At 37.8% G+C, this 72,089-nt stretch overlaps 1 protein-coding gene across 1 annotated transcript; it reads right to left on the reverse strand.

The window, feature by feature from the left end:
* Positions 1-10,924: 10,924 nt before the first annotated feature.
* On the reverse strand, positions 10,925-59,273 carry C1H18orf63 (chromosome 1 C18orf63 homolog). The gene is made up of 14 exons (XM_055296470.2): positions 59,247-59,273; positions 56,536-56,701; positions 53,928-54,006; positions 51,770-51,826; positions 46,504-46,615; positions 45,531-45,572; positions 43,618-43,694; positions 35,730-35,839; positions 32,746-32,842; positions 32,548-32,633; positions 31,165-31,348; positions 14,348-15,370; positions 14,066-14,155; positions 10,925-12,147 (listed from the first exon to the last, which is right to left on the reverse strand). Exons 2-13 carry the CDS (start codon positions 56,667-56,669, stop codon positions 14,099-14,101), a joined length of 2,058 nt encoding a protein of 685 aa, XP_055152445.1. The 5' UTR covers positions 56,670-56,701; positions 59,247-59,273; the 3' UTR covers positions 10,925-12,147; positions 14,066-14,098.
* Positions 59,274-72,089: the final 12,816 nt, after the last annotated feature.

A 72,089-nucleotide genomic window follows, 5' to 3' on the forward strand; every position in this document is an offset into this window, starting at 1 on the left:
GTAGTAAGGCTTCAGAGCTTTGTTCTCCTCCTACGCAAAGTGAGGTGAGAGCGAGCCCAGTCTGATTTGCACAGTCTGATTTGCCAGACATTTTCTCGTATTTTTCATATGACTGTTCTCAAGGGCTTACCTAGCCATTTTGCTTGCAACCCCTCACTCTTGACCTTGTTCCTGCACTGCACCACTGTGTTATTTATCTATTGCCGTGTAACAAATTAACCCCAACATCCAGTAGCCAAAAACAGCCGTGCATATTTATCCCTTGCAGTTTCTGTGGGCCAGGGATTTGATTGAGGCTTGGCTATGGGAACAGATGACACAGGCCACATGCAGAGGAAGGTGGGACTCCATCCTGGAGGCCCACAGTAATCCTGCTGGGATTAATAAGATGCTGGGTGGACTCTGCCTCCCATCTATCCACATTTCCCGTTTTCAATACTGACTATAGCTGTGAATTCTGTTCCCTCATCCATTCCTAAACAATCAAACTTTTTGGTGTCTATCTGCTGCTTTTCTGAGTCACTTATTTTTTGGAGAGGGGCATTTCCCCCTCCTCTCTTTAAAATTGAAGATATGCTAGGTCCTGGCTATTTCTTCATAGTGCTTCCTATTGCGCAGTATAACAACTTGCATTTGCTTTTCAGGTGAGGAAAGGAATAGTTTTCTGGTGTACTCTTGTTCTCTAGTTAATCCTGAAGAAGACACATAAAATAGTAATACCTTAGATTCTCGTGGGTCACAGGTAGCTCCATCATGGAGCTTCCTTCACTGCTCTTTGTCCTCAGGTCTCTCTCAGCATCTTCATTATGTGACTATCTATTAAATTAAACTAAATTGGAAACAGAGAGTATGAGCTATTGTTATTTTCTGGAACTCACATGGGTTGATTTTTTTAAAAAGAGGCCCCAAAAGTAAAAGCCATGCAAGCCAGCTGCAGACCTAAGATCACAGTTTAATTCGCGTTCTTATCACTAACCATTTATAGCGTTCTTATCACTAACCATTTATAGTATGAACTTCTCCAATAGCCTCCTATGATTACATTACATTTCATGCCATAGCAGGTCATATGTGAGGCTTACGATCTAGTTCTACTAAGCTCTGGGCGTATGTTGGCAACCACATTTTCTGAGAATTCTGTTTATTTCTAGGACTTTTCAATTCACTCAGAAGTTAAAAATTGCAATACTATCTCAGGAAAGCATTTTATAGTCTTACCAGTTATATGAAGTGATTTCCATTTTGTAAAGAATTTCCTTATTAATAAACACATTTTCCTACATAAGTGATGGATCTGGAAGACAAATCATTTCTTGTTCCACTTTCTAAACTTCCAAAAAAGGAAACACATTTCCTTGGAATTGTGCTGGATCTCTCCCCTGCAAGTGGCTGTCCAAAAGACGGTCAGAACTTATCAATAACAAGAACAGGATCCCCCCACTCCAGGGCAAAAGGAGCTCAGCTCGTTGGACAGCAGCTTGGACAGTGGAGGCCACTGTTCCTCAGCTGTGGTGAGAGGCCCCCCACCTGCCAGGCCTCCTTTCCATTTTTCACCCTTTATTTTTCTGACTTTAAATAGACCACTTGTCGGCTGGCCAGAACTTGTGCTTCTCAAGAGGGACGCAGTGGAGGTTAATTACACTCTGGATTAGTAGAACTCTTATATTTCACCCATTCTTACCAGAGGAGGAGAAAGAGCAGGAAGGAAGTTCCAGGGTCCGCAGGGTGGCTGAAAGCTTCATCTTCAGAACTGCCCTGCAACTTCCCACATTCAAGGATGGATTCTTCTTTTCTTTTCTTTTTTTTTTTTTTTTTTTGTTTTGAGACAAGAGTCTCACTCTGTCGCCCAGGCTGGAGTGCAGTGGTGCAATCTTGGCTCACTGCAAGCTCCACCTCCCGGGTTTGCGCCATTCTCCTGCCTCAGCCTCCTGAGTAGCTGGGACTACAGGCGCCCGCCACCGAGCCTGGCTAATATTTTGTATTTTTAGTAGAGACGGGTTTCACCGTGTTAGCCAGGATGGTCTTGATCTCCTGACCTTGTGATCCGTCCTCCTTGGCCTCCCAAAGTGCTGGGATTACAGGCGTGAGCCACCACGTCCAGCCCCGGATTCTTATTCTTTACTTGGCTCAGGAAAGGCTAATTTACGTTTTTGTGAATGTCACCCTTTTAGAAGGTCAGGAGCCATAGCCATCTAAAAGTAAAAATCTAACAGTCTGAAAACCTGGGTTCCAGCCTTAGCATTATCACATAGTTAGTTGTATGACTTTGAGCACATTTTATAAATTCTTTCCACATCAATTTTTTTCATCTCATCAATGAAAATAATAACCTCAAGATAGTATGAGGAATAACAATGGATAGTTGTAGTGAAAGTGCCTTTAATTATAAAATATAGTACAACTTAACATATTATTATATGTATTTTTTCAGAATTTGTTATAAATAATACTGATCAAAAAGCTATATTTTTGTGACCTTGAAAAGCAACGGTACAAATTTTAAAATGTTTCATAGAATAAAAATAGAAATAAAAAAATTCAGGGCCAAGATGAGTACCTGCAAATTATATAAACTCTATTTCCTAACTACAAATTATCATTAAAAAAATTTCCAAAGGTGGTGCATTTTACTTAGTTTGTATTTCTTTTTTTGTTAGCTTTTCAAAGTAGAAAGAATTCCAGTAGATCTTAGTTGCTGTAAGCTCATTAATTTGCCACTATGATGAAACGCTATTGGCTAAAGTAGTTATCACTGTATTTTTTTTAATAAAGGATTCACCTAGTAAGGTTGTATAATTATTCCTAGTTTTTTCCTAGCAGTAGCAGATATAAAAGAAGGGTCATGTAGACAGTGGACACAGACCCTGTGCTTCTCCCTACACAGATGGTGCGGGTTTCATTCGAGTCAGAATGGCTGGTCCCTAACCCACGAGGCGCACTTTGACTATGGGGATTTTTATTTCTGTATCCTCAATGCTCATAATAGGATAGAGTCCCAGGAGTCAAAAATGTTTTACTACATTTCTGCTGATGGGGTAGTTTTCAAACTCAATAGCTACTTTAAAAGAGTAGGATATCATGCCTGTAATCCCAGCACTTTGGGAGGCTGAGGCGGGTGGATCACCTGAGGTCAGGAGTTTGAGACCAGCCTGGGCAACACAGTGAAACCCCGTCTCTACTAAAATACAAAGAAATTAGCCGGGTGTGGCGGTGTGCGCCTGTAGTCCCAGCTACTCGGTAGGCTGAGGGAGGAGAATTGCTCAAACCCGGAAGGTGGAGGTTGCAGTGAGCCAAGATCGCGCTACTGCACTCCAGCCTGGGCGACAGAGTGAGACTCCGTCTCTACAAAAAAAAATAAAAAAATTAAAAAGAGTAGGATAATAAGAAAACAATTATTATGTTTTGGCATATTCACATAATGAAAACTTATACATTTCTTAAAATAATTTTTTGAAGCATATTCAACAAATGAGGGTTATATAAAACAATGTTAACTGAAGCAAATCAGGGTACAAAACAGGCAGTATGATGGGAATTTTGTAAGAATAAATATAGGTTTATACACATACCCATGACCAGCTAGAGGGAAGAATGCCAATATGTTGACAATGATTATTTTGGGGTGGTGACATTTGGGGTGATGATTTTTAATTTCCTTCTTCACATTTTTCTGTATAAACTCTTTATAATTAGGGTGTGTACTGATTATGACTTCTTGAGTCACAAGGATCAATAATACCCAACATGAACCAGCTCAAAAGCAAAGGGAAATTTTTTGACCCCAAGACTGAAGAGCTGGCTTCAAGCACTGTTTCACTGGGACTCAGACATCACTGGGACCAGTTATCATCTTTTTTTGTGTTGATCCCAGTCTCACACTGCCAAGATAGCAGCTGACAGTTTAGGTTCAGCAGGAAAAAGTGCCACCTGTTTGCTAATAAACACTCTCCTTGCTCACTCGCATCTCTGGAATGAGTTACATCCACATCTCCAAGAATAATCTATGAACGTAACAGAGTTCTCCATTTACTTTGATTTCCTTTAATGCCATTCAATAAAGTTTCATTTTTCTCCCTGAAGTTTTTGATATTTCTGATGTTATTTTAAACTAAATTCTTGGTTTGAGGTTTCCTGGATCACGTTGGTGATATGAATATAGGCTGAAATCCACCAGGGATGGTGAGGGGGTCTTTTCAGGGGTGCTTTTCCCCTACTTTATTCAGCACCAAGGCAATAGGCCTCCACGGTGCCCTGCAGGTGGAGGGAGTGGAACTGGTGACTTGTGGCTTAGGTTTACTCTGAGGGTACAGCCCTGCAGGGACCCAGCAAAATGTGTGTGCAGCTGGGATTGGTGGGCAGCTCTGGGGAGACTCCCAGCTTTGGCGGGCCCTGGACTTCTCTGTTTCTGTTCCCCTCACTCCTCGGCATCATCAAAACTGCAGCTCAGCTTGAAATCTGGGTTATCAAATCTTCTCAGAGCAAAATTCATTTTGGTTTCTGCTTACCTTTCTGGTTTTAGACAGGTAATTCCTTATATTATTTTGGTTCTTTGATGTTTCTTTAAACTTTAAAAAATTAACCCAGCATGATGAGCTGTTGTCCATGAGAGGCAAATTTGAATAACCTAGGCTGCCATTGGCCCCAGCAGAAAGCTATTAGCTTTCAAGTTCTGATTCAGACCAAAACAAGAGTTTAGAACTAAAGAGGAAAAGAAGGTAGTGAGGCTCTCTTTGCTTAATATATTTATATATTTCTTAATATGCTTATTTGTTTCAGTATGGCAATATTGGTAAACAGCAGAACTAGAAATGAATTTGAAAATTTATATAAAATTTTTATTCTCAGAAATAAAATTTTATTGTTCTGTGAGTTATCAGGAGAATAAAAAAAAGACTTCGTAATGGTTTAAACAGTTTGTTTATAAAATTCCATTATGTTATTCATTTTAGCTAAATGATTATACTGATGTATGTTCCCTCTAAGCACTGACCCAGGACTTTATTTTAAGGCAGCTTAACTCATGTTCTTCAGAGATTTGAAGATTTTATTTCAAAATTATTTTAGTGGTGAAGTAGATATAGAATAAACCACACAACAATTATGTTTTGCCAATTTTCTCCTTGAGGATGATTGCAGATTTGTACTTCTTATATAAGGAATACAGGCTGTCGAGTGGAAATAATTCCTTTCGATGCTTTGGAAAGAAGCTAGTGAAACAAAATTTAAAATATTGTGTGTATACTCTCTATATAATTTCATAGTATCAAAGTGTATAATATATAATCTTTGAATGCAAATAGCAAAATGTTTCAGCGGGACATTTTTAAATTCAGGGATTTCATAGTACAATGAATATATATTAGTAATCGGGATGATCTTTGTGGAATACAATAAAACATTAATGCATTTTATTTTTTATGGAAATTAGAAAAAATTTTACTGCAGAAAACAAGAGTAAAAATATATGTAATATTTAAAAATTCAGTCATATTACTCTTCAATAAACTAAGATGGCTATTTATGAGTTGTCTTCTGTTGATATTAAGTGGTAGCAGATTCCCCGGATTTAAAAAATCATAGGGGAAAAGGTTAAAATGGAAAAATCCTACCTATTTTTATATTCTTACTAGGTATTTTTGAATTTCCTGGCTAAATTATATAAATTATAATTATAAATGACATAATATATAATTATATAATTATAAATGACATAATATATAATTATATAATTATAAATGACATAATATATAATTATGTAATTATAAATTATATAATATATACATATAATTATAAATTATATAATATATACATATAATTATAAATTATATAATATATACATATAATTATAAATTATATAATATATACATATAATTATAAATTATATAATATACACATAATTATAAATTATATAATATACACATAATTATAAATTATATATATACATATAATTATAAATTATATATGTACATATAAATTATATAATATGTACATATAATTATAAATTATATAATATGTACATATAATTATAAATTATAATATGTACATATAATTATAAATTATATAATAGATACATATAATTATAAATTATATAATAGATACATATAAATTATATAATAGACACATATAATTATAAACTATATAATAGATACATATAATTATAAATTATATAATAGATACATATAAATTATATAATAGATACATATAATTATAAATTATATAATATATACATATAATTATAAATTATATAATATACACATAATTATAAATTATATATATACATATAATTATAAATTATATATATACATATAATTATAAATTATATATGTACATATAATTATAAATTATATAATATGTACATATAATTATAAATTATAATATGTACATATAATTATAAATTATATAATAGATACATATAATTATAAATTATATAATAGATACATATAAATTATATAATAGACACATATAATTATAAACTATATAATAGATACATATAATTATAAATTATATAATAGATACATATAAATTATATAATAGATACATATAATTATAAATTATATAATAGAGACATAATTATAGATTATATAATAGACACATATAATTATAAACTATATAATAGATACATATAATTATAAATTATATAATAGATACATATAATTATAAATTATATAATAAAGTGTCTATCCATTTGCTTCACATCACAAAGATTCCTTTGATCTTTCTTTGTGCTGCCTCACAGCCAAGCTTCTCATAGAGGCCTCGGACACTCATCTCCTCCATGCCCGACCACCTCTCACGTCTTCAGGACCTGAGTTTGGATTGTGGCGGCCATCCGGACTCCCTCAGACACTAAGTCTCCTCATCTCTTCTCAAGTCCTTTTCCTGGACTTTTCACCGCACTTGACACGTGGGCTGCTGACGCTCCCTTCTCTCTGGCCTCCCTGACCTAACCGCTGCTTTCTGACTCCAGCCAACTGTCTCCGTCCTCCTTCCTCCCTCCCCACTCTGCCAGCATCAGTTGCGCTTCACTCCCTGCACTCGCACACACACCTGCAGCTGACATGTCTATGTGGATGACTCCCCAAATGCTGTCAGTTCCTGATATTCAATCTCAGCGACCCTTTGCCAGGGTCTTCCACTAATGCCATGAACCCAGTTTGTAACACATAAACAAGGCATCTATCTGCTAGCATTGTTTCCTACCATGCCTTCGTTTTCTGTTTTTAAGAAGCAATACTCTCCTTGCAGCGACTCAAGCTTGAAAATGCAGCTTCATCTCTGCCTCCACCTCTATAGCACACGGTGCTCTCAGCTTTCCAGGAGCTGCCATTTCTGGGTCTGTCCCTGGGGTAATTTTCTATCTCCGCCATCTGGATTTGTTTTCTGAAAGTCTCCGGATGACTTCATGGCCCTGGCCCGGGACAATCTTCCAGTTTCATCTGCAGTCATTCCGCTCCCAACACGAAGCTCATGATAAACACACCAGAATTGGCATCCACTGCTCCCTAAACACACATGCATCTTCATGCCTCTGCTCATTGTAGTCTTTCTCTTTGGAATGGCCTTCTCCCCATTTCTCCTGTGACCCAAATGTGTTCTTCCTTCAAGGTACCTGGGGTACTTAATGCCAGTCAGTAAAGGAGATTGAAAGAATGCACCCAGAGATGTAAGGCTAAAACATAGGCTATGGGAGAACAGCATTTAAAGAAGGAAATAATCAAAAGCAATGATATTTAGGGGAAAATGAAAATAAGGATTTAGAGAAGTCCACTGATGACTCTTCTCTAAGGAGCTGTCTCTTCTTGCGATTTCCAACTCTGGTCTCCCTTCTCTCTTAGATCCACTCCAGTCGGGCTTCTACATCACTCCACGGAAACTGCTCCTCAAGGTAACAGTGGTCCCCAAGTGTGAAACCCCATGGTCAATTCCCAGTCCTCTTCTTACTCCAAAACCCACCCCTTCTCATCGCAGTTGATGATAACCCCATGCTTCCAAGTGAGCCAATAATTTTGGTGCCATCTTAGACACCCTTCTCTCAAATCCCCAAGTCAGTGGGCTCTACCCTTCAGAATCCCCACTTCTCATACCCTCTGCTTCTACCACAGTGGTGCAAGCCATCATTGCCATCTGATTCTTGGATTTTTTTTTTTTTTTTTTTTTTTTTGAGATGGAGTCTTGCTCTGTCACCAGGCTGGAGTGCAGTGGTGATCTTGGCTCACTGCAACCTCCGATTCCCAGGTTCAAGTGATTCTCCTGCCTCAGCCTCTCTAGTAGCTGGGATTACAGGCATGTGCCACCACACCCAGATAATTTTTGTATTTTTGGTAGAGACGGTGTTTCACCGTGTTGGCCAGGATGGTCTCGATCTCCTGACCTTGTGATCCGCCCACCTCGGCCTCCCAAAGTGCTGGGATTACAGGCGTAAGCCACCGCACCCAGCCACTTCTTGGATTCTTAACTGGTGTCCCTGTTTCTTCTCACACACACCCCCACCCCCACCCCAAGTCTATTCATAACACAGCAGCCAGAAAGGTCCTCTTGAAACCTAAGTCAGATCACTTCACTTCTTTGGCTTCAACCCCATTTCAGTCAGGGTAAAGCAAATCCTCCTCTCTGCTCCTTTTACTCTAGCCTGAGCTCCCCCTGAAACATTTTGCAAACAAACACACAGGTTGTTCCTTATGCCTGGGAAGCATATCCTTCAGATGACAACTCCATGTGCTCTCCTCATTCAAGTCTCTGCTCAAGGAAGCCTACCTTTACTATTTCTCTTACCTTGCTCTGTTTATTTTTCCACTGTAATTGCCATTTTCTAATGCATTATATAATTTAATTAGTTATGCTTATCATCTGTGTCTGCCTGCTAGAATGTAATTTCAGTGTTCACAGATATATTGCAAGTATCTACAGTAATGGTTGCACATAGCAAATACTAAAATACGTGTCAAATGAAAGAATGAAGGACTTTTGAGAATAGAAGTTCTATGAAGCGCTAACGACCTAAGGTAGTTTACACGGGTCCAGCAGCAAATGCATGTGAAGAAATGGAACCACAGAGGGAAAGAAATTTGTAATTTATCTAAGCCTTTCCATTCCTTTACAGTCACTCTGACATATGAAAACTACATCTATTAGAAATGCCTTTATTATTTTCAATTTTGAGTAAGACACTATGTAGCATACAACAACGTGAACATTTTAAACATCAAAACATAAGGACCATGACATTCTTAAATATTTATAAATACTGACTATTCCTAAGTATCAATAAATACCCAATATATTAGCAGTTTCAGCATAATACCCCATCATATGGAATTTGAAAACAGAGCAAAATTGGTCAACTGGCTAGTGAAATAAAAGCTAATCATTAACAAGTCCATTTTTTTTTTACCTTTTTACTACAGTAAGCAACAAATGCAAATAAAGACGTGTAATTATGATATATAATAAAAATAAAAACAAATATAGTAAGCAACCAATACTGTGAAACCTAATATATATGAGAAGCACTTTTGCATTCCTAGAAATATGATTCTTGGCATTTATTTTGACATTGCCATAGATTTTTTAAAGTAATCGCTGATTTCTTTAGCTCCTGGACATAGGCAAACATAAAATTATTTGCTTATGGTTTTAAAATTAAAATGGTTCTAAAACTAATGCATAATTGGAATATAAGAATAATTTCTGGGGGGAGGGTGGTCCATACTGCATATAAATCACCAATAACTTACACAAAGAAGTAAAATGTAGCTTTCCCTAATTAGATTTGGAATTATCTTGGCTTTCAAAAATTGCAATGTTTAAAATTAACCAAAATCTTAATTGATTTATCTGGTGATTCTGAACACAGAAATTTGATCTAGAACCTCTTCTTGGAACATGAAATATGAAATCAACAGTCTATATACCTATCTATATTAAATCTCACATATACATATATGCATATATTTTTATAACTTTCATTAGGATAAATATTGTAAGATAAAAATAAAACCTACTTTATACAAAAAAAATACACTAGTATTAACATGGCAGGTTTTGCCATGTAAGTTAACATTGATCTAACTCAAGTACTATACTATATAGTCTACATTTTAGACACTAATGGAGTATAGGAGGGGCTATCAAGGTTATTTATATAGGTCGGGCGCGGTGGCTTACGCTTGTAATTCCAGCACTTTGGGAGGCCGAGGCGGGCGGATCACGAGGTCAGGAAATCGAGACCACGGTGAAACCCCGTCTCTACTAAAAATACAAAAAATTAGCCGGGCGTGGTGGCAGGCGCCTGTAGTCCTAGCTACTCGGAGAGGCTGACGCAGGAGAATGGCATGAACCCGGGAGGCGGAGCTTGCAGTGAGCCGAGATTGCACCACTGCACTCCAGCCTGGGCGACAGAGCAAGACTCCGTCTCAAAAAAAAAAAAAAAAAAAAAAAAAAAAATTAAAAAAAGATTATTTATATAAAGAACTGGAAGATGTTAATGCCACTTCAACAGTGGATGTATGGTTTTCATTATTTTGCTCAGTGTAATAATAAAGTAAGTGTCCATTACCTGAGGCATAGTGACTGGGCAGTAGCAGGAAGGTGGCCTGGGAATGTATGGAACAGTGAGGAAGGCTGGTTTTAGGAATGATTATATGCTGTGGATGACTGTGCTCATCAAAAATGCATATTTACTAACGTTATTTTCACCATAGCCTCATAAACAAAATGACATACCACTCTTTATAACAGTCTACTAGATATCTATAATACAAACTTTGGAATGAGAAAAGCACACTCAAAATGGGCTTCAGACAAAATGCTTATCCTTATGAAAATGGTAAAATAATTGGGAAATAGAGATAATTCTGGAAAACAGAAATGCTTACAACAAAGGTATATAGCAAATTAATTAACTAAACACAATTTCAGGAGCAGGAGTTACATTTAATGTTTGAAGGAGAGTTTGTGTTTACTTTTGCTTTTAATTGCAATGGTTTAGTGAAGTGGTGGAGACAATAAATCACATTTACAAAATCAGAGTTCAACTTATACTTGGATCTCTAGTGGTTATTTTTATGTAATTATTGTTTCAGTGGAACAGCCAATGAAGATTTTGGTTTCTTTTAAATATCTTACAACAATTATATAATATTTTGTATATCAAACATATAAAATGTTTGAAAGCCAGAATAATATTCACTGTCTGAGAAGCTCCACTTCTGTTTCTCTTTTTTTCAAATGTTAGATAATTTATTTGTAATATGGACTAGAAGGTCATTCTGGACATATGCTTCAATACATATATATCCCTAAGTCTGTGCTGGGAACCCAGAATGAATTTGCTTGAGACTAGACCACCAGCACTCAGGGGCTCAGGCCATGGCTCTCTCATCCATTTCTGCAGCAGACACAGTGTTTTCCCCACTGCCTGGCACACAGAAGATGCTTGGACACAGAAATCTCCACCCCAATAAAGGCTCCAGTTTTGTTGAGAAATACGTTTTACATTTATTCAGGGCCTCCTGTTAGTTTGCATATAAAAGCAAAAGAGAAATTTAGTGAGCCTGCAGAGATATAGTAGAGATCCCCAAAATATAATATATATACACATTCTTTTTTTCTTAAAAAATATACTATATCTTATGTTAGAAATATATACACTTTGGCGTTTATGGGTAAAATTATATGATGTCTTGAATTTGCTTTAAAAGATTATAGCAAAAAAAAGCATGTCTGTGAGGAACAGATGAAACAGTGACAAAATATTAATAACAGGTAGATCTGGGTGATAGGTACTTAGAGATTCTTCATACTCTTATCTGTGCTTTATGTGGTTTGAAAATTTCAATAAGGGCAAAATAAAGATATTTTCAACTATCAAAACGACTGTATAAGATCACTGGATATTTTGCAAAGATCTGCAGGAGACTATTTACATGACGTTGTAATAGTGAAAAGTTGGGAAGAACTGAAGTGTCTATCAATAGGGGACTAGTTAAATACAGAAACCCACATACAACAAAATGCTACATAAACAATAAAAAGAAACTGTCGAGTGAAAAAGGAGGTTCCACAGCAGTAAACAGAGCTGATTTCATGGTCACAGGAGTGTGAGAGACATCTGGAAGAGTGTTCATCCTATATTCAGAATGGTCATCTCTGCAAAGAGAAATTACAGATGGTTTTTTACTTTTTTCTTGAAACTGCTCTGTACTACTCAAGTACAGGAGTATGTATTAATTTTATATTTAGGGGAAATTATTTTCTATAATGATTCCTGTTATTAGGAACTAAAAAATGTATACACGTGGACATACAGTGCAGAATGATAGACAGAAGAGTAGGGGGTGGGAGGGGGGTGAATGATGAGAAATTACTTAATCAGGTACAATGTACATTATTCCAATGATGAATACACTAAAAGCCCTGACTTTACCACTACAATACATGCATGTAACAAAGTTGCACTTGTACCCCACAAATTTATACAAATTAAATATTAAAAATTTTCTCATGTTATTCTTTCTACTTGATGAAATTATTTTTAAAATTTAACATTTATTGACTTTGAGACAGGGTCTCACTTTGTCTTTCAGGCTGGAGTGCAGTGGCAAACACAGTTCACTGCAACCTCCACCTCCCAGGCTCAAGCAATCCTCCCACCTCAGCCCCCAAAGTAGCTGGGACTATAGGCATGCACCACCATGCCCAGCTAATATTTCTGGCAGGGGATGGAGTCTCACTGTCACCCAGGCTGGAGTGCAATGGCGTGATCTCGGCTCACTGCAACCTTCCACTTCCCAGGTTCAAGTGATTCTTCTGCCTCAGCCTCCCGAGTAGCACGTCCGGCTAATTTTTTGTACTTTTAGTAGAGAAGGGGTTTTGCCATGTTGCCCAAGCTGGTATCAAACTCCTGATCTCAGGTGATCCACCTGCCTCAGCCTCCCAAAATGCTGGAATTACAGGCGTGAGCCATCGTGCCTGGCCCTAATTTTTAAATATTTTTTGTGGAGACAGGGTCTCACCCATGTTGCCCAGGCTGGTCTGGAATTCTTGAGCTCAAGCAATCCGCCTGCCTCAGCCTCCCAAAGTGTAGGAATTACAGGTGTAAGCCCCCACTCCTGGATGACTTTTTAATTTTAAAAATTGTGTCAGGACTTAAGTAGTTCAAAGTGGGCAAGTGCTGTATTTCTAAAACAATATGAAACCTAGAATAGATTTCATTTATTTCTAAAAATGCAAGCAACATCTTAAAGGCACATGCATTTTTCCCTCAGTCACCTACTGAGTGCATTAAAATGTTAAGATGTCAAAAAGTACATAAAATACAACATCATAACGTATATAGGAATAGACTCAAATACTTTTTGGTTAATTAAAATCAGGCTGAAAATTCTTAGTTATAGGAAGAAATAGCAGTTGGAAAAGAAAATGTTTTCTAGTTGGTTCTTAAAGAATCTGAATTGAAAGTATTCCAATAGTTCTATGTAAAAAAATAACTTGTGGGTATTTTAGTAATGTGTTTGTTCTTAGAATAGAACAGATGGCAGAACAAAATAAAATGTAATTTCCAGATGTATCATGTTGTAAATTCAGTGCCATGAACTTGGCATTATTAACTGAGTATCAAGTTTAAACATAGCCAGCACTGTAGCACTTTTGGAGTGAATTTTAACTAAATGATTAACCTTTGAAACATCACTTAAGGTTTATTATCTTGGGTAGGTATCCCAAAAAGTGGATATTGTAGTAGCTGTTCAAATCTTCTATTTTTAGATAGTCTGCTGCTGCTGTGTGAGCTCTTCCTAGTCTGCAAGGATCCCCAGAACAGAGTGAGGGGGAGCCCACAGTGGACCATTTGCACCCATCCCTCTTTGGAGTCATTACAAAACAGCTGCTGTGTATGGTCCTTATTCAAGGAGTGAACTGTTCCCACCATGTCCTATTTCCTTGCTGATTTTACGGTTTCAAAGAATTTAAAAGTAGCTGCTTTTTACCAAGAGGTTGGGGACCCCTAAACTTGGCAATCCCAATTCAGATAATGTAAAAACAAATCAAAAGCTATCACTTCAGTTACCTGGTAGACATTTCCTTCTTTCAGGTCCATGTTCTAAGCATTAGGAATGATGAGAGATTTCTTAGGTTTTGATTTCTCTGAGTCAAGTATCTGTATTAGATTGAAGAATCACATTTTGTTACAAATTAACTGCATATACTTACAGTTGCTCTAGGGTAGATATTCTGTTTATTAATTAGCATGGTTCTAAATGATCTTGGGGAAATCATTTAAATCCTTATTTAGGGGTTTTAAAGGTCTAGCATATGATAAGTAGTGCCAGATTAATTTTTTTTTTTTTACCTGCTTCTCAGAAGAACTGGATTGGCCATAGTGCAGAGTATTGGAATGATGCTTCTTTGAAGTTTTGGAAGACTCTGGACATAATTTTCTTTTAGACCTGTGGGCTGTTTTGCTTACTATCAACCTGTGGTCACTTGTACCAACTTCTTTAGCTTGATTTTTTGATTGCTGCTGTAGCAGTCGGGGAACTTCGGTTTCTCCATCTGATTCAAAAATGTGTGGCTGTCTTTTCAGTTTTAGTGACCCATGGCTTTTCCCTAAAATTTGTGTTATACATTTGCCTATTAAATTTTCTTTTCCTTTCATTTGGAAGTCAACAGCACTTTTTACCACCCCTAAATTGTTATTTGACACCACAAATACTGCACTATTAGATAGTTGCTTATTTTTGTTTAAACTCACAGTCGATTTTCCTTTAGAAGAGGGAAATTTTGTCATATTTTCGGAAGGCTCTGTATTTTTTTCTTGCAGAGGTCTGGAATTCTCCTGATTTAAATTGTTAGCAGCCTGCATCTGAATGTTACTATTATATTGGTTTTTTATAGCTGGACCTAAATTCAGTTTGTCATGCTGGATCATACTAGTTTTGAGTGAAAACAATTTAGACTGTGTCACAACATGCTGTTTTCTTTTTGGGCTGCCAAGTACTGAGGTATTTTTGTTCATCTGTAACAATCTATTTTTGAAAACTGGTACAAACTTAGGGGTGATGTTGCTTTGGGAGCTAAGATTTGTGGGCTGAACTTGAGTATTTCCTCTGTTGGGCATTAATACTTCCGAATGTACTTGTGGAGCCCTGATAGACAGGGATTTCTTTCTACCCTGAACAGACTCTGGCTGGAGATGCAAAGCTGAGAAAATGCCTGATGTTGGCTGGCTGACTGAAAGCTCCACCTTGTGGTCCACTGCTACTGAACATGGTAGAAGACTTTTAGCACAGGCGGGCTTTCTGGAAGTGGCTTGAGTCAGAGATGCCCTAAACACTTTTTTAGTGGTCAAATTGGGTGGCTTGACTTTGTGTTCCTGAAAGGATAGAGATTAAAAAAAATTAAAAATGTTAATAATGTCCTTAATGGAAAAGAAATAAAATATAAAGTATCATCCAAATAAGAATATAAAGCAACACTATGATTTACAGAACAGGTAAAGAAAAACAAAATAAAAATGAGCCTTCTGATGGAAATGTGTACATTTCTTATGGTTTGTATCCTCCTTTAGATACTATCCAAGATACTATCTTAAGATAAAGGTATATACTACATTTCATATGAATCTACTATCTATAAAAACCATTCACACAGCTACCCATTGTCCTCCAAACATGCTCATGCTGCTGTCTTGCTCACTGAACAAGGTATGGTCTCCTTTAGATACTCAAAGTCCCACCTTCTCCCACCCATCAATCTACCACAGAGTGACTGTTTTTCTGTCAACTCTCCAAGGATCTGCTATCAATTAAATAATATTTGTCACAAAAAAATAGTACAAGGTAAGCTGTCTTATCTTTTACTGCACATGTTCTATCTTCCTAAGTAGGTACTAGATTCTTGGAGGGTAAGAACCATGACTTACTTACTCTTATATCCTTCACAGTTACTAAAAATCCTTGTTGAAAGAAATTAATGAAGAGGTGGCTGCATCTACACTAGGCCTTTAGGAGTAAGTGGGATTTTGACTACAGGGAAGGCACTATCTGTGTCTTAATCATGTTTATTTTTTCACTGCCTACCACAGTGCCTGGTACCTGGTAGCAATTCAGCAAGTATTTGTCAAAGAAATTTGTCAGATGCATTAAAAAGAGCCAAGCATTTACAGTCTTTTAAAGATGAACTGTGGATACACACACACATACACATAAATAATATAAAATGTACCATTTTAACCATTTTTAAGTGAACAATTCAGTGGCTTTAAGTACATTTACCACTGTACTGTGTTATATAACCATCAACACTATTTCCAAAAATTTTTTTTCATTCCAAAATACTCTGTAAATAGTAATTTCCTGTTTCCTCTTCCTTCTAGCCCCTGGTAACCTCTATTTTACTTTCTATTCTATGAATTTGCCCATTCTAGGTACCACACGTAAGTGGAATCATACAATATTTGTCTTTTTGTGTCTGGCTTATTTCATTTAGCATAACGTTTTCAAGGTTCATCTATATTGCAACATGAGTCAGGACTTATTCCTTTTAATGACTGACTACTCCACTGTACATATATAGCATATTTTATCTACTAATCTCTTGGTGGAAGTATTGTCTTTTAAAGTACATATCTTGTCCTGTTGTCTGTAAAAGAGTGATAGGTGGCAATAACCCGAAACACTGAACACCAAGTTCTTTTCTCACTTTCCCCATCAAAACACAGGTTCACAGCTTGAAATAAACATTTTAAAACGGCTACGAATAATATGCAAACTTGAATGACTGGTTTTTCTCTCTACTACTGGAGGTTCCATTGTTGAATTAGGTTGAGAAAAGAATAGGAAAGATTTTGGGAAATCAGAGCTGGAAATAGGCACAAGTAAGAGACTAATCCAATTATCTATTAGGCACAAACAAATCACACCAACATTTAGTTGCTTAAAACCAATAATTATGTTATCATCTCTCACTATTCTAGGGGTTGGCTTGGCTTAGTTTGGCATCTCTCATGCTGTGTGGTTAGATACTCTGCAGCTGGAGTCACATTGGAGTCACTTCCTCTTTCACATGTGATGCGTGATGCTGGCTGTTGGCTGGAATGCTGACAGGCAGTCTCTTCCTGTGCTGGGGATGTCTCACAGATTGGGTTCCAAGAACAAATGTCCCCAGAAAGACCAGGTGGAAGCTGTTTCTCCTAAAGACCTAGCCTCAGGGTATGTTGCATCACTCTGTCGTAGGGACATCCAGACTCAAGAGAACAAGACCCATACCTCAATGGGAGGAGTATTGTCCCATGACCAAAATGATGTAGAGAAGGAAATTCCAGGAAACTTAGTTCCACAATATTTAAGTTGACATAATAGAAAGTCATTATAGAGAACAATACTCCTCCTTCCATGTTGACTATTCTTGGGAAAAATAGAAAGTCCCCAAGAAAATATTGAGTGAGATTTGGGGGCGATGGTGAAAATAGGTGATTGGGATTCATTTCTTATCTGGAGATTACTTCAGCTGGAGGCTTACCCATGCCACCAGGGCAAGAAGACACACCGTCTTTGTTTTGGCTGCTATAACAAAGTAGGTAGTTTATAAGCAACAGTTTTGGAGGCTGGGAAGTCCAAGATCAAGGCAAATCTCTCTGGGGCCTTTTAAGTAAGAGCACTAATCCTGTTCAGCACAGCTCTATCCCCATGACCTAATCACCTCCCAAAGACCCTACCTCCTAATATCATCGCCTTGGGAGTTAAGGTTTCAACATTTAAATTTTGGAGAAACACATTCAGAGCATAGCACATCCTTCTTAATTTGCCCATTATTTTCAAGGGGTACAAAGAAAACCCAGCTAAGTTTCATGACCCTGAATGAAGAAATACAGAAGTTAACCAAGGAAGAATTACTGGCTTACTGCCCCTTGACATTGCTCAGCTGAGTGAAAAAGCATGCATCAAGAAGGGGTTCGTATTAGTTTGCTAGGGCAATGTGGTACAAAGTGCTACACACTGGATGGCCTACACAACAGAAACATATTATCTCAGTTTTAGAGCCTTAAAGTCTGAAACCAAGGTGTTGGCAGGGCTGGTTCCTTCAGAGGGCCAGGAGGAAAGGGTCTGTTCTGGGCCTGTTTTCTCGGCTTGTAGATGCCCATCTTCACCTTCACATGGTGTTCTTCCTCTATGTGTGTGTGTATCCAACTGCCCCTTTTCATAAGAACACTAGTCATATTGGATTAGGGGCCCACCCTACTACAGTATAACTTCATTTTAACTAACTATATCTGCAGTGACCCCATGTCAAATAAGGTCACATCCTAAGGAACTGGGGGTTAGGATTTCAGTGTATGTATCTGAGGGGTACACAATTCAACCCGTAACAGCGTTGGATATACACTTCTGTAGAGAATAGAGAGAGGAGGGAGCTGTTTTTCTGAAGACTCCCTGTACAAGGGAGATAGGGTAAAGCTAAAAAGTAACTGATAAAACCTCATATACTATCTCTGTTGAGATACCACATGAGCAGAGACCACCACCATCAAATAAACCCAGGTCAAGAAGTGAAGGTGTGAAGGCCTCCTACCCCCACACTCCCCACAGCCAATCTCTGTGCTGTGACTGCAATGGATAGGATGGACTGGTGTTCAACCTCTATTCCACCCTCCTCCTAGTGCTCCTACACAGACTAAAGCCTGGAAATCTAAAATTTGTATTTCATCTTTTGCAGCTAGGTTTGGATGTGATTTAGAACCAGCCAATCAGATGCACTCATAAAATATTTGGAAGTAGAAGTAAGGTCAAGCCACACTTCTGCTGTTTTTGCAGAAACACTTAATTATGAATGCCTTTGATTTTCAGTTACAGAGTTAGCAGCTTAAGTGTAGGGGAGCAGAATGTAGGGCACCATTCCCTTGCTATAGAGGAGTAGTCCTCAACCTTTTTGGCACCAGGGACCAGTTTTGTGGAAGACAATTTTTCCATGGACCGGGGTGGTGGGGGGGATGGTTCTGAAATGAAACTGTTCCATCTCAGATCATCAGGCATTCGATTCTCATAAGGAGCATGCAACCTAGATCCCTCGTGTATGCAGTTCACAATAGGGTTTGTGCTCCTATAAGAATCTAATGCCGCTGCTGATCTGACAGGAGGCAGAGCTCAGGCGGTAATGCTTGCTCGCTCTCCTGCTACTCACCTCCTCCTGTGTGGCCTGGTTCCTAACAAGCCATGGACTGGTAGGTCCATGACCTGGGGGGTTGGGGACCCCTGCTATAGAGCATACTAGGCAAACATACCAATGCACTTCACCACATACCAGTGCCCTCATCCTATGCAAGGTTTCTCTGCACAGATGCTATTGTGAGAAGAAGGGTTCTTAAACTGGATTGAAGAACATTTCTACCTTAAAGAGATGTTTTGTCATAAGGGACTGAGTCACCTTGAAGTGTCCAGATTGAATTTTTTTCCATTTGATGAAAAAAATGTTAAAGAATTAAGTTAAAATGAATTATAGAAAAGCAAAGAACACCCACTGTTTGGACCCTTGGGTTCTATAAACTGTAGTAACACTTAAAAAACATATCTACCACTTGAGATAAAACTCATAGACAGATTCATATAAGTTATTTGTATTCGAACATAAAACTGTACTAGAATGTGTGGTATATGAAATATGTTCATATTCACACACTGTTTCTTCTTCTGCTGTCTTTTGGAAATATACATATGGTGAATATAATTTCCAGAAGTTTCTTTTGCTCCCTAGCCTAGACTGTCAATATATTATTTACTCATTCTTTCAATTTTTAAGATAAAGTAAATAGCTCAAAGGGGGAAACCTCTAGGTTTATATTCAAATTTATAAAAAGACTACAAAAGAGCCTGTGTAAGCAGCAGATGAGATGATAAATAATTCACAAACCTAAATATACTTCACAGTCAACAAACTACAGCCTTGTGAAGTCACACGCCGACAAAAAACATATGCTTCATTATATCATTATCATTGTTCTGCCAAGTGTCATTGGCAAATGCAACTTGGTTGAATTTTAATTTCTAGAATTTATATACAACTTATGTAACTTTATACAGTAATGTAACATTATGGAAGAAGGCCAAAAGCTTGAACTTAGATATGAATGAGTATCTCACAGAAGCTTTATATTAAAGTAATAATTAAATGAAAATGAAACTCGAGAAATGACAAAGATGACTAATCAAAAGTGTTTTATCGATTGAAATTTGGTTAAGTGCATTGCACCACCTCAGTGTATTTCTTGTTTCAAGTTGAATCAGGATTCAATCAAGCTTAGATATAACCACAGGTTTATAGGACATATGGGTTTTTGAAGAATATTTTCTTTAAGTGACATGACACAACAAGGAAGTAGTCAAGTTCAGAATATGGGACATTCTCCAGAGAAAACAATCTAGTTTTCTAGCAAATAACTGGCCTAAATAAAAGGGGAGAGAGTTTGGGATGTTACAGAATAAAGAGATTTAAGAGACATACATAAAATTATGTGGACCTTTTTTTGTATTCTGATTTAAACAAAACTCCTAAAAATAAGTCTGTGTGAGATAAATGGGGAACTTCAGTGTGAACTAGTACTTAATAGATATTAAGAAACTATTGTTAATTCTGTTAGGTGTAATAATAACATAGGGGTTATATAAAAATATTTTGAAATGAAAGAGAATGTACACCATAGTCTTTACAGGTAAAACACTATATCTGGGATTGGTTCTAAAATCCCCCAGTTTACTCCCTACCCAAAAATATGTCAAGGGGAAACTAGATGAGAAGCACATGAGAGGTGATTATACTAATTTCCTTTATGTATCTTTAACATTCTCTATATGTTAAAAAAAAAAAAAAAACAAGTTTGACTAAGCATTCCTAATTTTTTTAAGCTGGCTGAGTTTTATCTAGTCTGATCAACTTATTTCCCATTTTTAAAATTTATGCCTTTTACACTGCATGAATCTTAGAGTTAACATGTATATGGTCTAGTAATAACAACTTACTGAGAGCTCACCAAGAAACTTTTCTATGTATTATCTCATTTAGTCCTAAAAACTCCTATGAAGTAAGTACTGCGAAAGACACGACCGCCTTCAAAGGAAGGACTTACTGCCTCTGGTGGAGTGCTGTCAGCAGAAATTCCTTTAGGGATTGCTTTGGTTACAGAGGGCCAATGCCCAAGGATATGCCTGTCTCAGGGTGGCCCAAATCCAATGACAGATACAGAAAGGGTTATAAAGGCCTGGCTCTCTGGGCCAGTACAGAACAACTCTGATGGGCCATTTTAGTCTCAGAGCTCCTCAGAAGAGTGGCCAGGGCCATCTGGTGTCTGCTTTGTTTTTGACTTCTCCCTTTCTCCAATCTTGCTTCCTCCCTGCCTTCCACGGGTATTGTTTCCAAGGGCAGTCCCTAACCAACATCATGTGCACTAGACCACCTCAGAATCAGCTCCTAGAGAACCCAATCTGTGACAAGTTTTATCATTACCACCGCTAGCCTCTGCCTCATTTTACAACTGAGAAAACTGGGGCACACAGAGATCAAATAACTTCTCCCAAATTATACAATTAATAAGAGGTTCAAATTCAGGCAACCTGTTTCTAGAGCTTGAGCTCTTAGCTACAAATATAAACTTTTTCCAATTACAGGACTAAGAATCTTGGGTTTCCATTCTAATTCTGCAATGCATTTAACTGTGTGGCTTTGGTTAAATTATTTGGATGTTCTGAGCTTCGGTCTCCTCTTCTGCAAAATTGAGTGAATTCTTTATCCAAAGATCAATCTTAAATGAAATAATACACATAAAAGCAGCTGGCATGCAGAAAGCACTCAATAGAATTGAGTAGGATAAATTCTTATTGCAAGGAACAATATAAAACCATAACTTCCAATTAAGTGTTATTTTACACTTATGAAGCAAATTTTAACAAGCACATTGTTCTGATTAACTATTTTTAAAACAGACATAGGCTGGAAATCTTAAGTATTCCAGAAATATATTCAATAAACATGCATGATGTAACAACATATCTTCTTCCAGATTCTTTAGGTTCAGACTTGGCCAGCAACTTTAAAAAATATTATGTCTGGACAAAACTTTAATACTATTTTAAAGATGTCAATGGGCATTTGTCCACTCACTCTCCCTTCTTTTTTTTTTTTTCTTTATTTATTTTTTTTATTTTTTTTATTTTTTATTATACTTTAGGGTTTTAGGGTACATGTGCACAATGTGCAGGTTTGTTACATACGTATCCATGTGCCATGTTGATTTCCTGCACCCATTAACTCGTCATTTAGCATTAGGTGTATCTCCTAATGCTGTCCCTCCCCCCTCCCCCCACCCCACAACAGTCCCCGGAGCGTGATGGTCCCCTTCCTGTGTCCATGAGTTCTCATTGTTCAATTCCCACCTATGAGTGAGAACATGCAGTGTTTGGTTTTTTGTCCTTGCGATAGTTTACTGAGAATGATGTTTTCCAGTTTCATCCATGTCCCTACAAAGGACACGAACTCATCATTTTTTATGGCTGCATAGTATTCCATGGTGTATATGTGCCACATTTTCTTAATCCAGTCTATCGTTGTTGGACATTTGGGTTGGTTCCAACTCTTTGCTATTGTGAATAGTGCCGCAATAAACATACGTGTGCGTGTGTCTTTATAGCAGCATGATTTATAGTCCTTTGGGTATATACCCAGTAATGGGATGGCTGGGTCAAATGGTATTTCTAGTTCAAGATCCCTGAGGAATCTCCACACTGACTTCCACAATGGTTGAACTAGTTTACAGTCCCACCAACAGTGTAAAAGTGTTCCTATTTCTCCACATCCTCTCCAGCACCTGTTGTTTCCTGATTTTTTAATGATGGCCATTCTAACTGGTGTGAGATGGTATCTCACTGTGGTTTTGATTTGCATTTCTCTGATGGCCAGTGATGATGAGCATTTCTTCATGTGTTTTTTGGCTGCATAAATGTCTTCTTTTGAGAAGTGTCTGTTCATGTCCTCTGCCCACTTTTTGATGGGGTTGTTTGTTTTTTTCTTGTAAATTTGTTTGAGTTCATTGTAGATTCTGGATATTAGCCCTTTGTCAGATGAGTAGGTTGCAAAAATTTTCTCCCATTCTGTAGGTTGCCTGTTCACTCTGATGATAGTTTCTTTTGCTGTGCAGAAGCTCTTTAGTTTAATGAGATCCCATTTGTCAATTTTGGCTTTTGTTGCCATTGCTTTTGGTGTTTTAGACATGAAGTCCTTGCCCACGCCTATGTCCTGAATGGTATTGCCTAGGTTTTCTTGTAGGATTTTAATGGTTTTAGGTCTAACATATAAGTCTTTAATCCATCTTGAATTAATTTTTGTATAAGGTGTAAGGAAGGGATCCAGTTGCAGCTTTCTACATATGGCTAGCCAGTTTTCCCAGCACCATTTATTAAATAGGGAATCCTTTCCCCATTTCTTGTTTTTGTCAGGTTTGTCAAAGATCAGATAGTTGTAGCTACGCGGCATCATTTCTGAGGGCTCTGTTCTGTTCCATTGATCTATGTCTCTGTTGTGGTACCAGTACCATGCTGTTTTGGTTACTGTAGCCTTGTAGTATAGTTTAAAGTCAGGTAGCGTGATGCCTCCAGCTTTGTTCTTTTGGCTTAGGATTGACTTGGCGATGCGGGCTCTTTTTTGGTTCCATATGAACTTTAAAGTAGTTTTTTCCAATTCTGTGAAGAAAGTCATTGGTAGCTTGATGGGGATGGCATTGAATCTATAAATTACCTTGGGCAGTATGGCCATTTTCACGATATTGATTCTTCCAACCCATGAGCATGGAATGTTCTTCCATTTGTTTGTATCCTCTTTTATTTCATTGAGCAGTGGTTTGTAGTTCTCCTTGAAGAGGTCCTTCACATCCCTTGTAAGTTGGATTCCTAGGTATTTTATTCTCTTTGAAGCAATTGTGAATGGGAGTTCACTCATGATTTGGCTCTCTGTTTGTCTGTGATTGGTGTACCAGAATGCTTGTGATTTTTGTACATTAATTTTGTATCCTGAGACTTTGCTGAAGTTGCTAATCAGCTTAAGGAGATTTTGGGCTGAGACTGTGGGGTTTTCTAGATATACAATCATGTCATCTGCAAACAGGGACAATTTGACTTCCTCTTTTCCTAATTGAATACCCTTTATTTCCTTCTCCTGCCTGATTGCTCTGGCCAGAACTTCCAGCACTATGTTGAATAGGAGTGGTGAGAGAGGGCATCCCTGTCTTGTGCCAGTTTTCAGAGGGAATCCTTCCAGTTTTTGCCCATTCAGTAAGATATTGGCTGTGGGTTTGTCATAGATAGCTCTTATTATTTTGAGATATGTCCCATCAATACCTAATTTATTGAGAGTTTTTAGCATGAAGGGTTGTTGAATTTTGTCAAAGGCCTTTTCTGCATCTATTGAGATAATCATGTGGTTTTTGTCTTTGGTTCTGTTTATATGCTGGATTACATTTATTGATTTGCGTATGTTGAACCAGCCTTGCATCCCAGGGATGAAGCCCACTTGATCATGGTGGATAAGCTTTTTGATGTGCTGCTGGATTCGGTTTGCCAGTATTTTATTGAGGATTTTTGCATCAATGTTCATCAAGGATATTGGTCTGAAATTCTCTTTTTTGGTTAAGTCTCTGCCAGGTTTTGGTATCAGGACGATGCTGGCTTCGTAAAATGTGTTAGGGAGGATTCCCTCTTTTTCTATCGATTGGAATAGTTTCAGAAGGAATGGTACCAGTTCCTCCTTGTACCTCTGGTAGAATTCAGCTGTGAATCCATCAGGTCCTGGACTCTTTTTGGTTGGTAAGCTATTGATTATTGCCACAATTTCAGAACCTGTTATTGGTCTATTCAGAGATTCAACTTCTTCCTGGTTTAGTCTTGGGAGGGTGTATTTGTCGAGGAATTTATCCATTTCTTCTAGATTTTCTAGTTTATTTGCATAGAGGTGTTTGTAGTATTCTCTGATGGTAGATTGTATTTCTGTGGGATCGGTGGTGATATCCCCTTTTTCATTTTTTATTGCATCTATTTGATTCTTCTCTCTTTTCTTCTTTATTAGTCTTGCTAGCGGTCCATCAATTTTGTTGATCTTTTCAAAAAACCAGCTCCTGGATTCATTAATTTTTTGAAGGGTTTTTTGTGTCTCTATTTCCTTCAGTTCTGCTCTGATTTTAGTTATTTCTAGCCTTCTGCTAGCTTTTGAATGTGTTTGCTCTTGCTTTTCTAGTTCTTTTAATTGTGATGTTAGGGTGTCAATTTTGGATCTTTCCTGCTTTCTCTTGTGGGCATTTAGTGCTATAAATTTCCCTCTACACACTGCTTTGAACGTGTCCCAGAGATTCTGGTATGTTGTGTCTTTGTTCTCGTTGGTTTCAAAGAACATCTTTATTTCTGCCTTCATTTCATTATGTACCCAATAGTCATTCAGGAGCAGGTTGTTCAGTTTCCATGTAGTTAAGCGGTTTTGAGTGAGTTTCTTAATCCTGAGTTCTAGTTTGATTGCACTGTGGTCTGAGAGACAGTTTGTTATAATTTCTGTTCTTTTACATTTGCTGAGGAGAGCTTTACTTCCAACTATGTGGTCAATTTTGGAATAGGTGTGGTGTGGTGCTGAAAAAAATGTATATTCTGTTGACTTGGGGTGGAGAGTTCTGTAGATGTCTATTAGGTCCACTTTATGTAGAGCTGAGTTCAATTCCTGAATATCCTTGTTAACTTTCTGTCTCATTGATCTGTCTAATGCTGACAGTGGGGTGTTAAAATCTCCCATTATTATTGTGTAGGAGTTTAAGTCCCTTTGTAGGTCACTGAGGACTTGCTTTATGAATCTGGGTGCTCCTGTGTTGGGTGCATATATATTTAGGATAGTTAGCTCTTCTTGTTGAATTGATCCCTTTACCATTATGTAATGGCCTTCTTTGTCTCTTTTGATCTTTGTTGGTTTAAAGTCTATTTTATCAGAGACTAGGATTGCAACCCCTGCCTTTTTTTGATTTCCAGTTGCTTGATAGATCTTCCTCCATCCCTTTATTTTGAGTCTATGTGTGTCTCTGCACGTGAGATGGGTTTCCTGAATACAGCACACTGATGGGTCCTGACTCCTTATCCAGTTTGCCAGTCTGTGTCTTTTGGTTGGAGCATTTAGCCCATTTACATTTAACGTGAATATTGTTATGTGTGAATCTGATCCTGTCATTATGATGTTAGTTGGTTATTTTGCTCGTTAGTTGCTATAGTTTCTTCCTAGCCTCAATGGTCTTTACCGTTTGGCATGTTTTTGCAGTGGCTGGTGCCGGTTGTTCCTTTCCATGTTTAGTGCTTCCTTCAGGAGCTCTTTTAGGGCAGGCCTGGTGGTGACAAAATCACTCAGCGTTTGCTTATCTGTAAAGTATTTTATTTCTCCTTCACTTATGAAGCTTAGTTTGGCGGGATAGGAAATTCTGGGTTGAAAATTCTTTTCTTTAAGAATGGTGAATATCGGCCCCCACTCTCTTCTGGCTTGTAGAGTTTCTGCTGACAGATCAGCTGTTAGTCTGATGGGCTTCCCTTTGTGGGTAACCCGACCTTTCTCTCTGGCTGCCCTTAACATTTTTTCCTTCATTTCAACTTTGGTGAATCTGACAATTATGTGTCTTGGAGTTGCCCTTCTTGAGGAGTATCTTTGTGGCGTTCTCTGTATTTCCTGAATCTGAATGCTGGCCTGCCTTGCTAGATTGGGGAAGTTCTCCTGGATAATGTCTTGCAGAGTGTTTTCCAACTTGGTTCCATTCTCCCCATCATTTTCAGGTACACCAATCAGACGTAGGTTTGGTCTTTTCACATAGTCCCAAATTTCTTGGAGGCTTTGTTCATTTCTTTTTATTCTTTTTTCTCTAAACTTCCCTTCTCTCTTCATTTCATTCATCTTCCATCAGCGATACCCTTTCTTCCAGTTGATCGCATCTGCTACTGAGGCTTCTGCAATCTTCGCGTAGTTCTCGAAACTTGGCTTTCAGCTCCATCAGCTCCTTTAAGCCCTTCTCTCCATTGGTTATTCTAGTTATCCATTCTTCTAATTTTTTTTCAAAGTTTTTAACTTCTTTGCTATTGTTTTGAATTTCCTCTCGTAGCTCAGAGTAGTTTGATCGTCTGAAGCCTTCTTCTCTCAACTCATCAAAGTCATCCTCCATCCAGCTTTGTTCCGTTGCTGGTGAGGAACTGCGTTCCTTTGGAGGAGGAGAGGTGCTCTGTTTTTTAGAGTTTCCAGTTTTTGTGCTCTGTTTTTTCCCCATCTTTGTGGTTTTATCTACTTTTTGTCTTTGATGATGGTGATGTACAGATGGGTTTTTGGTGTGGATGTCCTTTCTGTTTGTTAGTTTTCCTTCTACCAGACAGGCCCCTCAGCTGCAGGTCTGTTGGAGTTTACTAGAGGTCCACTCCAGACCCTGTTTGGCTGGGTGTCAGCAGCGGTGGCTGCAGAACAGCGGATTTTTGTGAGACCACAAATTCAGCTGTCTGATAGTTCCTCTGAAAGTTTTGTCTCAGAGGGGTACCCGGTTGAATGAGGTGTCAGTCTGTCCCTACTGGGGGGGTGCCTCCCAGTTAGGCTGCTCAGGGGTGAGGGACCCACTTTAGGAGGCAGTCTGTCCGTTCTCAGATCTCCAGCTGCATGCTGGGGGAACCACTACTCTCTTCAAAGCTGTCAGTCAGACAGGGACATTTAAGTCTGTGGAGGTTCTTGCTGAGTTTTTGTTTGTCTGTGCCCTGCCCCCAGAGGTGGAGCCTACAGAGGCAGGCAGGCCTCCTTGAGCTGTGGTGGGCTCCACCCAGTTCGAGCTTCCTGGCTGCTTTGTTTACCTAAGCAAGCCTGGGCAATGGCGGGCGCCCCTCCCCCAGCCTCGCTGCCGCCTTGCAGCTTGATCTCAGACTGCTGTGCTAGCAATCAGCGAGACTCCGTGGGCATAGGACCCTCCGAGCCAGGTGCGGGACACAATCTCCTAGTGTGCCATTTTCCAGGCCCGTTGGAAAAGCGCAGTATTAGGATGGGACTGACCCGATATTCCAGGTGCCGTCTGTTACCCCTTTCTTTGACTAGGAAAGGGAACTCCCTGACCCCTTGCGCTTCCCGAGTGAGGCAATGCCTCGCCCTGCTTCGGCTCATGCACAGCGCGCTTCACCGACTGTCCTGCACCCACTGTTAGACACTCCCTAGTGAGATGAAACCGGTACCTCAAGCAGAAATGCAGAAATCACCCGTCTTCTGTGTCGCTGGGGCTGGGAGCTGGAGACCGGAGCTGTTCCTATTCGGCCATCTTGGCTCCACCCTCCCACTCACTCTCCCTTCTAAGGAGATGACCTTGCCTGTAGGTCTTTGTGTCTAGATTGTCAGGTTTTTGTACAATTTTTCTCTAACTAACAGTAGGAGGAGTTGACCCCTGACCAGGAAGATAAACAACTCTCAATTCTAAATTTACATGTATATAATATTGTGGTCTCAGAATACATAAAGCAAAATCTGAAAGTAGGAAAAGTGATAAATCCACATCATGTTGGGAGATTAAAACACACTTCTAAGCAACCGACTGACAGCTCATAATGTATTTAAGCCAGAAACACATAAGAAAAAGATAGCTAGAAAATTCCCATATCTTAGAAAGTTAATACATTTTAAAATAATTCATGTAATTAATACATTTTGAAGTAATTTATGTATAGGAAGTATAAAAGACTTCCCTATACATAAAGTTATAAACTATTATTGAGAGAAATTAAATAATATATATGTAATATGTGGAGAAATATACAATATTCTTAGATTGTAAGACTCAATGAAATTCCCATCAAAATCCCAACATGCTCTCTCTGTCTCTCTCTATGTGTGTGTGCACGAGTGTGTCTGTGTCTATGTGTAAGTTGACAAGTCGAAACTAAATGTGTATGGAAATGCACAGATCAATAGATAAGATGCTTTATCGTATTTCAAAAATCTTATAAAATTTAAGATTAAAACACTATAATAAATATAAAATTTAAGATTACATAATTAAGACAATTCTAAAAGCATGGTGTTGGTGCTAGGATCAACAAACTGACCAGAGAAAGAGATTAAAGAGGCCTGAAACAATACCATACACACAAAGACACTGGATTTATGACAAAGGTAGTGCTGCAAAGTACTGAGGGGAGAAAAACTATTGGGGAAAAAGTACTGGGATAAGAATTGTGTTTTTTATTTTTGGCTTGGACATATGGATATCCATATCAAAGAAATCTGACTCCCTACATCACATCATATTACAAAAATAAATTCCAATTGCATTGCAGATCTAAATGTGAGTGCAAAACAACCTTTTATTGGATGATATTAGAGGAGAATACCTTCATGACTTTGGGGTACAGAAAGATTTTCTAAACAGGGTACAAAAGGTAGCAACCATAAAGAGAAAGATTGATCATTTTGATTATAAATTAGGACCTGCTGCCAAAAGATACTATTAAGACACCAAGACACCTTTAAGAGAGAAAGCATCTTATAGGATGAAAGAAGATAATTGTGTATAACTGATGAAAAACTCATACCTGGCTTATGTTAACAATACGTATGAATCAATAAAAAAAAAAACACATAACACAGTAGAAAAATGAAAGAATGGCATTTCAAAAAAAATCCAAATTGCCAAAATACATATGAAAAGATGTCCAATCTCATTAATAATCAGGAAAATGCAAATCAAAAACACACAATAATAAATACACCTATCGGAAAGGCTGAAATTAAAGACCAACAATACCAAAAATGGGCAAGGATGTGAAGCAGTATAAATTCTCCTATACTGCCTTGGGGCAGAGGGGAATACAGATTGGTTAGGGAAACAGTTTGGTGTAGCCAGCAAAGTTGGGAACACCCATACCAATTCTACTCCTGGAGGTTTCACGTACATGAGCACCAGCAGACACATATAAGAGCGTTCATCACAGTATTACTAGTAATAGCCCCCAAAGAGAAACAATCCAAATACTCATCAATAATATTCTGAATAAATTGCAGCATAATCACATAATAAAATGCTACATATAAAGGAAAAGAAACCGACTACAGCTAAGTGGAGCAACATGGATGAATGTCACAAACATGATGCTGAGCCAAAAAAGCCAGGCACAAAGGAACACATACTCTATGATTTATTTTACATGAAGTTCAAAAGCAGGCAAAATGAAATATGATGTTTAAGGACACATACTTAGTTGATAAAAACAAAACAAGGAATAATTTCCATAGTAGTGGTCACCTTTTGGGAGGAGGAAAGGAGTTATGACTAGGAAGGTGTTAAGTAGGAGGCTCCTAAGTCCTGGCAAGGTTCTATGTTTTATCTGTGTGATAGTTACATGGACGTTTGATATTCATTAAGCTATACAGTATTGCTTTTCTATATGTGTGCCATATGTCATCATAAGAATAGATTTTAAAAATGCAGAGGAGACAAACTCAGTAGAAAACACCCTCCCTCCCCAATAGTTTCCAGCCTCAGTAAAAATAAAAACCGTGAATCTGATTTCAAGTTAAGTCTTCAACAGCTTTGTTCTGACAAACTCTGAGATGTAGCCCAATCCCCATATGGCCATTTCATCTTTGATTTGTCCATTAGCAGACAGCCAATTGTATTAATTTCTTAATGAAATCAGACAGGAGCCAGACACTAGCCCTCTGTTTTCCTTATACAGCAGGGGTCATACTTCAATCTCTAAGTGGTTCCGTAGAAGCCTCAACTTACTTGATTTGGTGAGGGGCAGGCATCTTACCTTCCATTTAACTGAACTTGTACTGGTAGCACAGTATCTCCAAATAAATACTCTTCATAAAACTCTGTCTGTTTAATCTCCAATAACCCAACTCATTTATATCTTTGATGTAGGTGAAACATTTCAGTAAACAACTACTACTATAATACCGTGTTAAATATAATAATAATAACAAATGACTAAGTATAGTAATAATAATAACAAATAGTTTTAGGGAAACATTGAACTGAAAGAAAATAATTAACTGCACATTGGGTTGGGTATTCCACCCCAGAAGACAAGAGATTCAAGTAAAATAGATGAATAGTATGTCTTGGAGAACTAGATAGGACAAGAGATCTCTTACCTGTATATTAGGTTTAGTTAGTTCTTGTGTGTAGTAGCACGGTTTACTTGTCATCTTTAGGGGAAATCCACATATATGGGGCAATTTAGATTTTAAATCTGAAAGAAAACTTTTCAACATAACTTCCGAATCTACCCTTGGGAAGAACTGCATGGGCTGACTTCTGATGCAACTGAGAGGATATCTGAACAATGTTAAAGAACAATGTCTGATTTTATTACAGAAGAGGTGGACATTTTTTATGGGATTTTAAAAAGTATTAAAGTAGCAATGTTAAAAAGGCACACATAAATATATCTTAACTCTTTAATATTGCTTATCTGATACCATCCACAGCTGAAAGTATGTTTTCTCATAGGGATCTTCATTCCTTCTATTCTAACATTCCAAATCAAGACAATTCATAATATCTTACTATATGGCTTTCTAAATGGAAGGGCAACTACGATATTCCAAAAACGATTTATAAGGAAGATACTATAAGCCTTACCAATTACAAAATAAGAATTATAATAAACAATGAACAGGTTGCACCTCCAAAAACAGTTAAAAATTCAGGACAGAGAAACAACACATATAGATTGTATTCAAGCTGCAAAAGCAGTTCTTTGAGAAAGCAGATACTTTTTCTGATGAAACATATTCAGAAGATTTTGAATAATATGTTGGCATCTAATGAAATAAAATAACTGATATATGTTAACCTCAGTTTTACTATTAAAATAAGTTTGGCTTAGGAAACATAGAATGCAAAAAGACAACACTAAGGCTCTTCCTTCTTCCATTTTTAAACTCCAGCAGGGTCAGAAGATAGAAATGGTGAAATCAGTACTAAGATTTAAGAGTTTCGCCTGAGCACTTATGCTCTTCTCGTGTGTATATTTTGATTTTAAAAAATATTGTTTAAAAGATATTTTCTTAAGTCAATGTGGTGCAATTAAGTATAAGTCAAATCATCGAAAATTTGCCTATAAAATTAGATAATCTCCTCAAAAGAAAAGTCTTGTTTTTGTTTACAACCTAAACTTTTAATTTAACCCTTTCAATTATATCTGAAATGCCACTGGAGGGAGCACTTGGCTAAGGAGAATCATGATTGCTTTCTTCCTTTCTAAGTACACATTTTTTTCTAACTTTTGTTTTCTAAATTGTTGAAATGGTGTTTAAGGAAAATATCCTTATTAGGCTCATCCTCAAATAAAAATAGGAAGATATTCTAAGCAAACTAAAAACACTTGTGCAGATAAGAAGTAGGAGGAAATGTACCATAGTTTCAGTTAGACACAGAGAAAGAAGGTTGCAAAGTATGACACGAGAGTGGGAGCAAAACTAGATTATAAGGTGGGCAGACAGCATCTGCTTCAGTTGGTGTGTAAAGGATATGTGAAGGTCCTTTCTCCGAGCATTTTGAAATAGATGTTGCAGTATATTTTAATTTTTCCACTATCATCTGGAAGTTTATAGCCATACTAAAAATTAAGCACAAAATATTAAATATCTTGGAGAAAGCCAAACTTAGGTTAAGTTACAATAAACAAAAATCAAATAACTTCTAATGTAACATATATTTCCATTCCTTACCAGGGCATCCCAGTGTCTCTGGAAATCTCCATATGAGTGAAAAGGACAGTCAGGGGGGATGGCATGAAAAATATTTATAATTTGTCCCATTTTCATACTATGAAAAATGAGAGGAAGCTATTATGAGCCAATGCTTAAATACAGTTTAATAAGTCAACTACGTGATTTAGAAAGTGCTCAAAAAAGATTTAACAACTATCTCACTAGCTATATATAGTAAACTAAACATCTCAAATTTCAAACACATTGTACTAAATCTTTTTATTTTGCCTTAATTGACAAATAAAAATAGTATATATTATTTATCATGTATGACATATTTCAAAAAATGTACACATTGTGGATTGCTAAGTCGAGCTAATTAACATGCATTTACTCACATACCTTTTTGTGTGTGTGGTAGACCACTTAAAATGTACTCTTAGTGCTATTACTTATTTTTTGAGACAGTGTCTCGCTCTGTTGCCCAGGCTGGAGGGCGGTGGTGCGACCTCAGCTCATGGCAACCTCTGCTTCCGGGTTCGAGCCATCGTTCAAGCGATTCTCCTGCCTTAGCCACCAGCTGGGATTACAAGCGCGCACCACTATGCTCAGCTAATTTTTGTATTTTTAGTAGAGACAGGGTTTTGCCATGTTGGCCAGTCTGGTCTCAATCCTGACCTCAGGTGATCTGCCTGCCTTGGCCTCCCAAAGGGCTGCGATTACAGATGTGAGCCACCTCACCACTTCTTAGTGATTTTTAATATGTATGTAAAAAAAGTAATTGCGATTTTTGCCATTACTTTCAATAGCAAAAACTGCAATTACTTTTGCACCAACCTAATACATTTTTATTAATTATAGTCACTATGCTGTACAATAGATCTTTTGAAGTAATCCTTCCTATATAACTGAAATTTTGTATCCTTTCACCAACATCTCCCCAATCCACCCCTTCACTCCCACCTACCCAGCCCCTGGTAAGCACTATTCTACTCTCTGCTTCTGAGAGTTCAATTGTTTTAGAGTCCATAAGGAAGTGAGGTCATAAGGTATTTGTCTTTCTGTGCCTGGCTTATTTCATTTAACATAATATCCCTTAGATCCATCCATGTTGCAAATGACAGGATTTCCTTCTCTTTTAAGGGTGACTACTATTCTATTTGTGCATATACCACATATTTCTTTATCCATTCATCTGTTGCTGGGCACTTAAGTTGATTCTATATTTTGGCTGTTATGAATAACGCTGAAATGAACATGGGGGTGCAGATATCTCTTCAACATACTGATTTAATTTTTTTTGTATGTATCACCAGTAGTGGGATTGCTAGATCATAAGATAGTTCTATTTTTAATTTTTTGAGGAACCTCCATACTGTTTTCCATGATGGCTGAACTAATTTACATTCTCATCAACCGTGTGCAAGTGTTCCCTTTTCCCCACATCCTTGCCAGTATTTGTTATATTTTGTCATTTTGATAATAGCCATTCATCATGTATGAGGTGATCTCTCATTGTGACTTTAATTTGCATTTCCCTGATGATTAGTGGTGTTGAGCATTTTTTCATACACCTGTTGGTCACTTAAATATCTTCTTTTGAGAAATGTTACTCGAGGGCTTTGCCCATTTTAAAATCAGGTTATTTGTTTTCTTGCTATTGAGTTATTTGAGTTCCTTACATAGTTTGGATAGTAGCTCTTTATCAGATGGACGGTTTACAAATATTTTCTCTCATTCTGTAAGTTGTCTCTTCACTCTGTTGACTGTTTCCTTTGCCATATAGAAGCTTTTCAGTGATGTAACCACATTTGTCTATTTTTGCTTTTGTTATCTGTGCTTTTTCACAGATATGTAGTTTTCAGTGTACAGGTCTTTCACCTCCTTGGTTGTTAAATTTATTGCTAAGTATGTTTTTGGTAGCTATTACAGACAAAATTATTTTCATTGGTTTCTTTTACAGATAGTCTGTTGTTAGTATATAGAAATGCTACTTTTTTGTGTGATTTTGTATTCTACAACTTTACTGAATCTGTTTATTAGTTCTAACAGTTTTTTGGTGGAGTCTTTAGGGTTTTCTATACGTAAGATCATGTCACCTGCATACAGCAACAAGTCAACTTCTTCCTTTACAAGTTGGATGCCTTTTATTTCTTTCTCCTGTCTAACTGCTCTAGCTAGGACTTCTAGTACTATGTTGAACAGAAGTGGAGACAGTGGGCATCCTTGTCTTGTTCCTGATTTTAGAGAAAAAAGCTTTCAATTTTTCACTGTTGAGTATGATGTTAGCTACAGGTTTGTCATGTATGGTCTTTATTTGTATTATATTTTAACGACTAGAATTACCAGAAAAAACTAAATTAAATTGTTGTAGACAATGTGCCAATTGTAAACACAAAATAATGACTAATAAATTTTTCCACCCAAAGATATTGCTGGTAATTGTTAGACTTCAGGGAAAAGTCTGTAAGGGGGTGAATGAATTAGAGTCAAACCTATGTTTTCTACCTACCTCCTCCCAGCTTCAATGACTGAATTATTAGGTGTATGCTACTGAAGTTCTTTTTCCTAAGCAATTTAAAATTTTATCCCAATAGTCCTGCTTATACTAGTAACAAATTATTTTTTCCTGAAAATAGTACAAACTTAAAACTCAGCTCATATCAAATTATAATGAATCATTATTAGATACAAGTTTATGATGTTTTATTAATATTATTTTGATAGTTTTCATTTTATAATGAGAAATATAGAAATATTACCTTTTTGAAACTAGATCTAATAAGATGCGAATATATAATAAATTAGTAATTTGATAAAGAAAATTCATGGCTTTTGTAAATATGACAATATTGTTTCAATACCTTTGTGAAGTCATAATTCAGTATTTTAAAATTCACCAAAATGGTTTATACTTTTACACATATCAATGTTAAGGAAGCAAAATAAGGGAAACTACCATATTTTGAACCCACCCTAGATACTACAAATTGAAATCTCACCTTGGCAAAACGTAGCACCAGTTGCTTAAAATGGAATGTCTCTCAATGACAGCACGCTTGTTAGCATGAAAATCCCTTATAATATTCTGGGAAATCTCAAACTCTTTTAGCTTTTAATAGAAATAAGACTTGTAAGTCCTCAAATCATTTGGCAAAAAAGGAAACATTTTAAAAGATACGTATTTGTTACATGCACATAGTAGGTTATAAAGTAGTTTTAAAGACTTAAGTTACATTGAATCATGCATAACCACTTTACATAAGTAGTCAAAGTTGCAGCTCACCCTGCTTCTCCTTTATACAATATATGAAGTATTTCATGCTTTCCCTCTTACCATCCAAGCCCAAACTCCTATTTTGCAGTGATTTTAGCTGGTTTTCAGGTGTTTTTTTAAATTATGTTAATTGCAGGAAAGTTGAATCTCTTCCAAAGGAAGGTGTTCATATTTTAAAATAATAGCTTTTAACCTCAATTTTTTTTTTTAAATGGAGGATGAGTAAGGGAATTATACTTCCATCTGGTCTTTTGGAGGAGAAAAGACAGAGCCAATGCTCCAGTCTCCTTTTATACCCCACCCAGCTTCCTAGAACACTTTCTTCCCTGTTCCTCCAGTGTCCTCCCTGTAGGGCATTTTGGCTTGTATTTAACCTACAAGAGTTTGCCAATTACAGCTCTCTTACCCTGGAAAATCTCCCTGAGAGGCACTGTTCCAGTTAGCCAAAGATATAAAGAGACCTCAAAGAGGGTGAAAAAATAAGGTATTAATGGGTGAAAGGACACTATATTAAGATTAGACAGAATGATTCATAAACCCTTACTCCATTTTTAACCAACCACCTAACATCTTTTGGGAAACGATGTTCTAACTTCACTGCCTACTACTTTTCAAGGAAGTCCAACTAAACTAGACAACTTTTTATTGCCTGGACTCCTACCAATAAGGTCCTAATGCCTGGATCTAGACCCATCTTCTCCATGTCCAGTGACTGATCCTTCTCTGAGTTCCTATGTCATTCATTAAGACTAATGGAAATGGAGGAGCAGGGAAGAGCAGGAAAACATGATGCAGGAAGAGGAAGATAAGATATGCTAGTTACGTTGTGAGGTAAAAGAGCAAGGACACGCAGAATGAATAAGGACACATATTTTCCCGTGCACAAGAGATAAATCTTGCACTGTGATGTACTGTGCTTAAGAGATCAGTTGCCTGAAATGTGTGATAAAAACATGGTTAGAGGAGGCATGGTTATGAATGTCAGAAAAGACTGGTTGCAGAGGGAGGACTAAACTGAGAGAAAACAGAACTTAAAATTGAATTCACAGAAGTTAGGTATCAGGTTCAAATGTTTAAAGTTTATGGGTTTCCATATACACCTACTTATATAGCTTGAGTATATATCCTCTGGGTACTTTCTACAGTATTCAGAGACTCAAGTCAATTGCTGCAGGGACCTCAATAAGTACCAGTACTTACTGTTTACATTGGTCTTTCTCAACACAGATTAAAGACTGGCAAACCACCCAACTGTTCACCATATACTCCAAGAGACTGTGAATGCTAACCCTTTGTATTTCTTTATTTAGCAAATATTTATAAAGTGCCCTTATATGATGACCAAAACCATACTGAAAAGCAGGTATTCAATAAATATTATTTTCTCCTTATAATGCCAATCTAAAGAATTTAGACTTAATTTTCTCTAGGCAATGTTGAAATACTAAAAATATTTAGGCTGGGGACCTTTGTTTTACAAAGTGAACTCTGTTGACATTGTAAGGAAAAATTAGATAATAAACTTGAAGGAGAAAGGCTGGAAACAAGGCCCATATGGAGACTAGTTTAATAGTTCAAGTAAAAAAAGGGAGTCTGAATTAGAGCAACAGAAACGGAGGCAGAGAGGAGTCCATTTCAGAGACCAGAGTAGGCTATTAAAGAATAACTGGAAAGAGAAAGGGAGAAAGAGGGAAAGCCAAGGATGACTCTGAAGTCTTTAGGTAGGTAAATTATTGACTGCTGACGCCACTAATGAAAAGAATAATTACACAGGAGGAACAGATTTGGGGTTGAGGAAGGTGACAAATAAATACATTCAATTTTAGACATAATTGGGTCTGACTGCCATTAGTACATTCATTTGAAAGTATCCAAGAGATGACGGAAAAGTTACAACTATACAAGAATATTTGGGAGGTACTGGTGTATAGGCTGAAGCCACTGAAATGAGTGAGCCTGCTAAGGAAAAGAGGGCTGAAAATGGAACCCTAAGAAACAGCAACATTTAAAATGATAAATGAATGAGGATAAATGAATTCCAGGAGATTCTAGAAAAATCAGTTTCAGAGAAATCAAGAGAGGAGATTATTTCAAGAAGAAAAGGGTGAAAAATAGTACGTGTTCCAAAGATTTCACATGATTCCCTCAGACATTTTCTTTTTCTCTTAATTCCTGAAGTAACATAGTTCCTATAACACAAATTTTGATACTCCATTACCAAACATTGTTTTTTAATTGTATTTTTATTTAACAAATATTAGGTTTCTATTTCTGTAAGGCTCTATGGGACATACAAATTTGAACCAAAAAACCTAAGGCTAGGTGAAGGAAGCATGGTATAGTAGAAAGAACAGAGTTGAAGGACAAACTCAGATCCTGAATCTCTTACTACCTTTATGACCCAGAGCAACTTACTTAACTGCTTTGTGTCTTAATTTACTTATTTATAAAATAATAACAATAGCTATCATTTTTTAACCTCTACTGTCAGGTACTATGCTAGGCCCTTAATGTACTTTACCCCATAACCTCCTTACAACCCTAAAAGGGATATCATTATCTCCAATTTATAAGAAAAATGGAGATTCTGCGAGATTAACTAACATGCCAAAGAGGCACTGCTAATAAGTGCAGATCTGAGAATTTTAATGTGATTCTAGGCCTACACTGAATTTTCTGGGTATGTGAATATTAACCAGTACTCAGTAAATGTTCCCTTCTTCTGGTGAGTTTTATGTGTGTATGCTCTTCTTTCTTCTGACCTAGATAAAACATTCTGGGAGGAAAAGGTGTTTTCCATCAGCACTTGGCATATATACATAGTAGTACCCAGTAAATATCCATCTATGAAATAAATAGAAATTTGTTTCGAGGCACTCATTTCCCAAATTTTCCATATATTAAATTTCAAGGCAAACAGTTTAATATTACATAATGCTTTTCTGAAATATATCCCTCATGTAACTGTGGATTCAATTATAATCTCAATGCACCAAACAGTAAAATGGCAACTTGTGCATATAAATTCCTTTAGAAACATTTAATTACTTCCAGGAAAGTATTATTTTAAAGTTTAGCACAGCCCAAAATTTGAGAAATGAGTAAATTACTGTTTCAATTACCTCTTAAATTTTTTGATCTCTATTTAAATTGTAAAGAATAAGGGCTGAAATCCCATTTTTCATAATGAATTATAATAAACTGCTTTAAAATTTTTCTAAATAAGGTCAAAGGTCAGGATTTAGAAAACTACTCCAATCTCTAGCCCAGAGGAATTAAAAAAGAATTTAGAAACAAAAGTCACCTAGTTCAAAAAATAAATTGGTCTTTCACTCCAGTCAATGCTCCATTCATTCCATAAATCTTTACTAAAGTGAGTGACAGGCACTAGAGTAGGCTCCTATGATAGAAAGATTAATAAGACACAGACCCTTCCCTCTAGGACTTCTCAGTTTAGTGAGACATTTGCATAGATAATATGTGATAAACAATACAGGGAGCACCAAGAGAGATGAGACTTAGGAGCTGGGGAATTCTTCAAAGGGGTGATGTCTGAGATAAGCCTTGAAAGATGAGCAGAAAAAGGGAATTACAGGCTTAGACAACGGTGTGATAAAATACATGGAAGGATGAAAGACCATACTATCTTTGAGAAACAATTCATAATTTGGCTACCTGGAGAGCAGTAATGGGAGATGAGGCTATAAGTAAGGTTGGTTTGGATCAGTTTGCTGAAGACCTTGTATATCATAGTAAACAGCTGAGATTTCATCTTATAGTCAATGGAGGCCATGGTAGATTTTTGAAAAGGGGAATGAAAGCAAACAAAATAAACTGGAGGGAAGAGAAACCAGAAACATCCTCCTTCTCACCTCTTCATCCTTATTTCTCCCCTCCCCACAACCTGACCTAATAACTATGAAAGGAAAGAACCACAATCTCAGAACCCCAAACTCGCTATGCCAAAGGGAACATTAAGCTTGGTAACTGAATCACGCAAAAACAAGAGACAAAAAACCCCTGCCTTCCTTTCATTCCCAGACAGCTTAGTTTCAGATTATTACTGTAAATGTAGATCTACTGAGTGAGAGAAATTCATAATTGACTTTTCCGCTACCCCTTTTCATGTGTATAATGTAGATTCACTCAGCTGTAATCAAAGCCTCACAAGAACATAAGCATTTGCCTCATTGCCTACCCTCCTCCTCTTTTTTCTCCTTCCTCTTTCACCTTCTGCTTGTTCTTTTCCCTTAAATACTGAAGTCCTCAAAACCCTCTTTGGAAAAAGCACAGGGCACGGATCCTGTTGTAACTTGTATTTCTTTTCCCTGGGCGTGTCATCAACCTTGGCAAAATAAACCTGAGTCAACTGAGATCTGCCTCAGTCACTTTTTGGTTAACATAACCAATGCCAGATTTTAATAAAAGGAAAATCAAATGCAATTATCTTTTAGGCTCCTTGGGGAATAAAAATGAATAACACAGGACCTAGAATCTCAAAAAGATTACAATTTAGTGGGAACATAAGTATATATGAAACTAATTTTTGTAGCAGTCAGAATGTGTAAGACACCATATCAAAAACGTAAGTAAAAGTGAGATTCAGAGAAGCTGATGAACAATCATAATTTAGAGAATCGATTTAATTTAACAAGTACATGTTGAGTGTATAATGTTGAATAGAGGAGAAGAATGTGTTTGCCCCATTTTTGGTGTTTCCTTCCATGCCCAGAAAGCTCTACTAACACATATTCCTGGAATCATTCTGCTCTGTCATTCATTCCTCCCTAGGGCATATGGATGGTGATATGGTTTGGCTGCACTGCCACCCAAATCTCATCTTGCACTGTAGTTTCCATAATCCCCACATATTGTGGGAGGGACCCAGTGGGAGGTAATTTACTCATGGGGGCAGTTACCCTCATGCAATTCTTGTAATAGTGAGTTCTCACGAGACCTGATGGTTTTATAAAGGGCCTTTCCCCCTTTGCTCTGCACTTTTCTCTCCTGCCACCTTGTGAAGAAGGACGTGCTTGCTTCCCCTTCCATCATGACTATAAGTTTCCTGAGGCCTTCCCAGCCATGAGGAACTGTGAGTCAATTAAACCTCTTTCTTTATAAATTATCTAGTCTTAGGTATTTCTTCAGAGCAGCATGAGAATGGACTAATACAGATGGTAAAATTGGGATGAATAACCAGGCATGCTGGCTCACCTCCTCCCCTTCCTCTTGGGAGTTGGCCTGCTGGCAGAGAGTGGTGTTCTGCATTCTCTTTGTCATATCAGAACCAGTGCCTGGTCTCCCAAGGGAGGCCTGTGGTTTTTCCACTACTGCAATAAGTGGGTAGGTAAGTCTGCCTAATTCTAAGGTTCAGATAAACCATGTCCTCCAAGAGCTGTTTTTCCTTGCCAGTAATGAACAGCATGACTCTATATCCCAGTTCGTGCATGTTGGGCCAGTATCTCATCAGGTTAGTGCCCCTTTCACTCTCAGAAGCATCCTATTTCGAGGATAAATTATAATCTCACCCTAGTAATACAGGTGATATTCTGATCTCTATTTATGTCTTACTCCTCTGTCAATCTCTAAATTGGTTCAAACTGAGGTGTAGAATACAGAAGTATCATCTGTAGAAAATTCAAAGGTAAATAAGCCACAATATTAGTCTTCATGATGCTTCTTATAAGGAAATCAGAGGTATAAAAATAGAAATACGTATGTGAGTATAAACTACAATTTGACTATGAGTCCCCTCCAAAACTCATTTTGGATTTAATCCCCAATGTGGCAGTATTGAGAGATGGACCCTTTTTTATTTTTATTTTTTTAATTTTTTTTCTCTGAGATGGAGTCTTGCTCTTCTGTAGCCTGGGCTGGAGTGCAGTGGCACGATCTTGGCTCACTGCTACCTCTGCCTCCCAGGTCCCAGTTCCAGCAACTCTCCTGCCCCAGCCTCCCAAGTAGCTGGGATTACAGGAATGCACCACCATGCCCAGCTAATTTTTGTATTTTTAGTAGAGACGGGGTTATACCATGTTGGCCAGCCTGGTCTTATACTCCTAACCTCATGATCCACCCACTTTGGCCTCCCAAAGTGCTGGGATTACAGGTGTGAGCCATCGTGCTGAGCCAATGTGGAGCCTTTAACAGGTGATTGGGTGATGAGGGCTTTGCCCTCGTGAATGGATTAATCCATTCATGGATTAGTGGATTAGAAGGTTAATGAATTAATGATTTATCATGGGAGTAGGACTCATGGCTTTATAAAAGGAAGAGAGACCTCAGCTTCCACACCCTGCCGTCTTGCTATGTGATGCCTTGCACCACCTCAGGACTCAGCAGAGCGACCCCAACAGCAGGAAGGTCCTCACTGGACATAGCCTTTATAACTTTAATAAATAAAGTCATTTTCTTTACAAATTACCCTATTTCAGGTATTCTAAGTGACAGAAAACAAAGACAGTATGGTACAGGAGAGTATGAGGGTTTAAATGAGGGTGGGAGATCACACAGGGTTTGGAACCTTGGGAAGGTTCCTCATCAGTCCAAGATATACATGTCATGTTACCCATTCCAGTTATTTATATGCAGGTCATCTTCCCTACTGGCTTACGTGATTCTTCAGGGCAGAAAAGTAGATCCTATTCATCTTGGACTTACCCATTGTCCTTTGTTACTTATCCACATAAGAGGTAATCAAAGAATTAAATGGAAATAAATGAATAGAGGAGTAGCATTTGAGTTGGCCCTTAAATGATGAGCAGGACACGTATAGCCAATCAGAGGGGCATTCTAAGCAAAGGAAGCATCATTTGTCCTATGCCTGGGGTTTCTCAGCCTCCACACTATTGACACTTTGGGCTGGATAATTCTGTGGGTGGGCATAAGATGATTGTCCTGTGCAGGGGAAGATACTCATTGGCATCCTTTCTCTGGCCTCTACTCACTAGATGTCAGTAGCAACACCATCCTTCCTCCATTGTGATAACCAAAATTGTCTCTAGACATTGCCAAATGTCTCATAAGGAGCCAATCATTCATTTCCCTGCCCTCAACTGCTTCCATTGAGAACTACTGGCCTAGAGGAAAGACAATAACATTGAGTGACACTAGTGTGAAAGATTCTATGCTAGGTGCTATGGGAATCCACAAAATAAAAGACATATCCTTCTACCAAGAAGACAGAAAGTATTATGTGTAAAAAACAGATGCAAAAAAATGCTACCAGAATATCAAGGGCAGGGGAATTAATATTAAATTTAATAAGAGCTGAAATCATGCTTTTTATATTTGGAGGCAAAAGAAGAGGCAAGAAGTGTGTGCTAAGGCAGGATAGGTTGTGGAGAGTCTCAGATACCATCTTAACAAAGTTTTTGAACAAAGGAATAATGTGAAGACCTGTGTTAAATGGACAGAATAATATTTTCTTTGGGGAAGCAGATTTAGAATGATATAAATATATCAAGCATTTAATAATACAGATTTTGATAATAAAAACCTTTCTAGCACCCTTCATGTTAAAAATTAAAACCTAATCACATGTTAGTAACAATAATAAACATAAAAAGTATATAGTCAATATAATAAAGTGTAGAAATCACAATATGTGGTACCTCAGGTGCTGGCAGTCTGATTGTGCAAGCTTCTATACTTAGACAAACTTGAGTTTCTGTTACATTGATGTTTAATACTGAAAATCAAATATTTAACTGTGAATTATCTGGAATTATTACTCTTCTATTAAATTAAGTATTTTAGTAACAAAGGAAACTAACTTATTCAAGTCAAAAACAAGAACAGATTTTTTTCCACACATGATAAAATTCAAATAATAACCACTTAATATTTGACAGTTTACAGATGAGACATCTAATAGAGGACAAAGGTATGAAACAGCATGAATATGTGTGTGGGGTGCAGGTCATAGGCAAGGTTACAATAAAAAAAAGAGACATCCCACAGTTAGGAGAAAAATCCAACAAATACCTTACATAAATCTGACATATATTATATATACAAATATGGAGATTGTCCTCTTCTGTAATCTAAAGAGGTATCACACCATGTTTCTGACTTGAGTAGTCTTTTACTAACAAATATCCTCAAATATACTGGCAGATATATTCCAGATCTCCTAGAGCCTTGAAGTCTTTACCTTTCTTTTTCATAAAGAAAACTACTTCTGAAATGTCAGGATAGTGGTGACTTTGGGAAGGGTTAGTATATGAAAAAAGCATGAGGGGGATTCTGGGGTGCTCTTAATGTTGTTTCTTGATCTGAGAACTGGTTACAAGAATGTTTAGTTTGTTAAAATTCAGTGAGCTAGACACTTAAAATTTGTGTATTACATTTCAATAAAAGTAAAAGAAAACAAATCCTAACACAGGAGTGAGGAATTTTCCTCTCCTAAACTGTTATTTTTAATCCCTACAGCTGTAGTCTCATGACAGTGTTTGGAGATGAAACTAGATGTAGGTAATGAATCCATGCACCCAGAGGTTGGGCACACTGACTGACACTACACAAATTAAACATACAACTAGTGCAAGGAGAGAAAACAGGCTTCAGCTGGAAAGTCAACCCAGATCTAACATCTGTAGATTACAGGTCAGGATTTTAAGGCTATGCCCAAATGATGTGAAAAGCTACCATGATTGATTAATAATGTCTACGGTGGTGACTCAGGATTCTCATCTATCTGCTATCTCTGGACTACTGTTTAGGGAAGCGTCTATCTGAAACACAACCATGCAAATCAATGAAAGAACTGGATTAGGCCATGTAGTAAACTGTATAGTTTAGATCATCTGTGTCTCTTTTTCCAATTTTTTAAGGAGAAAATGAATCCTATTCTTATAAGAAATAAAGTTTTGACTTACATCAGTACTAAAGAATTTTTGATGATATGATTCTGGAAACTATACATTATAAATGCCTACAGAATTAAACTCCTTCACAGTCATGATTTTCTTTAAGTAGAGAGAATAAAAATATAGCTTTTTCCAATTAAGATGAATTTTTCTCATACAGTCTAGAATGTACATTTTGAATAAGAAGTGATTTCCCAGGTGAAATTCTGATTACAATACTATCTGATTAAGGTCTTATACAACCTAATTAATCAATAATTATACAACCCAATGATCTATGTTATTGGTTTTTTTTTGTTTGTTTGTTTTGTTTTTTTTTTAAATAGGGTCTTGCTCTGTCACCCAGGCTGGAATGCAGTGGCGCAATCATGGCTCACTGCAGCCTCAACCTCCTGTGCTCAACTGGCCCTCCACTTCAGCCTCCCAAGTAGATGGGGCTACAGGCATAGTACCTGGCTAATAATTTTGTAGAGATGGGGTCTTACCATGTTGCCCAGGCTGGTCTTGAACTTGTGGGCTCAAACAATCTACCTACCTCGGCCTCCCAAAGTGTTGGGATTACAGGCGTGAGCCACTGTGCCCAGCATATGATACTGTTTTCTTTAGCAACTATGAATTATATTGTTTTATCTATTGACTTATGCATTTTTACTTACCAACAGCACTTTGTTTTCCCATCTGAGAAAGAAAATCTCTTCCTTAAAAAAATCATAGAATATGACATATTATTACAACTCATAAATAATCATGCTTGATATTTATAACTATGCTTGATGTGAAATTATCAAAGCTAAAGAAAATACTTTAAAATGCAGTTGTTATATGAAGTAATATCTGATGAGAGCTGAAAAAATATAATCATTCAAAAGGTATCTCTTCAATTAAAAGGATGGAAATACCCAATTCTTCCCCCAAATATCTATTTCCTGCTATAAAATATTTAGAAAACAGTCAGACTTCAAGAAAAATTCAGGATAGCTTCTGTTTTAACAGTATTGTGTTCATTTTATCATACTGCTTTGTAACTTACACTTATTCCTTAAGTATAAAGTATTATATACTAATTTTTTTAAAGAAACATCAGGCCTCTGTATATAATCCCAAGGTAAAGAAATGACATGTTGTTGTGGGCTTGCTTGAGATTGCTTAGTTAGGTCAGTTTTAAGAATTATTTTCTAAAAACTATATATCTTAAAATTAAGAACAGATGCACATTGATATGGTTTGGCTGTGTCCCCCCCTGAATCTTGAATTGTAGCTCCCATAATTCCCACATGTTGTGGGAAGGACCCAGTGGGAGATGATCGAATCATGGGGGTGGGGCTTCCATGTGCTGTTTTCATGATAGTGAATAAGTCTCATGAGATCTGATGGTTTTATAAAAGGAAGTTCCCATGAGCACACTCTCTTGCCTGCTGCCAAGTAAGATGTCCCTTTGCTTTTCCTTTGTCTTCTGCCATGATTGTGAGGCCTCTCCAGCCATGTGGAACTGTGAATCCACTAAACCTTTCCTTTATAAATTATCCAGTCTCCAGTATGTCTTTATTAGCAGCATGAGAACAGACTAATACACACATAACAGAAGTAATCTAGTTCAGAAAGCCCCAGTGACTAAAAAGATAAAGTTACCTTGTATCAAGAGATGGCCTGTTCTATTCCAGGCTGGAGCAAGTCTAGCCATGAATGAATATGAAAGGCAGTTCTGAAGAATTACAGGAATTACTCTTTGTGGAGCCTCCATCTAAAAATATTAAATGGCAAAATATGGGCCAATTTAGAGCAATTGCTGTGTATGTATATACTAATAGGAAATGATTGCCCATTTAGATCACCACCCAACAAACTCGGGTATTCTAGAGCTAATCCTATCTGGTTCTAAAGTTAAAGAAGTGTTAAAATATATTCACTTCAAAACCACTGCTATTGTCATGCTATCATGGCCAAATACTACCTGCTTACCCTGGCCAGTAAGTCTAAATCTTGGGAGTTCTGTGCTAAAACCCTTGATCTTTAGTTTGTATTCTGCTCCACAGAGAGAAATCCAAACAAGGACAAACTTGTAATAGTTCTCATTATTGTTCACTCTGTTCCTGGACCAAACTGAACGTTGGGCTGCTATTTCTTGTGGCCCAATAACGAGATGCAAATGAACTGGAGAGGAAGACAGTTTTTATTTTCTGCAACTGGTTACAGGGAGAAGGCCTGGAAATTATTGCCAGACCAACTCAAAATTACAAAGTTTTCCAGAGCTTATATACCTTCTAAGCTATATGTCTATGTGTAAGTGTGCATTTATCTAAAGATATAAGTGATTAACTTCTTTTCATCTATAGCTAAGGTCTGAGTCCTGAAGACCTTTTTCTGGAGCCTCATTAAGTTTACTTAATCTAAATGGGTCTAAGTGCTGAGGTGATTACCATTATCTTCTCTCCTGCTAAATCATAAAGGTTTGGGGAGTTCCTTTAGACCCCAATAAACTTGTCTGTGGAGGCCTGGGGAGTTTCTTCAGACTCACAATAAAACTTGTTTAATCTTAAAAGGGTCCGGTTGAGAATTCCTCCGTTATCTTGTCATGCTTCAAGGCCCAGGAAAAGCCTAGGCAAAACTCTTGGTGGGCTCTTTGTTACATTCCAGCCTTTGTATAAGGGCATGGGCTCAATTAGCTTTTAATGTTTAACCCTGCTACTCAGTCAGTGCTGGGACAGTTGTAATGGAGGCCTGAGTTAGTGACACCTTGCCTGCCACAACTGTAGAAAACAACACATACTTACATGGGCACACACAACCAAGAGAATATCTCTATTTGTATAATACAAAATTAATTTTAAAAATTAAGATTTTCACTTACAATTAAGACCAATAAGTAATAGGAACCAGATTTATCCTCCCACTTGAAATGCCTAAAACACCAGGCAAGTTATATGAAATAACAGTTCACAACATATCAGACACCAGGCAACAAAGAAAAGTGACCCCAAAAGATGGGAAATGAACAAGATAAGCCCTAGGATTTCCCCAGCTTCTTGATGATAGAGGGTTTCTAGGCTGCAGTACAGAGCAGGGGAACCTAGAAACAGGCCAGTAGTCTCCCTGAATTGAGGAGACAGAGCTGAGAGTCTAGGAAGCTAGAGTTTTCAGTGCAAAGTATGGGAGCTGCACAGAAAGCAAACTCTGGAGGTCAACAGAGAGTCTCTTTTGAGTAATCAGCTGAGTATGGATTAGCACAGACATGTGAGGAAGCTACCCAAGGCTGGAGAAAGAGTCAAGGCTGTTTGGTAAATAAACATCCTGAAAATACAGTCCAGAAAAAATTGCTGGCTTTGCGTCTGTGAAAAAGGACATGCAGAAGCATGAGAAAGCCGAGGAAAATTGTCTCCCAATATTATCCATCTCTAATTTTTGTACCATTTTGACTTCTGGTGAATGTTTCCAGGACATAACTGAATAATCTGTTGGCAGAGGATGGAACCAAATTTCTGCAGTTTGTCTCATACAGAATTTAATTAAGGCTACTATCATTAGGACTCCATAATGCTGACCTCAAACATGGCCCCAGGGGCCCAGACCCAAACAGCTGAACAAATCCCATAAACCACCAGGGTCTTCCTCAGAGAGGAATTTCTGCATTGACTTTCTCTATGGCCCAAGGAATTAATCCAGATACAGCAAAATCTATCAGCACAGACTCAGCCTTGGCATGCAAGGAGGAAGTATGGGGCAATTCTGTCATTCAGAACCATCCTGGTTGGTGACCTGGATGCCTTGCAGTGCAAAGATGGTGTGAGTTATCACTTCAGCTAAAGTCAAGGACAAATTCTGTACCACCTTTTCTATGTAAGTGACTCCCATTGCAGGGAAAACTGCTTTCAGGATGTGCATGAACAATGGATTGTTATCTCTCTAAGAAGCTCCTCCAAAATAACCAAGGGCAGCCTCATTTTGGAAAGTTTGTGGCAACTGTCTAAGAGCTACGAACAGAACTTCAAGGAGAAACAGACAAATTCATAATTACAGGTAAAGACTTCAATACTGCTCTCTTAATAACTGATACAAGTGAACAGAACATAAGTGAGAATATAGCAGACTTAAAAACACTATCAACCAATGTGACCCAATAAACATTTACAGAATACTTGATGACACATTTATAGAATACTCATTCTTCTCAAATGGACAAGGAACATTTACTAAGATAGACTATATTCTGGAGCATAAAATAATCTCAATTAATTTAAAAAGATTCAAGTTATAAAGAACGTATTCTCTAACAACAATTACACTGGAAATCAATAGCAAAAAGATCCCTGGAAAATCCTCAAATATTTGGAAATTATATAACACACTTCAAAATAACCCATAGATCAAAAAAGAAATCAAACAGGAATTAGAACGTATTTTAACTGAAGAAAATCAAAACAAAACGTGTTTAGGAAGAAATGTACAGCACGAACGTGTTTAGGAAGAAATGTCTCTATATTACAAAACAAAGAAATTCTCATATCAATGACCTCAGCTTCCACAATAAGAAACTAGAAAAATAAGACCTATAAGATTACCAAGGGCAGAGACTTTATCTGGTTCACAGCTTTATCCCCAGAATCAAGTAGAGTGCTTGATATATTACAGATGTTCAATAAATATCTGCTGATTATGATTATGTGAAAAGTACTCATATAAAGAAAAACTGAGCAAAACCATAAAGGCTCAATGAGGGTAGAAAAGTGATACTGCAAGAAAGCTTGTGAATAATAAAGAATTCAGGGTTGGAAAGTCTAGTGAAGGTAACAAAAATTTAGTTTATAGGAATAGAAACTGAGATACATGGAAAAAAGATAAGAGTGTAAACAGAAAAATCTTAAACATTTTGGAGATGTGGCACCTTGTACTGATGAAGTCACAGGTGTGAATTAACAAGGTGGAAGAAAAATATAGGACAAAGCATTTTTATTATTGTATAAGGACTATGGGTGTATTTTCTTAATTTTTCATTTTTAACAAAGTACACATAAAAATGATGATGCTTAGTATAAATGTTACTTTATTAAATCAATACAGTAAGTCCTCATTTAATGTCATTGATAAGTTCTTACAAACCATGACTTTAAGCAAAACGACATATAACAAAACCAATTTTGTTATATTGGTTTTGGCTATTGCTAAAACTATAGGCTGATATAAATAAAAGTTCCTATGGCATAGTTCTGGTCACCAAAAACCACCAAGCTTTTAAATAAAGACCAAAAACACTTGTAATATTAACATTGAAATAAATGTGAGCTATACATACATTTAAGAAAGATTAATAAAAACAAGTAAGAATTATTTACCCAATTTTTGGTGAATCAGTGAATGACAGTGGTAGTAGTGGCGGTGGGTAAAATCAAGGAATAAATGTTTGCAAAGCGAAAATTGTAAGGAGCACCTCCTACTACCACACAGTTCAAAACAATCACAAATATGACAGGCTCCCTGAGTGCTTTTGTACCGCATCATTTACCGTAGTGCATCTTTATGATTATTGTATACTTTATGAACATTTATTTTATAATAATTTGTATTCATGCATCAATTTATTCATTTATTTTCCAACTAGCTTATTCTAGTTCAGGGTGGTGGGTGGCCAGAGCCTATCCTGGCAGCTCCAGGCGCAAGGTGGGCACCAGACCTGGACAGGACTCCATTCCATTGCAGGGCAAACACACACATGCCCACATTTACTCAGCCTGGAACACTTTATACATGCCAACTCACTTAATGTGTGTGCATTTGGGATGCGGGAGGAACCTGGAGTATCAAAAGAAAACCCACCCAGACAAGAGGAGACGGTGCAAACCACACAGACAGTGGCCTTGGCTGGGAACCGAATTATTTTCCTTTCTCATTAATGTTATATTGAAACAATGTTGAACAAAATTAATTTACTCAAGGATCTGCTATACTAAAATGTTACCTATTCTTAGGCCTTAATAAATAATAGAATATGGTAGAGATTGCTTAAAGACCCAAGTCCTAGTTCTAGGTGAATGACATACTGTAAATCTGGTTCTCGTAGCTAGCTTGTAAATGGCCTTTCAAGATAACCGGAATCCTTAGATGACCAAAGACTGGTCTCAGCAAAAAGATGTAAACATATTCTTTCCTCATTGCTCCTGAATAATACTGTTTTCCCACAGATTGTAACTGATGGCCGGAACCAGCTTTCAGGTCATTCAAAGATTTCTCAGGGAACTGGAAAGTGTTACTGACATTTTACTTGCATAGGACCTAAAGGCAACATCTCATTTTAAAGATGACTAGAAACCTCATTATCCCAAACTCTACTAGACTTAGGAACAGAGGCCAGCAGTAACAGCTGGATGGGCTTCTGGGATAACCAATGACACAGTGTCTCAGAGTTACATGCAGAGGCATGAAAGGAGCTCTAGTCAAGGCTCCATGACTCAATTTACTGAGACACAGAGAGGTCTCAGTAAATGAACGCTAACCACTGTATTCATCTTTCCTTTTGTGAAGATCCAGAAGCTCATCACCATGTGGAATACAATCTATAATGTTTTATTTCTCTACATATTAGCTATATAATGTGGACAATAATCTCATCTCTCTGGGTTTATCTGTGAAAATGATGAGATTCACTTATTTGAAGATGTATATGGCAAATAAGATTATGCCACATAAAATGCCTGAAATAAAGCATCCAGCAAAAAAGCCTCTTATCCTCTTTCTACAGTAATTGTGCACATAATAATTGTTAGAAAAAATTTGTTGGGTTCTTTCATATGCATAACAATGGTGTATGAGAAGATACTCCAGTTTTTGTTTGTTGACAAAAGGAGTGGAACATATTAATCACTATAAACAACATATGGTATTAATATCATTTTTTAACACTTACCTTAGCTCCATATTTTTCAACATAGGCATTAAGTTTTCTTGCTTTATAAAATGGTATCTGTAACAAAAATCCACATTTATAAAAAGGACTTAACATAAATATATAATTAAATAATGCAATAAAGAAAGAGTTTAAGCATTATTCTGCAAAGAACCAGGCCATCATCCAATTAGGGTTTGTGCCTTGGAGAAGAAGTGATGATCATTCTCTCCCTGAATTGGAATCTGTGGGCACATTTTCAAAGTGAGGAAAGCCTTTCTAGGAGTGACATGATCCCAGTATCCATATAAAGGAAAAGGTCAATAAATTTTGTATAATAAATATTTCACACCTTTCTTAATATAGAATCCTTAGGCATGAATAAGGAAAATAGACATAAATGGAAGATCATGTTCAAAGGTCTCAGTGCTCCAACTCATTAATAAAAGGAATACAAATTAAAGGAAAATATTATTTGTAACCTAACAGACTGACAACTATTTAAAGGCGTGAATATCTACAGTGTTCGTGAGGGTATGGAAAAACAGGTTTTCTCCCAGACTATTTGTTAACATGCAATCCAGCAAAAAGCTTTTCAGACAGCAATTTAGCAGTATCTATATTATAGTTTAAAGTGTATTACAATCTACCTCTAAAAATGTAACTGACAAACCATCAGACAAATAAAAGTGATACGATTTCAATGATGCTTTCTGAAACACTGTAACAGCACAGACTCAGATGTACACTGGAAAGTATTAAGTAAATTACTATACATCCATACAATGAAATATTTCACAGCCTTAAAACTGAGGAAGATACGTGTACTGACATGGAAAGATATCCAGGAAAGGTTGTTAAAGGGGAAATGAATGGCAAGTTTCAAAATAGTATGTATGTAATCCCATTTTCTACTTTTAAACATCAACTTTTTTTTTTTTACAGAATACCTTTGTAAGAAAGCAATACATTTTTTAAAAACAGATAGCTACTTTCCTCTCATTGCCCTTGCTCAAATTCACATACCTGAATTTACTAGTACTCTAAAATAATGTCCTTGTTCCATAAAGATGTTTAGGTAGAAAAAGATACGAATAAGATATTAATTTACTTGTTCACCAACAGCTTGCCTTTTAAAAAAACTATATTAAGAATAAGAAAATATGGCTGGGCACAGTGGCTCAAGCCTGTAATCTAAGCACTTGGAGAGGTCGAGGTGGGAGGATTGCTTGAGCTCAGGAGTTCGAGGCCAGCCTGGGAAACACGGGGAAACCCTCTCTCTACACAAAATACAAAACATTAGCTGAGCATGTTGGCATGCACCTGTAGTCCTAGCTACTCGAGAGGCTGATGGAGGAGGATTACTTGAGCCTGGGAGGTGGAAGTAGCAGTGAGTCGAGATGGAGCCACTGCACTCCAGCCTGGTCAAGAGAGCCATACCCTGTCTCAAAAAAAGGAAGGAAGGGAGGGAGAGAAGGGGGGAGGGAGGGAAAATACGAGATGGACATTATAACCAAGACCTAGGAGAAAAATAAAAGAACTAAACTTTTAGATGATTTATCAGCATTGTCAATAAATGCTGATTTCACTGGATTCTGGGAATTACAATATCAGAAAAATGGAATTTCCAGAAAGATTTTTGATAAAAATCTCAGGATAATATGATTTTTAGAAAGATTTTTGGCACTTCATTATAATTCAGGCTTACATACAGAATTGGGAAATATGTTTCTCATACTAATTTTAAAATTTTAAGTGTAAAAATATTTTTAAATAAAGTGTTCCATTAGAAGAAATGTTGATCCAAGTTCTTTAAAAACAACTGGAGATTTGTTGAAATAGAAAGTTTTTCCTTTTAGTCTAAAGAATAAAATATGATAAAATGTATCAAGCCCATGCTATCTTAAAAATTATACTGTAGCATGTTTTATTCATTAATAGTCTTTATCTTAGCATTTATAATGAGAAAAATAAATGTTAAATTAGAACCACAAAAATGGATTTTAAACATCAGGCATTTCAATATTAGTTTGTTAATAATCCAATTAACCTGTAACACATTGTGATTAATCAATTAATCCTCATAAACATCTTAACTTTAGCTATAATACCTAAATTATTATTTATCAACATTGTTCTCAACTAGTAATAACATTTCACAAAATATTAAAATACTAACCGCCATCACCACCCAGATTTGGTTTAATATTCCAGACACAGGTGATGTAAGAATATCTTGATGCAAAAACAGCAATTGCCTGTGGAGATGAAATATATTACAAAGTGGACCTGCTCACTGGTATGGTTTGGTTCTGTGTCCCCACCCAAATCTCATGTTGAATTATAATCCCCAGTGTTGGCAGAGGGACCTGGTGGGAAGTGATTGGATCGTGGGGGCGGATTTCCCCCATGTTGTTCTAGTGATAGTGAGTTCTCATTAGATCTTGTTTAAAAGTGTGTAGCACTTCCTCCCCCAACCTCTCTCTCTTGCTGTCATTAGAAGAAGGTGCTTGCTTCCCCTTCACCCTTCTGACATGATTTTAAGTTTCCTGAGGCCTCCAATCATGCTTCCTGTTAAGCTTGCAGAACTATGAGTCAATTAAACCTCTTTTCTTCATAAATTATCCAGTCTTAGGTAATTCTTTACAGCAGTGTGAAAACAGACTAATATACTCACTGTCCGTTTTTACTTTATTGGAATATTTTAAACCTTTGCTTAGCTAAAATGTTAAGTTTCTCCTAGGCAACAATTGTGTTAGAGACTTTCTCTCCCCACACTTAGCATAGCACCTTGAACAGTGTAGGTGTAGGTACTCAGGCAATATTTGACTTAAGAGAATTAGGAAATTTTATATACTAATGCTAACTTGAGAACTTGTCCCTGCATCTGAATTTCTCAACCTTTCATCTGTGAACCTAAATTCATCTTTTAGAACTCAATTTTTGTCCTATATACTTGAAGAAATCTACACACAGTGAAGAATCTGTCTCCTTTAACTCCTATTTCTTCCATTTTTCCTTTAAAACAAAAAAAAGGTGGTGGGCAGGGGGCACCAGAGGCAAGAGTCTAAGGATTCACCTATCAGTGAAGTTACCAACCACTTAAACATTTAGAACTACTGACTAAATCCTTTTCCTTCAGAAAGGAAGTTCTTCCCAAGCCAGAAAGAACTGGGTAGTGGTTTCAACAGCCAAATGAACTTCAAACAAACATCATCAGAATCAAATTACCATTAATAATTTCATTTCAAGGTTCCAGGGAAAGATAGGAAAAACACAAAAAGAATACAGCTGGAAATCTGAAAACCTTCAACATTACTAATCATCAAAGAAACAAATTAAAATAACCATTAGGATGTGTATGGGGTTACCTTAAAAAGCAACATGGGCTGATCTGTTTCTGGTGGCTTCATATTTGTTGGAACCAAGGTATACCAGGTACTTGCCTTGGCAAGGCCTGCCATTACCTGACACAGCCAAATGCTAATAAGCAGAGCTCTCTCTATTCAAGACTCTCTGTCAATTACCGGGAGGGTGAGTTAAGATAACCCCACTCTGTGGGCATGGCTACCTTCAATTTGAGGGCAAGCAGAAGAAAAACCTCACTTCAGGTTTTCTACCTATTTTAGTATTTCCAAAAGGAGTCACAGATTAAGTCCTTAACAGGTATCAAATTATACTTTAGCAGGAAGGGTACAGGCTCCCTGATGCCCTTGGGTGGGAAAATATGCAATGGAGAGAAGAAAAGCTTTGTAAATAAGAGGAAAATGAAGGACACCCCAAAAGTGGCTTCCTTATTTCTTGCCTCTGGGTATCTTCTAGTTGTTTGTTCTTCTCTAAGCAATTCATTTAAATATAGAATCTTCTCATATATTCTATGACTCTTCCTTTGAGTGCCTCAAACAATTTAAAGGAGGGTCCTCAGTAATCATGGAATTATACTTTAGGTTTCCTCTAAGCTGTTTTTCTTTTCTTTTCTTTTCTTTTTTTTTTTTTTTTGAGACAGAGTGTTGCTCTGTTGCCCAGGCTAGAGTGCAGTGGCATAGTCTTGGCTCACTGCAACCTCTACTTCCCGGGTTCAAGCGATTCTCCTGCCTCAGCCTCCTGAGTAGCTGGGATTACAGGTGCCTGCCACCATGCCCAGCTAATTTTTTTTATTTTTAGTAGAGATGGGGTTTCACCATGTTGGCCAGGCTGGTGTTGAACTCCTGACCTCATGATCCTCCCACCTCGGCCTCCCAAAGCGCTGGAATTACAGGCGTGAGCCACCACGCCTGGCCCTCTTAAGCTGTTTTTCAACAACTACGTGGGATCAGATATTTTGAGACAGATCCTAGAGAAATACTCCTCAGTGTCTCATACTGACTTGAGAATTAAGAAACTATACTAATCTACGATGTTTATAGGATCTCTAAGTGCCCCACCTACTGGAAATACCTACTGGAAAACAGTAGGTATTTCATAAATATTGATTAATTAGGACCTCTAAGTTTCTGGGAGCCTGAATTTAATTCATGAATGCCTGTGGATATTTTAAACTTTTAAAAAGCACATATGAGGTCACAAATATAAAAACTCAACAATGAGATAATTCTATTGCAAGTATTTTAAATCCCTCCTTAAATATAATCCAATATACCTGGTCAAAACAAAATCTGACTTCCTTTATTTTAAAATTATAAACACAAATTGAGTGAATGAGTATTTTACTTTATAGAAAATTACTCTAAACAGCTTTTATAGGTCTTAAAGTTTTAAAAGTCTTAGTTATAAGATGTATTTTTTACCTGCACATCTTCATTTGTATAGTCCTAATCTCAGTATCTGCCACCTTATTACTCAGTATTATTCTGACAGCACAGAGTTTGTTTAAATCTGGAAGTGTGATGAAGAACAGAGACTGCTGCCTAGAATCATTCATACTTTCCTGACTGAGTGTCTCAGCAATCAGGCCTTTAAAAATAAACAGCGAAAAAAGGTAGTAAATTATCTTACCAATAGAGTTCCAATACCAAGTCAGCACACAATATTTGATATTGTTTTAGAATAGGATGATACAAACAAGTTAGTTTGCAAACTTCAGCAGTTAAGTATCACTGCCATTTACCTTTAAGTTCTTCTAATGATTTTTTAGGATTTTTGGTACAAGTTTTACTAAGATACAGTTCACATGACATAAAATTCACCCATTTAATGTGTACAATTCACTGTTTTTTACTGTATTCAAAGTTGTGCAGCCATCACTGCAATAAATTTTAGAATATTTTCATCACTCCTTTTTCTATAACAATAACTATTTTTTAAAAGTCAAAATGTATAGCAAAGAATTTTGTTGTTTCAGATTTTTCTGTAAAGCACTTCAAGGTTGAGGAATATATTATTTTTCATTGTACATGAAAGAAAATGTTTACTGAAGTCTCTAAATTGTTACCTAGTTTTTGTTTCCACTAAATTATCCAGCTTTCAAATTCTATTGGAGGCACAGTTTACAGTTGATAATTCATAAGGTATACCTTTGAAGTCTACATTACGTTTTACTACAGTAACAAAAACTGGAATATAAAAGTAAAGCAACCCAGTGAAGCTTCAGTACACTAACATGCACAAATACATCGGGGAAAAAGTAAGCTGGATTCTAGTACTTTCAACTTTTCAACATCAACATGTTTTTTCTTTTTAAGAAATAATAGCATACTGGCCCAGTAATGTGCAGTGTGACCAGCCTTCTGATCACAGTACTGAAATGAGTTTTTGGTGTCATCTGAGGAATGCCGGCAATGCCCTTTGGCTCCAACACATCTCCCTCACTCTAGCATCACAGTGTTTGAAATTCTCATCACTAGAGAACCACTTGGTTCTTTTAAAAATAGAAGTACTCTTACAAAGGTTAACACAAATTCACACAAGGTGTTGATGAATTAAGATGATTCCTGGTATCATTAAAAATAAAAATATTCCCTTTCTGATTTGACGTTTTGAAAAGTTAAAAAAAAAAGTACAAAGTTCCAGGGTAAACACCGCTGACTTCACAATTTTAATTCTCTTCACCTGAAGGTTTTTAGTAGCGAGCATCAATAATGATCAAGGTAAAATACATGGCAAAGGCTGAATACGGCTTAGGCCCAGGACAAATACATATTTTAAAGAAAACAGGTCAAAAACATAGGTGAAAGTTTGTGATCTGTTACTTTCATTTCTAACGCACATTTCCCACTAAAATTACTTTCTTTTTTTCTCTTTTTGAGACCGAGCTTCGCTTGGTCGCCCAGGCTGGAGTGCAGTGGCTCGATCTAGGCTCATTGCAAACTCCACCTCCCAGGTTCAAGCGATTCTCCTGCTTCAGCCTCCCAAGTAGCTGGGATTACAGATGTGTACCGCCACGCCCAGCTAATTTTTGTGTTTTAGTAGAAATGGGATTTCGCCACGTTGGCCAGGCTGGTCTCAAACTCCTGGGCTCAAGTGATCCACCCACTTCCGCCTCCCAAAGTGCTGGGATTACAGGCGTGAGCCACTGCGCCCGGCCTAAAATTACTTTCTCTCTAATTTTTCCTCTAAATTACAGTAGGAATGTAAATTCCAGGTCACCAAAAAATTCCTGGGTGCAAGTCCTCCCGTTTTGCCAATCTTCAAATACTCACGGATTGCAACACTGTATGTAAACAAGAGTGATCTGTTCAGGGATAAGCATGAATTTATTAGAATTATTACTATTGTTTAATTTTAATTTTGTGAGTTCCTAGTTGGCAAAACTTGCAGATTCAAAAAGAATGTTGTTTTCTTTGGCTAGGCTGTAGAACTATATTGTGAAGCTCAAAAAGTGGGCCAAGCCTTATTATGATCTACGGATGCGCTATTAACATCCTGTCCAGGGAGTCGCTCCACTACGTTTCTGTCCCAGGATTTCATCTTTGTTCTTAATCCCCAGCAGGGCAAGGAACAAGTGCTAGGAGCAGGCAACAGGAACCTACACAATTCTACACGTGAGGGAGGACTCAGAGAACCCCAAAGGACCAAAACTCAGCGCCCAGCTCGTGCAGTGCCGTGTGCGAAGCCTTGGGACCACGGTCCCATCGGGAGCTCCACTGGCCTCTGGCTACGAGGGACTCTTCCTAAAAATCAGCCTGGGGCGCGGGGTTCAGGGCGGCCCCAGACCCGGCTTCCCGCTTCAGGGCGGCCCCAGACCCGGCTTCCCGCTGCCCCCAGGCAAGCGCCCACCCCTCTTCCGGCCTGGCTTCTGTGAGAACAGTAATGGACGTGAGTGGAAACGAATCTAAGGTCTTTGGTTCGGCTAAATCCATTTTAAAAGGTGATTCTATAAATTTCCAATATAATGAAATGCCCGAAAAATTGGGACTCATCGGTCTTTGCAGATGAATAAATTTTTTTCCTGATCCAAACCAACATCCTCATGGCACCGGCACCGGGATCCTCCCCTCAGTGCGGCCCTGACCTGCTCCTCCGCAACCGTGGGGGAAGAGAATCAGGAAAATGGTCTTACAAACTGGAAAAGCAACGCTTCCGACGCCCACGGCCTCCTGCACTGCAGCTGCGCCAGGCTTCTCCTCAGGGGGAGTAAAGGGCGGGTGGGCGGCAGGGCCTCTGGGGGCCTCCCTCGATTCCGCGAGCCTCCTTCAAACCGCTACCCCCCACGCCAGGCCTCCTGGTCTCTGTGGGGCGTCGATTGAGAGCCCGCGCTCCTCAGCTCCCTCCTCAAGGCCCTCAGGAGACGCTCCCGGCTCCCGGCTTGCCCCGTGCCCTGCCTTAGTCAGAGCGTCCCCTCCTCACGGCCCTCAGGAGCCAATCCCAGTATTTCCCGTGCTCTCCCAGCGTTCCCTGTGCTCTCCCAGCATGCCCTGCAAGCCTTGCGCTCCTGGCACGCAATGCAGGTCAACTTTTCCCGCCAACGCAGGAACCGACCAAAGCCGGTCATGGATGACCCAGTGAATCCCTGAGAGATTCTCTCAGCCCGCGCTGGTGTGGGTGGGGCCGGGACACAAGGTTCTGGCCGCCCTCGAAGGCGGGAAAGCTGGATCAGCGCAACACGTCCAACGGGGAGCTCCAGCGCTGAAGCCCCGGCTAACTGCTTGCTGCACAGGGGCTGCCCAGCCTCTTGCCTCCACACGTTTCTCCTCAGATTTTCATGCCCGAATTTACAGCTTCTGCAGTTCCTTTAGTGGTGGGAATCTCCATGACTGGAACATCTTCATGCCAGGTGTGGAGGGGAAGCGTGGTGCAAGCTCGTTGGAGTAAATACACGAAGCACCTACTGTGTGCAGATGCGTTTCTAGGGGCTGCTGCTAGAGCACTAAGCAAACAGCATTCCCGGTCCTTGTGGGATGCACATTTTACTTGGGAGTCGGGGGAAAACAGATAAGCAAGAAAAATGTGCAAAATCTTAGTGTGGCAGATGGTGATAGGTGCATTGGAGAAAAATTAAGTAGGGTAGGGAGGCGGGGAGTGCCGAGGAGAAGTCTTTAGGTTTAATAGCGTGGTCAGGAAGGCCGCGCAGAGAAGGGGACGTTTGAGAAAGACATGAAGGCGATGAGAGTGGGCAGCCTCGTGCATGTCTCGGGGGAGAATGTTTGTTACGAGAGAGGGAATCCTACAAAAGGCCAGGGCAGGAGGGACGCCAGCTGGCTGCAGTAGAGCAGGAAAGAAGTGGCTCCGTGAGGCCGGAGGAGTTACAGAGAGCCAGACAGGGTTAGGCCCGATAAGCCATGAAAGTATTATAAGTGCATCCAGCCTGCCGTGCTGGAATGGACTGAAGGGGACAGGGAAAGGAAGAAAAGCAGTTAGGAGGCAATGGCAGTAAGGAGAGAGGTGGCTTGGATCAGAGCAGTGGCAGTGGAGGGGATGGGATGGGATGGGATTGGATTCTGGATATACTTTGAAATTAGATTTAATAGGATTTGGATATGGATTGATGTCGGGTCTGAGAGAGAGGGAGAGGAATCAAGCATCACTTCAGGGTTTTTATACTAAGAATTCAGAAGGATTGGGTTGCCATTAATTACAAAGGGGAAGACTAAGAGGAGCAAGTTTGGGGCTGAAGAGCAGGAGGGTTCATGTCAGTTTTGGACTTGTTGACATTGAGAAATGAAGAGGAACAATAAGAGTTCTGGGGAAAGATCTGCATATAATAGATGTTATTTAATTCCTGAGACCAGATTGGATCTCCAAGAGAGTGCATGTAGGAAGAAAAGGAACCCTCACACTGGATCCCAGGACACCCCAATATGAGGTCAGGGAGATGACAAGGAACTTCATGGGTGGAATGTCAGGAAATTTTCATTAAGTCAGAGATTTGCTGCTTTTCAATCCCACATCTTGCCAGCTCCCAGAAGTGGTATTGTGAAAGAATGAGATTTTATATTGTGTTTAATGTCTAATCAGTTAGAGTCATTTACCTATTTTATTTGCAAAATAATTTTTGGCAAATAGGAATGTTTTTACATATCTTCCTATCAATAAGAATGTGTTCGATGTTTACAATTGTTTGGTTACTTATGACCCCAGATGTGAGATCATAGTAAGTGATTATCACAAGGTTGTTGAGACAAATCAGCCTCCTAAGACAAATACACTTTACATTAATTGAACAAAACAGAATCTTCTGAAATGGTTTAACAAATGTAATGTCTCAAATTTAACACCTGCAGTCTGAAGGTTTTATGTCACAGTCCTTGCAATTATTAAAACAAACCTTTCAATATTACAGAAAATCTCTTTGTCCTACTTGGTATATACACATAGGGAAAGAAACCCCTCTGTTTTATGAAGACAGGTAAAAAGTAAATATAGATTCAATTTAAATTTTGTGATAACTGTGGATATTCACTAGCCTTTCCTATCTATCCAAACAAAGGGAAGCCAAGTGTTCTTTATTCCAAAAAGCACATGTATCAACACTTTATGTGCTTAATATCTGTGCTATTGAACTTATGGCCTCTGGTTTCAACAATAATTTTAACCAAGGCAGAATTAAAGACATTTGAAGTTTGTTTGTTTGTTTGTTTTGAGATGGAGTCTCGCCCTGTCGCCCAGGCTGGAGTGTCGTGGCGCAATCTCGGCTCACTGCAACCTCCGCCTCACGGGTTCCCACATTTCTCCTGCCTCCGCCTCCCCAGTAGCTGGGACTAGAGGCGCGTGCCACCACGCCTGGCTAATTTTTGTATTTTTTAGTAGAGACAGGGTTTCACCATATTTACCAGGCTGGTCTTGAACTCCTGACCTCGTGATCCACCCGCCTTGGCCTTGCAAAGTGCTGGGATTACAGATGTGAGTCATGGTGCCTGGTCTGAAGTTTTAAATTATGTTCACATTATCAAATACCCAAATACCAAAAAGGCCATTTCTAATCATATAAAAGATGCTTAACAAATATTTATTGAATGGATTCACAAGCAGATGTCTCCCAATCTTTTATATTATGCGTGTGAGAAACTGGTACGATTTTATGTCATGAATTCTGAATCTTGCTACCATCTTTGATTTAGCCAATAAGCTCAAAACCAAATTTGAGATCCACTTTGAGCAATTGTGCAGGACTTGAGGAAATGCATCTTTATATATGCATGAGAGGAACTGTTGTTTAGTAGTTAAGAGCATGGTCTTTGGGGCCAGACTGCCTGGATTTGAATCCTGGTTCTGCCAGTTACTAGCTAGCTATGTAATGTTAAGGTAGGATACTTAACCTCTCTGTACTGCAGTTTCATTACCTTAAAAACAGGGATTATAATAGTACTTTTTAGGGTGATAATATACCCCTTAACATAATAAAGGAGTTTATGCCCATTAAATACATAAAATACTTACATCAGTGCTTGATATAAGGACAATTTAAGTGTCAGGTATAGTTAATATGAAAACCATGGGGAAGAAGTATAAAACAGGCTATGGAGGCTCTGGTATTAATACTAGTCACGTTTACTATGTGTCTTTTGGCCTGATGTTTTGCTTCTCTATGATACTATTTGACCATATGACACATGGGAATGACAGTCACTAGCTCAGAGTCTTATTGTTAGGATTAAATGAGATAATGTATATATGTATATAAAATGTTTGGAAATACTTCCACATAATAAACACTTACTGAATGTTAGTTCATCTTCTTATTAACTTTACTCTTGTTTTATCTTACTTTACCACCTTGGTCTTCCTATGCTTTGGTTTTTATCTGCTATAGATTGAGTCATGTGTCTCCCCCAATTCATATGTTGAAGCTTAACCCCCTTACATGTGACTATATTTAGAGACAGGGCCTACAAGGAGGTAATTAAGATTAATGAGATCATAAGGGTGGGGCTGAGCATATGTCAGGAGGACAAGCTAGAAGAGCTACCCACTCCCAGGGCCTCCTCTCTGTGGAGAGCTGCAGAGAGGAGCTACACACTCCAAGGCCTCCTCTAAGCTATTGTGTCACTCAATAAACCTTCTCTTTGCCTTACTCACCCTTCTTGTGTCCACATACCTCATTCTTCCTGGACGCAGGAGAAGAACTCAGGACCTACTGAATGGCAGGGCTGAAAAAGCTGTAAGACAAACAGGGTTGAAACACACCCCTTGCTCGCCACGTTGCAGGTGAAAAGGAAAGAACTGTGGCCCTTCAGGGACCCCAGACCTGGGAGCTCCCGAAGCCTGGGTTGTGACTCCCTCTTTGGGGCCCTGCAGTTCCTGGAGTCTCCAAGCTTCTGGGCAACACCACATTCTCCGGTGGCAGCCATGGAAGCTGCTTGCAGGGTGCCTGGTCCAGCTGCAGCCTTGCAGAGAGCCAGCGCCTGTGCCAGCACCTGGAGCTGCCCCGCCCTGCTGCAGCAGCCAGGGTGCCTGACTGTGTGCAGTGGCTGAACCCCATGCTTGCTTGCTCACACACCCCTTGTCCCTCCACACCTGGCTTACCCTTGGCAGGCATGGGATCCAGCCAGTAGCGTGAGCTGAGTGCTGCCTGCCAGTCCAAGTGGGTGGAATAAGCCCAGGGGGCCTGAAGGCAAAGGTGCCACCAGCCACAGAGGTTTCCTGCCGGAAAAGCGACACCCCAAAGATCCTGTAACAGAATCATTGTACTTTATCCATAATTCCTTTTTTGCTATCCTTTAATGAAGTTCATTTTAATATTCTAACAGTGCTATAAGAAAGCAAGGTAAAGGCTATGCATCCCCACTTGTGCCACAGTAATGAAAAGAGAAGAGTACTGGTGGGTGGCAAGGAGTGATATTGGTAATCACTGAGGGAATTGAGAGAAAGAAGGATCCAAAGGATGCAGTTGCGTACTTGGACACTAATGTCCAAGGTTTAGTTTCGTCTCGAATCAACAGAGTTCCTAGACTATTTTTATCAAAGTAGATAGCTGTGTTTCTGACATGTGACTCCCAGCAGCATAGGGTATGAAAATGCCATTACCCTCTCCATTGTTCCTGTTGTGTTATTTATCAAGCACCTCAGACTTGGACTTAATCAAGTCCAAGTTGATTACAGCACACATTTTCATTTTAAACTATTTTCATGCTACTGCTGACATTAGCCTCCCTTTCCCTCTGTTCTCTATACTGGAAAAGAAATAAAACAATATTTCAGCTTTAGTAGAAGTCATGGAAAAAATTTAAAACTTTGCTGGTACTCTCGCTAGTGACAAGTAAGTAAATCCACATTTCTCCGTATGGTTCCAATATAGTTATGATTTTCCATGTACTTAAAATGTATCTTCTGGATCACATTTATGCTCTTATTCATTCAAAAACACTTATTGAACATCTGCTGAGTGCTAGGCACTGTGCTAGGTGCTGGAGATAGCAATGAGACTAACCAGCATTGTCTCAAAAAACGCATGACGCAATGAGAGAGACAGCCATGTAGATGGACGATGTAGTTGGTGTGTGTGATATAACCAAAGAATCAAGGAAGCACTGAGAGGGCACTTAGTGGAAGGGAAGGGTATGGTCAGTACATGCCTCCTCCAGGAAGTGACTCCTAAGCTGAGTCATAAAGAGTCCTCAGCCCTTGGCCAGTACAGAGAAAGTGGGAGAAAGGAGGTAAAGAGAGTACTCTGGCAAGGGAGAGGACTTGAGCAAGGGTATGGAAGTTGGGAAAGTGTGCTGTGTGGAGAACTAAAAATAGCTAATTTTTGCTGGGTTCTAAGGTTTGAGGCAGAAATGACAAAGGATAAAGCTAGAGAGATAGGCAGGTACCAGATTTTGAGTGATCTTGTATGTTGTGGTAAGCAATTTCAACTTTGGTTATCAAGAGACATGGGAAGGTCTTAGGCAAGTAGTGATATGATCAGATTTTAATTTTGAGTCCACTCCTGTATGGAGGATGGATCTGAAGAAGTCAGGACTAGAGGTGAGAGTAACCTGTTAGGAAGTTATTGAAAACAGAGTATGCAGATAATTCCAGAATGAAGATCTGGAGCAAAGATTGTAGGAATAAAGAGAAGAGCACTGATTGGAGGATGTTTAACAGGTAAAATCTATAGGACTTGGTGATGAATTCAGTTTCGATGATGATGTGGATGATTCCCAAGCTTCTGACTTGGGTCACTGATAAGGTTAGACTTTGTGTCCCCACCCAAATCTCATCTTGAATCGTAATCCCCATGTGTTGAGGGAGAGACCTGGTGGGGGGTGACTGGATCATGGAGGCAGTTCCCCCATGCTCTTCTTGTGATAGCGAGTGAGTTCTCAGGACATCTGATACATTTATAAGTGTTTGATAGTTCCTCTCTTGCTTGCTTCTTCTCTCTCCTGCCACCCTGTGAAGAGGTGCCTCCTGACATGATTGTAAGTCAGCCATGCAGAACTGAGTCAATTAAACCTTTGTTTATTTATAAATTACCCAGTCTCAGGTAGTATCTTTATAGCAGTGTGAGAACAAATTAATATAGTGACCTTATGGCAGTGGCAGCGTCAACTATTTCATGGAACTGTCTAGAACCCTGGACACTTTACAAAGTTAAATATGATATCTGGAATTTCCTTTTTACCATTTTACCCTTGTTCAATTTATGCTGGAGACAAAAAGAGATTTAAAAAATAAATTTTATATTTCAATCATGTTCTACAATTAAACATTTACTGTCCTTATTGGCCTTCTCCTACTTAAAGATGGACCTACAAGAAAAATGTGCCTAAGGACATATTTACAGTAAGATGCCCTACATAATTAACCTGTCATTGAAGTTACTGAGGAAAATTCCACTATGTCAGCAATGAACTTCAGACATTTGTTTTGGGTTTATGGTGAGATATTATCTGTTGTGCTCTGCTCCTTGTTCTGCCTCGGCAATCCAAATGATCAGAGGCTCTCAGCAGACATGCTGGTGGGTTATAAATGTACATGAGGGAAAAACAACTTCAAGTCATAAATGCTTTATTTTAAAATGAATAAAAACTTAAAAAATTTAGCAAAGTTTGGGAATTACTGCTAATAGATAGGGAATTGTTTAGAAATCAACTAAATGTGGTGTATCTACTAGAAATAGAAATATTTTTGGAAGGAAAAAAGTAACCTGTGCTAACGTGATATTTAAAAGACATGGATATACTACAGATTATTTGTGTAGATACTTGAAGATTTCATTTGCATAGAAGTGCTCATTTGCTGAGGGAACCAGCTCTCTATTGTTGATATAACTATTTGCCTATGGGCAGAAAAGATCTGCTCAAGTAGGTCTTGTGGATTAAGTGACAGAAGGAATTAGAAAAAATAATTTAAAAAGTAACAATACTACTTTTTGGTATTACGGTAGAAGAGAAGAATGAGTGCTTTTTACTTTTTATTTATTTATTTATTTTTTATTATTATTATACTTAAAGTTTTAGGGTACATGTGCACAATGTGTAGGTTTGTTACATATATATCCATGTGCCATGTTGGTGTGCTGCACCCATTAACTCGTCATTTAGCATTAGGTATATCTCCTAATGCTGTCCTTCCCCCCCCCACCCCACAACAGTCACCAGAGTGTGATGTTCCCCTTCCTGTGTCCGTGTGTTCTCATTGTTCAATTCCCACCTATGAGTGAGAACATGCAGTGTTTGGTTTTTTGTCCTTGCGATAGTTTACTGAGAATGATGGTTTCAGTTTCATCCATGTCCCTATAAAGGACATGAACTCATCATTTTTTATGGCTGCATAGTATTCCATGGTGTATATGTGCCACATTTTCTTAATCCAGTCTATTGTTGTTGGACATTTGGGTTGGTTCCAAGTCTTTGCTATTGTGAATAGTGCCACAATAAACATACTTGTGCATGTGTCTTTATAGCAGCATGATTTATAGTCCTTTGGGTATATACCCAGTAATGGGATGGCTGGGTCAAATGGTATTTCTAGTTCTAGATCCCTGAGGAATCGCCACACTGACTTCCACAATGGTTGAACTAGTTTACAGTCCACCAACAGTGTAAAAGTGTTCCTATTTCTCCACATCCTCTCCAGCACCTGTTGTTTCCTGACTTTTTAATGATGGCCATTCTAACTGGTGTGAGATGGTATCTCATTGTGGTTTTGATTTGCATTTCTCTGATGGCCAGTGATGATGAGCATCTTTTCATGTGTTTTTTGGCTGCATAAATGTCTTCTTTTGAGAAGTGTCTGTTCATGTCCTTTGCCCACTTATTGATGGGGTTGTTTGTTTTTTTCTTGTAAACTTGTTTGAGTTCATTGTAGATTCTGGATATTAGCCCTTTGACAGATGAGTAGGTTGCGAAAATTTTCTCCCGTTTTGTAGGTTGCCTGTTCACGCTGATGGTAGTTTCTTTTGCTGTGCAGACGCTCTTTAGTTTAATTAGATCCCATTTGTCAATTTTGGCTTTTGTTGCCATTGCTTTTGGTGTTTTAGACATGAAGTCCTTGCCCATGCCTGTGTCCTGAATGGTATTGCCTAGGTTTTCTTCTAGGGTTTTTATGGTTTTGGGTCTAACATGTAAGTCTTTAATCCATCTTGAATTAATTTTTATATAAGGTGTAAGGAAGGGATCCAGTTTCAGCTTTCTGCATATGGCTAGCCAGTTTTCCCAGTGCTGGAAGTTCTGGCCAGGGCAATCGGGCAGGAGAAGGAAATAAAGGGTATTCAATTAGGAAAAGAGGAAGTCAAATTGTCCCTGTTTGCAGATGACATGATTGTATATCTAGAAAACCCCATTGTCTCAGCCCAAAATCTCCTTAAGCTGATAAGCAACTTCAGCAAAGTCTCAGGATACAAAATCAATGTACAAAAATCACAAGCATTCTTGTACACCAATCACAGACAAACAGAGAGCCAAATCATGAGTGAACTCCCATTCACAATTGCTTCAAAGAGAATAAAATACCTAGGAATCCAACTTACAAGGGATGTGAAGGACCTCTTCAAGGAGAACTACAAACCACTGCTCGATGAAATAAAAGAGGATACAAACAAATGGAAGAACATTCCATGCTCATGGGTTGGAAGAATCAATATCGTAAAAATGGCCATACTGCCCAAGGTAATTTATAGATTCAATGCCATCCCCATCAAGCTACCAATGACTTTCTTCACAGAATTGGAAAAAAACTACTTTAAAGTTCATAGGGAACCAAAAAAGAGCCCGCATCGCCAAGTCAATCCTAAGCCAAAAGAACAAAGCTGGAGGCATCACGCTACCTGACTTCAAACTATACTACAAGGCTACAGTAACCAAAACAGCATGGTACTGGTACCACAACAGAGACATAGATCAATGGAACAGAACAGAGCCCTCAGAAATAATGCCGCATATCTACAACTATCTCATCTTTGACAAATCTGACAAAAACAAGCAATGGGAAAAGGATTCCCTATTTACTTTATATTTTTACCTGAGGAACTTGAGGAGTAGGATTGGTTTTCTAAATATGTATAAAACTGTCTTTACTGTAGGGAAAGTCAGGAGGAGTTTGTAAATATTTGTGTTGCTTTCTCTGTTATGTTTGTCTCTAAATTTGACTAGATTAACTTCACATCGGAGTAACTGCCAAATAGGATGTTTCTTCATCTTTGTTTTAGAATAAGGAAATCTTCTGAGTAATAATAATAATAGCACAAGCTAAAATTTATTTTTTTAATGTTTTATTTTTAATTTTGGGGGGTACATAGTAGATGTATATATTTATGGGTTCCATGAGATATTTTGATACAAGCTTACAATGCGTAATAATCACATCAGGGTGAATGGGCATCTGTCCCCTCAAGTATTTACCTTTTGTGTTACAAATAATTCAATTACACTCTTTTAGTTATTTTAAAATGTACAATTAAATTATTTTTTGCTATAGTCACCCTGTTGTGCTAACACATACTAGGTCTTATTCATTCTTTCTATTGTTTTTGTACCCATTAACCATCCCCACTTTTCCCCTACTCCCTGTTATTACCCTTTCTGGCCTCTGGTAACCATCATTATACTATCTGTCTCCATGAATTCAGTTGTTCTAAATTTTTAGCTCCCACAAGTAAGTAAGAACATGTGAAGTTTGTCTTTCTGTGTCTGGCTTATTTCACTTAATGACCTCCATTTTCATCTATGTTGTTGCAAATGACAGGATCTCATTCTTTTTGTGGCTGAATAGTACTCCATTGTGTATATGCACCACATTTTCTTTATTCATCTGTTGATGGACACTTAGGTTTTGTTAGACCCTTATTAGTGGTTCTGCTTTTTGCCCTTTGAAGCATGTGATCTTTGTACCTACTCCCTGTTCTTACACCCCCTCCCCTTTTGAAACCCTTAATAAAAACTTGCTGGTCAGAGACTCAGGTGGGCATCACGGTCCTACCGATATGTGATGTCACCCTTGGCGGCCCAGCTGTAAAATTCCTCTTTGTACTGTCTCTCTTTATTTCTCAGCCAGCTGACACTTAAGGAAAATAGAATGTATGTTGAAATATTGGGGGCGGGTTCCCCCAATATCTGGCTCGCCAACGTGGTTTTCTTTTTCCTAAGTGCATGTGGGAACCCGATTCCCTTTGGTAGGTGCATAGAAACGTTCATCCGTTTGGTCCACAGAAACGCTTGTTTGGCTCCCTGACGATTGGTGAGTTGTCTGTGTATTGTCCAGGGTAACTATGGGTCACGCGGAGTCTAAACATTATGCCATCTCTGCTATATTAAACTCCTGTTAAAACAGGGAGGAGTTCGGGTGCCCATGGAAAATACGGTCACCCTATTCAGGGCAGTGGAAGAACACTGCCCTTGGTTTCCTGAAAAGGGAACGTTAGATGTGGAACTATGGGATCGTGTTGAAGAATTTCAAATCAATAATCTAAACTCCTGCTTCAAGAAACTAGAAAAAAAAGAGAACAGTAAACCCAAAGCAAGCAGAAGGAAGGAAGTAATAAAGATAAAAGCAGAAAGTTAATGAAATTGAAGAAAGAAAAACAATAGAAAAAATCAGTGAAACAAAAAGCTTTCCCTTTTAAAAGATCAGTAAATCTCTGGAAATGTTGACAAAGAAATAAAAAGACAAAAGTCACAAATTACGAATATCGGGAATTAAACTGAAGATACCATTACAGACCCTGCAGACATGAAAAGGATAATAAAGGACTACTACAAACAACTCCACACACATAGACTTGACAACTTCAATGAAGCAGACCAATTCTCTGAAAGAGTATAAACTGTGACAACACACCCCATATGAAATGGATAATTTGAATAGTCCTATAACTATTAAAGAAACTTAATTGATAGCTTAAAATCTCAAAAAGAAATCTCTAGACCCATATCGTCTCACTGGAGAATTCTACCAAACCTTTAAAGACGTATAACATTAATTTCACAAAATCTTTTTCAGAAAAATAGAAAAAATAGAAAAGAAGGTCCTAATTTATTCTATGAAGTCACTATTAGCCTAACATCAAAAGCAGACCATTACAGTACATAAAAAGAAGACTATACACCAATATCTCTCATAAGCATAGATACAAAAATTATTAACAAAACATTAAAAATAGAATTCGGCAATATATAAAAAGAATTATACTCCATAAACAAGTGGGCTTTATTCCAGAGATGCAAGGCTATTTGAATATTTGAAAATCAATAAATGTATTCCATCATATGAAAGTCTAGAAAAAAAATTACATTATCACATTAACTGATACAGAAAAATAATTAGATAAAATTCACACCCATTTATGATAAAAACTCTCAGAAAACTGAGTGTAGTGGAGAGCTTCCTCAGTTTCATAAAGAGCATCTAGAAAGATATACAACATTATACTTACTGGTGAGAGACTGAATGCTTTCTGTTTAAGAACAAGAATAAGACAAGGGTGTACATTCACCACTGCTATTTAACATAGTACTGGATGGTCTAGCCTGTGTGAAAACACAAGAAAGGGAAACAAAAGGCTCACATCATTTATAGATGACATAATGATCTATGTAGAGAATGCCAAGCAATTTACAAAAAAACCGAGTTCAGCAAGGTTGCAGGGTATAAGACAAACATAAAAATCAATTGTATTTTTATATATTATCAGTGAGCTCATAGAAACAAATAAAAACTACAGTACCATTTACAGTTACTCAAAAAAAAGAGGAATGTTTAGCTGTGAATCTAACAAAACATGTACAGGACTTATATGCTGAAATTACAGAATGCTGATAAAAAATATTACGAGAGATTTCTAAATAAGTAGAGAGATATTCTGTGTGCATGGATTGGAAAAGTCAACGCAGTAATGACAGCAGTTCTTCCAAACTGGCATACAAGTTTAAAGCAATTCCTATCAAAATCTCCAATGCATCAATAGATACAGACAAGATTATTCTAAAATGTATACGGAAAGGCAAACAAACTAGAATAGCTAAAACAATTCTGGAAAAAAGTGGAAAGAATCATTCTACCTGATTTCAGGACTTATTGCCTAGTTACACTAATCAAGACTAGATGATATTGGTGGAAGGATAGATATATAGATCAATGGAACAGAATAGAGCACTCAGAAATAGCTTCATACAAGTACAATGAACTAATTTTTGACAAAGGCACAAAAGCAATTCAATGAAGGAAAGATAGTCTTTTTAAACAAATGGTGTTTGAGCAACTAGATACAAGAAAAATGAACCCCAGTGTAAGTGGCTCAAAATAAATTATAGAATTAATGTAATACTATAAAATTTTTAGAAAATAGCATAGGAGAAAATATAGGGCTTGGTAAAGTTCTTAGACAAAAACACGATGCATACAAGAAAAAAAGTGATAAATTGTACCTCTTTAAAATTAAAAACTTTTGCTTTGAGGAAGAGTAAGAGGATGAAAATACAAGCTGCAAAGTGGGATAAAATGTTCCCAAACCACGTATCTAACAATGGATCCATATCTAATATAT

The sequence above is a fragment of the Symphalangus syndactylus genome, chromosome 1 (genome assembly GCF_028878055.3).
Source record: "Symphalangus syndactylus isolate Jambi chromosome 1, NHGRI_mSymSyn1-v2.1_pri, whole genome shotgun sequence".
NCBI lineage: Eukaryota > Metazoa > Chordata > Mammalia > Primates > Hylobatidae > Symphalangus > Symphalangus syndactylus.

What these genes read in the sequence shown, in the direction of transcription:
- C1H18orf63 (XM_055296470.2), bottom strand. Translation starts at nt 56,669, where the DNA reads ATGAATGATTCTAGGCAGCAGTCTCTGTTCTTCATCACACTTCCAGAT. An exon ending in GGGAAAACAAAGTGCTGTTG is followed by an intron (nt 43,695 to 45,530) that starts GTAAGTAAAAAT and finishes TTTGATTTTCAG; the next exon opens with TATTAAACATCAATGTAACA. An exon ending in TAACTAAACCTAATATACAG is followed by an intron (nt 15,371 to 31,164) that starts GTAAGAGATCTC and finishes CTATCCTTTCAG; the next exon opens with GAACACAAAGTCAAGCCACC.